The sequence below is a fragment of the Amblyomma americanum genome, chromosome 1 (assembly GCF_052857255.1).
Source record: "Amblyomma americanum isolate KBUSLIRL-KWMA chromosome 1, ASM5285725v1, whole genome shotgun sequence".
NCBI lineage: Eukaryota > Metazoa > Arthropoda > Arachnida > Ixodida > Ixodidae > Amblyomma > Amblyomma americanum.
The window spans coordinates 330,606,933-330,679,021 of record NC_135497.1 but is presented as its reverse complement, the minus strand read 5'-3'; the positions used below and the strand labels follow the sequence as shown (position 1 = coordinate 330,679,021).

Below are 72,089 nucleotides of genomic sequence, written 5' to 3'. Positions count from 1 at the left end.
GCGGGGCTCGATCCCCAGTGCCGCCGGGTACCCACCGGTGATACAATGGGTACAAGCTTTTCCCTGGTCTGGTGCTCGGCTTATGTAGGGTGAAATGCTTGGGAAATGGGTCTTTGACCGCACCTTGAGAAAAAGAAAAATACCTTGTGACATGGCGCTCTTTGGCCATAGCTGCCCTTGCGCCATAAAAATCCATAATCATCATCATCAGTCCGTCCGGTAGTCTGTTAGTCTCATATACCAAGAAATTCTAGACAAGTGCAAGTTTTCAGCAGAAAGTTAAGTTCTTGGTTCTAAACAATTATGAGCGCAACGTTTTCGCATATCATAAATTGCGCCATGACAATCAATACATCCACAGACCACTACTTGGGACGCTCGTACTTTTCGGCTATTTATTGTAAAATGCGCCTCTCATTGGTTTTCAATGACAATCACTACTCGGTGCGAGCGCAGGACTATTTCTAAAGCAAGATTTTGCTACGGATCGGGACGTTTCATCATTCCGTTATAATACTCCAGATTTGCCTCAAAATAAAAGTGTTGTCCAAGAAAGCTTGACTTGGGGTGGCCGTTGAAATCCATGTCCTCCAAGAAGGCCAGAAAATCCGAGAAGGCCTTAGTAGAAAGAATGCAACCTTTGTCTGTAAAGTTCCGAGACTGAGTGCATTAAACAAATGCGTTTAACATTGAAATCATTTGTGCAGCACCCCTTCGAAATATTCTCCCGTGCAGTCTATACACAGCTTCCAACGCTTCTTGAGCTCTTGAAAACAGTTAGAAAACGCTTATTTTTTCAGGGCTGTCAGCTCCTTTGTCGGGGAGTCTTGAATGGCGTCCACGCTCCCCATCCAGCGACCTTTATTTTTTATGGCATTCTCCAAGCGAGGAAACAGGAAAAAATGGCATAGGGAGAGTGGTTTGGCTTATGGGTGTTTAACGTCCCAAAGCGACTCAGGCTATGAGGGACGCCGTAGTGAAGGTCTCCGGAAATTTCGACCACCTGGGGTTCTTCAACATGCATTGACATCGCACAGTACACGGGCCTCTATAATTTCGCCTCCATCGAAATTCGACCGCCGCGGCCGGGATCGAACCCGCGTCTTTCAGGTCAGCAGTCGAGCTACGTAACCGCTGAGCCACCGCGGCGATGCATGGGAAGAGGTCAGGAGAGTATGGCGGATGGGGAAGTACTGTAATGCTGTGCTTGGCGAGAAATTTTGTCACGCTGAGAGCAGTGTGCAGCCTTGCGCTATGGTGGAGAAAGCTGCAGTGCCCAGATGTCCATAAGTCAGGATGACGGCGTCGCAATACATCATGCTTGTGTTGAATCCCGCAGATATAAATTCACCGTCGGCCTTTGTGGGACGAACTCGTGGTGTATGACACCTCTGGCATCGAAAAAAACTATCAGCATCTTCTTTGTTTTTGTCTTTTGTCGCCGCACCTTTCCCGGCGCCGGAGAGCTTGTGGACCGCCATCCGCTGCTCTGCCTCTTTTTTGAGGATAGCATTGAAACCACCATGTTTCGTCTTCAACAATGATGCTGTCGATGAATGCAGCATCCCTGTATGCCTTGGAGAGCAAAATCAGCGCTCAATGATGGCCGCGTGTCCTCATGGACCTTTGTGAGGGAGTGCACCGCAAGTCTGGCATTCAGCTTTCGTTTCCCCAAGTTCTCACGCAAATTTTGGTTGCATGTTGTCTTACTAATGTCGAGATCATCTTATAGCATGCGGACTGTAATGGTGTGATCTTGCTGTACGATTTCCCTGATCCGAGCCACGTTCTTTTCATTCCGTGAGGTTGAAGGGCGCCCCTGCCTTGTGTCGTCCTCCACCAACGTTCTCCCCGAAACAAACATTTTGTGCCACTCGAAAACGCACGCCCGCTAAATGTCTCCCTGCCGTAAATGTCACGAAAGAATTTATTCAATTCAATTCAATTCAATTCCTTTATTTTACCACATACATGGCAGGAGCTCTTGGGCAAAAAGCTGCTCGAGGCAGCTTGACTGGGCCCAAGAGACCACAACAAGGAAGGCAGCGTGAAGTTCACTCAATGTACATTGCAAATACAGGAGAGACACTACTTGAAATTTCAGTATGGGGCGCAGAATACGTCTGTGTGGCTACGTCTGTGTGGCTACGTGCAGAATACGTCTTTTACGTCTATGTGGCTGTCTTGCCAAATTTCACAGAGAATTTTATGTTTCCACGCTGTTCGAGGTGGACGCCCATCTCTGTACATTCACTCACAGTAGAATGTGCAAACGGCTAGGAACAACGTGTTTTTCTACATGTAGCGCCATCTAGCGGCTGCCACATCAATTAACATAAATAGCTCAGGTTAACCCGAAAAAAATGGCGCTATATATACGTACCAACGTTTGTTTTGGGGAATCATTTCTTGAGAATAAAATAAATCAGTCTCGAAACTTTACTGACAAAGGTTTGGAATGTACGTCGGGGTATCTGCTGGAGGCCCAGGCGTCGGAACTGGCAAGCAATTCGTCGTGGAACGAAGTTGAGGCACTGACAAATATTTGCTCCGCATCTCCTCAGGGGCGCCACAACGTGGGCAATCGCCAGCCAGGGAGAGGAGGTCATGTCGGCCAAAACGTTAGCCAGTCCAGCAGCATACCAATCGTAGCCACACCTATTCAGGCAAGTGAGGCACCCGCCTACAGCTAGGTGGGGAGGCGTTGGAGACTCCGGGATCGCGAGGAGGTATACAGCCGCTGGTGCTTGATAACGGCTCTTCCCAAGTCGGACGGTACCACAGCAGGCTCCTCAGGCTCCTTGCTCCGCTTTCTTCAGTGCGTCTGCAGCTTCGTTTGAAGGCACCCCGACGTGACCCGGAACCCAAAAGACGCAGAGGTTGTCGCCCTAGCGTCAAAGCGCATCAAGCCTGGCTACCAGTTCTCGCGTGAAGAGGGTGGATCGGCTGGGTTGTTGCAATAGCTGCGAGGCATTCCTTGAGTCCTAATAAGCTGCTGTGCGCACATCGGAATCGTCGATAAGGGTGCGGGCGACCGCGTGAAATGCTGCCAGTTCTTCCGTGGTATTGATGAGAGAAAGGGTAGCCTAGCTTGCCTGCACATCCCATGTGACGGTGCGACACAGGCAGCCGATGTGAACGGGTAGCTGTAGGGACGGAACAAGCTGTCTGTTAGAAGTGTGCGTGGTTGGCCACTGCTCGTGCAGTAACGCCGCCATCTTGTTCCACAATACCGCCTTGGATTTTTCTCATGTCCTCTGGTATAGTGAGATATATCGGGAACAGATGACCGATATCAAGTAGGAGAGAATGAGAGGTCCTCGAGACTGTGCACCAGCCAGGTGCTCGAAGTCGAGGGCAGCCTTTCTTAGCATAGAGCGTACCATGGAGGCAATGCGGGAAAAAAAACAGTCGTCTGGCCCTCTATACATGGTGGAAAGTGGCGCGTTACGCCCTAAATTTCATTAGCCGTGAGCCTGATTCAGTCAAATTCGGCCTGGGAGCTTGGAGGGAGGCCGTGGCGGATAGCAGATCGCTGCTTCCGCTCGATGAAAACCTATTCTGCAATCGTGAGCTGTACCAGCGGAAAAATGTACAGCAACTAGGATATCACCATGATGCTCTATAACGTTGCTACAGATGTGCTGTGACCCTGCAGCCACCTGCCAGAAGCTTCCGAGCTGCCCCCAAGCTATGGACAGTGGCCAGCCAGGTGAGGCGGCGGTTGATGCGGAGCACAGAATGACTGACTTGCCGCTTCTTGGTAACTGGTTGACCAGTTATGGTTAGACTGGACAGTGATAGAGGTAACTTCTTGTCTAACTTGTCCGCTCGAGCGCCACAGATACAAGCAACCGATAATGGACGAACTCAGTCCCCCGATGCGTCGCAGGCCATGGCCCCCTTCGACTCGCAAGGCACAGTATAGCGCCCATACAGCTCCGTGAATGGACGGTCGGCCGTAGGAAACCACAACGTGGAATTCACGCGTCTTCACCCATTGCCTTCCTCCAAGGTGTTAGATAGTCCGCATTGCCCCGCCCCTGTGCCCGCTGCTCTCCCAACCCAAGCACGTGTAAACTGGTGCCGTCGTGTATATCTGGTGGCAGTCCGCTCACCAGTTTGTTGAAGCGTCTCGTTTGCGTTCTGCCTATTCTCTGCTGTGGAACCTGCACCGCAGCTACGGTCGATCGGAGACCTCACCTCGATTTCGTCGAACTCTCATGTACTCTCAGCTCCTTTTGTGCAAGATCTCGGGGATCTCGCCTAGGATCGATTCTGCTTGCCTGCTGTGAGGCGATTTGACACGCGACGATTCCCGCCCCTTCACACCTGTCACCTTGTAATGACGTCCCTCGAAGGTCCCTCCTTCGGTGCGCTGGACTACCCAAAAGTATTGAGCGCCCCGTTCCTGTAGAGATAGCGCCAGTAAATACATCTTATTTTCTTCTTCTAGGACAACATTACGCGCTGAATCGACGAAAAAGGTGATGCGCTGGTCGACTTTACGGAAGTTTTCATTTTGCGTACACATATTTGCAAAATTATTGAACAGTAACACGAGAAGCAACTATTCGCGGTCGACCTAGCTGATCCGAGGTCATTTTTAGTAGGTTGTCAAAAAAATAATGACCCTCATTTTTGATGCGCAAGCCTTACTTGCCCCATTTTACTAAAATCCGTGTGTGTGTGTGTGCGTGTGTGTGTGTGTGTGTGCGTGCGCGCGCGCGCATGTGTGCGCGTGTACGTGCATGTGTGTGCGTGTGTGCGTGCGTGTGCGTATGCGTGCATGTGTGTGCGTGCGTGTCTGTGTGCGTGCGTGTCTGTGTGCGTGTGCGCGCGTGTGTGTGTGCGTGCGTGTGTGTGTGTGTGCGTGTGTACATGCGTGTGTACATGCGTGTGTGCGTGTGCGTGCATGTGTGTGTGCGTGCATGTGTGTGTGTGCGTGTGTGCGTGCATGTGTGTGTGTGCGTGTGTGTGTGCGTGCATGTGTGTGTGCGTGCATGTGTGTGCGTGCGTGTGTGTGTGCATGTGTGTGTGTGTGCGTGTGTGTGTGTGTGCGTGTGTGTGTGTGCGTGTGTGTGTGCGTGCGTGTGTGTGCGTGTGTGTGTGTGTGCGTGTGTGTGTGCGTGTGTGTGTGCGTGTGTGTGTGCGTGTGTGTGTGCGTGCATGTGTGTGCGTGCATGTGTGCGTGCATGTGTGTGCGTGCATGTGTGTGTGCGTGCATGTGTGTGTGCGTGCATGTGTGTGTGCGTGTGTACATGCGTGCATGTGTGTGCGTGCATGTGTGTGTGCGTGTGTACATGCGTGTGTGCGTGTGCGTGCATGTGTGTGCGTGCATGTGTGCGCGTGCATGTGTGTGCGTGCATGTGTGTGCGTGCATGTGTGTGCATGTGTGTGCGTGCGTGTGTGCGTGTGCGTGTGTGTGTGTGGTTGCGGGCATGCGGGTGGGCACTCGATGGTACCCATAAAAGATGGCGTCCAAACGAAACCTGGCAGGTGGCGGTTATATCAATGATTGGTCGCATGAGGTTGCGCGGGAAAAGCAGCTTAGATCGCACGAATTCCACCGGGAGCAACCCCAGCTGCCATCCCAGGACAGTAGCGCACCGCTTAACCGCTACACCAGGAGTGGTACAGGACTCCCAGGGATCTTTGAATGTTAAGTAAATAAACAGCAATTCTGCGCATATGGGCATTAAATTATTTGATATCCCGTCATGCCCTTAAAAGAGAGCGCGGGTCGAGCTTGTGTGGCGACTGCCTGCACAAAGTTAGCCCACTAATCACAAGGGGTGCGGCGGCGGATACATAGAGCCACGCAAATGTAGAATCTCCAGCTGCATGCCATCGGGTGCATCACGCTGCACCACGGGCCGAGTGCGTTCACGAATGAGCCGGCCGGCTTACGCCTTCTCACTCGTGGGAGCTTCGGTGTCGCCGGGTACCTACCGTTAAAATAGACACGAGGACGCTTCCCGCTTGGTGCTCGGCCATCATGGGACCGCAACGGTCGGAAATATGATCCAAGTCGTGCTGTCAAATTGAACTGTTGGTAGAGGCCGCCATCTTTTAACCGAAGCGATGTGCCTGTGGTAGAGCATCCAACTGGCATTCGCGTGGTGCTGGACCAGGCGCCCACTGCTGCCGAGTGGCCATCGGTTTTATAATGAGTACAAGATTTCCCTCGGCCTAGTGATCGACTCTTCTGGGGTGAAATGCTTCGATAAGGGCCTTTGGTCACTTCGCCCTCTCGCGATGGAAAATCTATAGGCTACGGACCGAAATACTTCTTGTGCGGTAAAGCCTACCGTGGCCCTTTTTTACACAAGGTGGGTTCGAAGACCCCTTTTCCAAGCATTTCGCCCGAAATAAGCTGAGCACAAAACGAGAGGAAATGTTTTACCTATTGTATCACCGGTGGGTAGACGGCGGCACAGGGAATCGAACACCGCGCCTACCGCATGCGGGGTGCTCAAATCAATATAGGGGCTCAAACCTACTGAGAGTGACGAGATTTGAAGGCGCAGGCTCCTTTGCTATAACCCATCCACCCCGAAAAGCCGAGCACCAGGCACTGGCATAGCCTTACATCCATTTGAAGGAACCGGTGGGTAGCCGGTCGCCAGTGGGGAGCCGAACCCGCTTCGTCCAAGACAGGAGTACAGGAGTGAAATTGTGAAATTTTCTCTTTGAAATGTCGAAGGATTGCTTGCACTTGTGACAGTCGAACGTGTACGTCTGTTGAGACACGCTGTTGAGAACGTGTACGTCTGGTGAGGCATCCCCATGCAATCCCGGTAACACGAACCACCTTTGCAGGTCGACGTGTTCGAAATTGGGTTTTCCCCAAAAAAGGCGCACCGGGGGTCCAGCCTCCTCCAAGCGCACATCCGTGAGGAGTCCAGGTACCGGCCCGGAGGACGCTTGCACACATTTGCACCGGTGGGTGTCAGGCGGTGGGTTTTAATACAACCACTAATAATCACTTTGAGCCAGAAACGAAAACACTGTGTGCGCTAGACGCGGTCCCACATTTATTCAGATGGCTTGAGGCGCGATGAGAGAGGGCGACCAGCCAACAACACGTCCGCTCTGCCCGTGTGCCTTAAATGTTCCACTGTGAGCGTGTCCGGCACATCCCCTTCATTTGAAGCCCCAGTCCATGTGGTGGCGCTGCAAGGCAATCGATGGAATGGTGCCATATAAGTTCGCCAAGAATACGAAATTTCAAGGCTACTGAGTCGGCCCGGTAAAGACGGTCACTATTTTGAGGGACATTGATCCAGTATTCCTTGTAGATGCGCTGCCTAAGAGGGAGACAGTAAATACTGGCATTCACGAAAAACCCTGCAGAAGCTAAACCAGAGTTGCCACCGTGTATGAAATAACAGAGGTGTGAGGGAGATTCTTCTCCATCACGATAACACCCGCCCTCACACCAGCCTGAAAACAAAAGTGAAAAATTTGGGTGGACTGCATTGCCTCATCCGTCATACAGTCCTGACGTAGCATCGCCGGATTTTCATTATTTTCGAGCGGCTAAAAGATGAGCTTCTCAGATTCAGACTTCAGGATATGACTAGAGCCTTCAGTCGCCATCACTTTTCTCGCGTCGTGTAGACACGGCTGCACCAGGAGGAAAATAGCTGGTACAAAGCAGGCATGCATGCCCTTGTTCACCGCACGAGCAAGGCCATTATCGTTGACGGAGATTAGTGTAAACAAACCGGCTTTCAACTCGGGGTCCGCGCTGGCGGGATGCGGTGCTGTAGCCGTCGGGCGCTCAGCGCGACGCATTTGGAGATACCTAAGACATGTGGTGCATACGGCTGTAATGCCCAATATGTAAATAAAAGCAAACTCGGATTTTTTCGCTTTCCGAACGCTTCCCGGGACCGCCTTCGACACGAAGCGGGGATAAAAGCAGTTCGCCGGCTCGACGATTATGGCCGCCCTAGGGCACCGTCAAGCACGTCAAGACTGCGGGAATCACTTTGTGACAGGTACGGACAAGGAAATTTCGACCGAAAATTTCGACCACCTGGGTTTTTTTTAACGTGCATTGACATCCACAGTACACGGGCCTTCAGAATTTTGCCTCCATCGAAATTCGACAGCCATGGCCCGGATCGAACCTGTGTCTTTCGGGTCAGCAGCCGAGCACCATAACCACTGAGCCACCGCGGCGGCTTTTAGCACTATTTCATCGCCGCGTATTGTTGGCCATGTCGTACACAGCAGCTACAAGCCATTCGCCTTATGCTTCCAGCAACAACAACAGTAAGCAGCATAGTCAGCCCATGTCAATGGCAGCTATTATTACAGAGCCTTAACTCTTTGTTTAAAAACTACGCGCTTGCTCTCATTCAAAAGAGCCGTCCATTGCTACCTAGCCTCCCCTGGAATCTGCTCAATGCAAGTAATCATCCAAGGTTTTGCATCTATTTTTTTCCGGGCCATTTCTTGTTGCTGACCTGAGAAAATATGGCTCGTGCACTACGATTTCTTGCTCTGCGCCGGCCCCGCTGGGAGCGATATGAAAAACATAAACGCAGTAAACCGGAAAGCACCCATATTGAAGGGCACTGTGGGGCTCGCAGCAAACAATAACATGCTAATGCTTTGGGGAGGGGGGGGGGGGGGTAAAGAAAACAAAACGAATGTGTGCTGTCACCATGTTTTATGATACACTGCTGTTTATGGGGAATCAATCACTCTTCAGGCGATAACACGTCACAGACATGGTACGTACCTGTAGCCGCACCGTTCTTGCCTATATCTTTTTGCTCATGCACTGAAGACAGGCAAGGTGCTCACGAATCACGTTTTTGGTACTCTGACTGCCAAGAGCCGGTCGCAGTTCTCTGAAAAACTAGTATAACTGAACTTGCTTTTTCGAGGTTCTGCATTCCAGGGTCCCAGGCCGCTGACTTCCACTTTTTTAGTAACTTATCATAAACCACCTTAACAATTCATGCAGGCAAGAACGCCTGCTAGAGTCTTCTAACCTGTTCCTTGGAGCTACAAGTCATCGCATGAACACATGATTGTGGCACAGCCGACGAAAGACACAAAAAGAACAGGGAAGGACCGGACTGAAGAATCCCGGAGAAAAAAAGTGCACTGCAAAGCACACGTGCTGCTTGAAGAATATTCGGAGCGAGTTGTTAACAGACGGCCGCTATCGTGTGGCAAAGTGTACATAAGCAAAACGGGGCGGGATGCAAACACACGCCTAAGAGAAAACAGAAATTCAATGCGGTCGAACACGAATGTGCACTTGGCTCGCCATAGCAAAACGTTTCTCTGTCATCGCGAGTTTGGAAAAAATGGTATTCCTTTCAAGCTTGCTGATCAGATTCCAAAAGTGAGACCCTGAAACTGTCCACACAAAAAGGCGCGATGGGAAGTGTGTAAGCATTCTTTCTTTGAACTTGCATGATAATGCGATTGCCTTTATGGTTGCCTCGTGCAAGGTCTCGTTTCTTTGTTGGTTTATGTTTTGTTCGTGTGTCAAGGATGACTTCTCCTTTTACGGTGTTCTTCCTCCAATAAATATCCGTTTGAGAGTTTGCGAGTGACCTGTGTGTTCTTCTCTGCGTATAGTACCGATCCAGTCTCTATATTACACCAATACATGCCGCGTCGTCGTTTGTATACGCAGCTTCTGAGTAAACGTTGCCGCCAACGTGTTGCCAGCAGGCAGCGCGTCTAAATACAAACACCTGGCATCCCTGCGAGGCAAGGGCACAGGTATACTACTGCAAGTCAGCCTTCAAAGACTCCTTTCACTTTTCGCAGGAACTTTTACCGGGAGAAATCTGGGGCCAAAAAGACATTTAGATCGTTGCGCCTTTGAAGATTCCCTGTTGCGTTACAAGACTACTGAATCGCAAGTTTTTAGGCAAATAACGCGTGGATTTGTGATTTAGAGTGAATTCGTGACTCTGAGTCCACGTCTGAGAGATTGCTGTGAAATTTCTGTATCGAAAAACATTCCGTTTTTCGCAACAGACAATGAATACTACAAGCTCTCACTGGTTCAATTTGCATATGAAACTTGTTTCGCCAGAAAAAAAGGCTCACATAGCTAGCACAGCAAATACTAAAACAAGTCTAATAGCTTCCAGATTGACAACACATGTGACCACTTGGAATGCAACGTGCGCTCCGTAGTCAGATACAACTGAAGTTCTCCCACATACCGGACCGACAGCCAGAATTCCTCTGTGATAAAAAGCAGACTCATGAGACGAAATCATAGCTCAAGTAATTTAATGCCTAAGGATTGTTTGATACAGTAAAACATTAAAAAGCTGATTTTGTTTCCTTTTGTCATTGGTCAGCGGAATACAGGACGCCGTGGACCGTGGCCCATTGTTGCACACTGCTGTTTTTTTATAGTATCCTACTATAAAGAAAGCTCAGTCGCCTAATACAAACAATGACCGCCGCAGTCATTAGGGAGGAAACAGTGACACAAAGAGTGGTCTTGGTTTTTTTCCGCAGTATGTGGAAAAGGAGGAGTGAAGTAGACGGGAACAAACTGCTCCGAATAACATAATTCCTATTGCAACGTGGCGCCAGAAAAACATGACTCCTCTCAGTTCAAATGCAATCCGCACATCTGTCTGAGCCAGAACAACTACATTTTGGGCTACTTCTCTCAACAATACAGCCCTCCTGGTTGGTATTACAAAACTCGCGCTTTCCTTTATTTATTCATAAAAACATATATGACACAAAAGTTGAATTGAAGGAGCACTACAGCAAGAGGTCCCGAGACTGTAGAGGGGACCTCTTATGAGAAAGTAATAACTTGAGAATGTGAGAAAGTAGACTAGTTTGGTTGTCCACTATCCCGAATTTGCGGAATTTGTAGCAGAGCTGAGTCACTCTGACGTCACCCTGACAGTACCCTAGCATCGTGACCTATTACGTCACTCTCCTGTATCTTTATAAACCCCTTTCCTATCGGCAGTAAAGGATGTTCTTCACTGACTGCAGGCCTGCACACATGGTGGCAGCGGTCCCTAGTCTGCATGTCAACGCCAGCGTCCCTTCCAGCGACCCTTCTTCCGCCACCGAAGCCCTTGGACACATCAGGCAACGCTTGGCTAGGATAGCAAACGTGGAAGAGTGAGTTCACGTTGTTTTCTATTGCTACCCAGCTGAACAAGCAGAACAAAGAAGTGCAGGCAGCCACACTGAGAGTGAGGGTTGGTGAAGAAGCAATAAAGCGTACAGCACGTTCAAGTTTGAAGCAGGAGAAGACAAAAACGACGTCGGCGTCCTGCTAAAAAAGTTTGAGGATTTCTATAAGCCCGAAACCAACCTAACCTTTCACGAATTCCGCGTCGGCTCAAGAAACCAAAAGGAAGGCGAAGCTTCGGTGAATGGCTCACAGAACTACGAATACTGGCAAAAAACTGCGAATTCGGAGAGCTAGAAGACCGTATGCTGCGTAGCCGCATTGTTTTGAGCATTCGAGACAGAAACTTGCAGCAAATGTTGGTCGCTGAGAACCCGTCCTATCAGAAGACGGTTGAAATCTGCCGAGCCCTAGAACAAGGGAAAGAACATTTCCGCGAGATAAACGAAGCGGCAGGAATGACCCATGAAACGACAGTTTGTGCAGTAGCTGCTAAAAAAGACGTCTGCAATAGATGTGGTTATCAGACGCACCGCAGCGGAATATGTCCCGCGAATGGTAAGACTTGCAAGAAATGCGGCAGGCGCAACCACTTCGCACAAGTCTGCAAGTCGTTGCCGCATTCACGCGGCGCGATTCAGAGAAGAAAAGATTTGCGGGAGCTGCAGGTAGAAGAGGTCGAGGATTACTTCTTGGAAACTTTGACAGAGCACACCCTGACGGCAGACAACTGGAGTGCGATTGTGGACATTGAAGGCACACCAATGGAGTGCAAATTAGACACGGGGGCAAACTGCTGCGTGATTTCAAGTAAGGACATTAGAAAGCTACCAGATAAGCCAGAACTCTCCTGCCTGGTCCCACTTACGGCATTTTTTGGGCACAAAACCACTTCCCGTGGGAAAAAACGGCTGTTGCTTACTGCAAACGACAAAGATCACGAAGCAACGTTTTTCAATGTGGACCAGGACGTGCCGGTAACACTGAGTGGTACAGCAGCCCAACGTTTGGGGTTTATCAGCCGCTTGCAGAGCATTCAGCATGACAAACTCTACCCACAAGCACAGCCCTTTGCAGAAGTCTTCAAAGGGCTCTGCCAGCTAAAAGACTTCGAGTACAACATGAAGCTGGAGACTGGTGCCGCGGGTGTCGTCGTGCCAGCTAGAAGAATTCCGGTAGCCCTTCAAGACAAGGTGAAAGCGGAATTACAGCGCATGGAAGAGCAAGCCGTCATAAAAAAGGTAACAGCCTACTGACTGGTCTAGTCCCATGATCACAGTAGTGAAAAAGGATAAAGTACGCATTTGTCTCGATCCAACAGAGCTAAACAAGTCGCTTTTGCGAGAAGACTATACGATGCCGACAATAGAGGACGTAGTTCCGCGACTTTCCGGGGCTGTGTTTTTTTTCTACTTTAGATGCCGCATCAGGATTTTGGCAGATTAAATTGTACAAGGCAAGCTCAAAACTCTTAAGAATGAGCACGCCATACGGCCGCTACCGGTTTCTTCGGATGCCGTTCGGAATCGCCTCTGCTCCAGAGATTTTCCAAGCAGCAATGCACCGCTTGTTAGAAGGGTTACCATGCGAGGCGGTAGTTATGGACGACATATTGCTCTGGGGAAGAACTAAAGAGGAACATGACTACCACTTGACACTCCTGTTGACACGCTGTCACAAGAAAAATCTTAGGCTGAACCTGAAGAATTTCGCGTTTTTGCAGCCCCAAGTGCGTTACCTGGGCCACATCTTCACTGCAGAAGGCCTGCGAGTAGACCCCCAAAGAGTTCAAGATGTACTACAAATGCCAGCGCCCAAGAACTGTAAGGAGCTACAAGTATTTCTTCGCATGATTAATTTTGTGCAGCGGTTCATTCCCAGCATGTCGGATGTGACTGCCCCACCCCGAACATTGCTGCGCAGAAATATTGCATGGGTGTGGACCGAAGAGCAGGAAAGAAGTTTTAAGAGGTTGCGCAGTTCTTGGTAGAAGCACCTGTGCTATCGTACTTCAACCCAAGTAAATCTATCATCCTCTCAGTCGATGCCAGCCAATTGGGAGTTGGCGCGGTTCTTATTCAAGAAGGCCGCCCTGTCGCTTTTTCGTCTCGGTCGCTCGAAGGCGCACAACAGCGGTATGCGCAAATTGAAAAAGAGACTCTCGCTATTGTGCACGGTTGCACAAAATTCCACGATTACGTTTATGGTCAGCCAGTAGTAACCGTTGGGACCGATCACCGCCCTTTGGTGCCGATATTCAAGAAACAGTTGCATGAGTGTCCTCTTCGATTGCAACGCATGAGACTGACCCTGCAGCGCTATCCTATCAATGTTATCTACAAACCGGGCAAAGAACTATTTCTCGCAGATGCTTTGTCGCGGTTTCCCAACAAAGAATGCATGGCTGAAGAGACAGTAGCGTGACGTAAAAAGTCACGATGCTAGGGTACTGTCAGGGTAACATCAGAGTGACTCAGCTCTGCTACATCTTTCTTTTCATAAACAATTAGTTTAAAGTCTCTCCAGAAGTGGGTAGCGGCAGAGCTGGAGACGTTGTCGTGTGCTTCGCCGTATCTCTGGGGGGTCGTGCGCGACGTGTGGGTTGTCAGACGCCGGAGGATCGTCTGGCCAAGCTATTCCCGTATGTGCTCCCTGGTCCTCCTGATCTCCCAGCCGTGGCCAGGAGATCAGGAGGACTCAAGAATAACGGATTTACACCGGCTTTTTCAATGTTGGTGCATTAGCTCGCGTAGTGCAGCAGGTATTATTTCTTCAATCCGTTCTCCCATAATTTTGGCGTTAAAGATCAAAATGTATGGAGATATTAAACGGTACGAACTGCTAGCTTTTTCAAGCAAGTTCACAAAAGAACGGAAAACAGTGTTAACGCAACGTTGTCGTCAGCGGTGGAGAAAGGAAAGGAGAGGATTAAGGGAACGAAGTCAAGCTTTAGACGCGGCAGTCCCAGCCGCACTGCACAACCTAATATGGAGGCAATAAACATAATAATCAGCGCGAAGTAGACTTCAAAGGCCCGTCAGAAGCTGAACAGTCAGTGGAGTTAATGACGGACGGCTAGAACGGATGACGTAGTTAGAATTTGTCAAGCTGTGCGCCCATGCTGTTCCCCACGCATAGTGCCGCCATCAGTCGGCGCGCGGGTGAACTGCATCCGCTCGGCGCCGCAGGACTCGGGGAAGGGATGGTGCTGGCGTACCGTTGTGGTTAGGGGTGCTCCAATGGAGCTGACAACTTGGCACCGTAGTTGTGATTGTGATCTAACGTGCACCGAACGACACTGCTGACAGACATCGGCGTCTTAACTTGGCAGCTTCGTGTCCACACCACGCCTTACGCAGGCGTCACGTACCAGCTGGTTTTTTAACAGCAGTTAAAAATGCGCCGGTCTGTGCTATACCACTGTGCAATGCGCCATCCATACCGCCGTCATCGCATTCAGTCAAATAAAAACTGTGTTTATTGAAACGAAATCTCCCTTGCATAAACAACCGTCACACACGCGCACAAGCACACCACCGACGACCATTAAGACTCTACACTAGTGTCTGCACAGGCCTTGAGCCAGGCTGCTGCCACTCAAGACATGATTGAAACCTTTAGCACTATGTGAAAAACAGTTCAGGACGCAGGAAACCAAAACCGCCGTTCCATTTCGATACATACGGCTGCGCTTCCGCAGTTGGTGCAGCATCGATGGCGGCGCCAATGCTGGTGATAGCTCGCTCAAACTGCGAGCAGATCAAGCTGATAGATCACGAGGCACCGAACGAATCCACTTTTCGATTGGCGCACGTCGTGTCGCATGCCGCAGTCGCTTCCCATCGATGTACGAGTGACATTTGTGCTCGCTACGCATGACCGAGTGCGCAAGCACCGGTTCGCGGCATTTGTGGGAGCGCTGGGGTGTGCTTAACTACGTCTCGACATCGGCAACCTGCAATTCAGTTTGCCGCTACTCGTATCGCCACCTTGTTGGCACGAACATCAACGCTGAGGCGGCCAAGCAGTGCTCAGGATATTAATTGTTGCCTCCGTTCGCTTAGAAATTGGGCATTTGCATCAAGCTGGACTAAACTGACTCATCGTAATTGGTCTCGTTGGGCTCCTCTAACGCTTCGACTGCTACGGACCTCAAGTGGAAGAAAGAAAAGCTCCAGTGCAGCTGCGCAACAGACTGCCACAGCATCACGCCACAGTCGTGAAGGAGACCCAGGCGACAATAGACCTCTTCCCGTCGCGACCGTGGGAAAAATTCACCGCTCGTTTACCGTTGTGCGAACGCGACTCTCAGCAACGGGTGGCTTTGAGCGAAGTACTGACAACAGTTGGAGTGTCATGTGACTCGATGCAAGGGTGCATACCTCCGTTGTGTTTGTGCCGCTACACTCGCAGTCGCGCACGCTCAAGCTATAGAATGCGCTTTGCTTAACGTTATAAAATACAAGGGTGCAGTAACCAGTGCTGGGGTGCGGGGGGTGAGCGGTCATAAAAACCGACGATGAGGCCCCGATTTCAACGAAGGTGCCGGCTACAGATGTGGATTAGGACTATGCCTCCCTTTCCTGGTGAGCAACATTTTCTCTTGCCTTGAGTTTGAGCACAGCTATGAAGGGAGCCTAACACCCTCACAACGGCTTAGCGCGTGGCGCGATGGGAATTCCTCTCTTTGTCTTCTGTCTACGAAAAGCATTGTTCTCTTGTAAAGCCAAGAAGGAGGCGATAACAACTGGGCATTAGGCAACGATGCATAAGTTGGTATGTTATCTTTCTTGTAACTCAGCGTCCCGCATCCCTTTTATAGTGAACTTTAGTTGTGCATGGTTTCGCAAGCAGGTACGCTGAGGGGAATAGAGGTCATATATTCAGCGAGTGGTCAGGGACTACTTAGGTTTGATAAAAAGCCAAACATAAGCACCACATAAATAGGCGAAGTCATGCAAAAAGAAAATGCAGCACAGATTCGGCACGTGGCATTGTCACAGCTGGTGGAATTCTAGAGTGTCTCGCGATACACGGTAGCGAATTCGTTCGTTAACGCAAGTGCCTTCAATAGCTCCCTGATTAACGTTTATCTTTGAGCGCTTGCTTGTCCACCGGCTTCCCCACACTTGATCCACGCTGATTCAAGGTGCCTAGCTGCTCGGGAACATCAACGAATCTCGTTAATCCCGAGCAGTGATTTTAATGGGGAAAACAGTCGTGGCGGCAGCTGCACTTTCCTGCCTCTGAGTTTCGTGGCGTTGTCACAAGCTGCAAAAGGCAAACTAAAATTTAAAGCATGGTGTGACATTACAGGGCGAGATTACAAGTAAACATATATGTTGGGGCAGAAAAGACAACGATAGGCAACTGGTATGCTTTCTATCTCGTTAGGTTGAGTCTGCAGACATAAAGTGTGCGTAAAGGTAAGCGTAACTAACTGGTTACTTTGGTAAGCGTAACGGCGCACGCATGCTCAGGCGCCTCGCCATGAGGTTCTTGCCACTCTCCTCTTTCACGCTTTATACGTGGCCGTTTTTAAACAGGCGCCCTCCTCGAGGCAATATCGCTGGCGGAAAATAGCCGAAAGGGCCCTCGAAGGCTTTAAAACCGTGAAAAACGGTCACCACTGCCTTATATATTGCCTTGCTCAACTGGCCGACTGCAGCCTCAAGGCAACTCGGCGCCGGTGTTGCTAGCGCGTTGAACGCTGTGCTCCAGTGGCGCCGCCTGGCCATTTAAGGTTGCCTAAATTCGTCTGTTTACGATCGCGGATTTTGCATAGCTGTATGCAGAAGCGTCGCCTAACGAGATAACGAACTTGATGTTCCGCAGGGCCCGCATCGACAGAGCTAGGTACAGCTGGAGACGTACAAAACTGGTGGGCTAATCCTTGGCGTTCCTTGAAAGTCGCGAATGTGGTGTGTAACTTTTATACGCTACGTGGGGAAAAGAGTGCGTAGAAGAAACATGACGTGGATATTCTGGACTACAATTTAGCCATGAGCCAACAAGGACGTCCGTCATACGTTCATTGAGAACCAACTGGGAACGTTGGACGTATCTTTAGATACTTTGTAATAATATTTAACAAAGATGACGTCCAAGACCTGAAAGCCTGTACACCCTTTAGTCTGTTCGTCGTGCACAAGACATCGAAGGGCTTAATAACACACGGCGTGTAGCGACAGTAACTTTAACTTGCCCGTTCTCAACTACTACCCCCATAAACTGTTTTATGCTCTTTACTTGCTGTGAATACCTCTTCATCTTAAAGTTTTACCAAGTACGTTACCAGGAGGTTCATTTGGCAAAGTTTTAAAATTTGTACGTTTTAGCCAATACTTCAACCGATTTTAGTGATTATTGGTTTATAGCGTGTGCACAAATCTGGTATTAGAACTTTACATATCGTGTTTGGTGGATTATATCCTTCATGGCTGCTGTACCATAACGACCGAAATGATTAGCGCGGCTAGCAGCAGGCGCTACCATACCTTAATACGCCGGCAGCTGCTCATGCAGACGTGGCAGTAGTTGATGAACAAATTGCTCGTCTTTTGGGAGAGGTCATCAAGGTCCACCAATACCACTAACATCTAGCTTCCGAATCGATTGACTCCACCACCGTCAATTAGTGCTCGTCACCAGTGTCTTTCAATGACTGGATTCACGTGTATTGTCTATGCTACCAAACATGTTTGCTACATCTCGGCCATGTTTTATAACCAACCGGTTGTGCAATCAGACACCGGTGCTTTTACGAACCTTGAAATCGTATCCAACCATGCCCTATGCTTGCATTTCTGGCGGGGTTCAGTATAATTACAGACTCCCGAAGTGGGAGTGTTCAAGACTCATCTTCTTAGAGACAAGCGTAAGGAGCCCTACGCCTTGCCCACTCCGTCCGTACGGACAACCGTCGTTCGCACCCCACATTCCATCCCGTCCCCACCAGGAAACGCGGCAGTGCTTTAGGTCACTCGCCAGTAGAGGTGGGCAACGTCATGAGGTGATATCAACCTCAAAATGATCTCAGCCTCACGTCGTGAGGTGGTGCTGAGGTGAGGTCGGCGATGGCGCGAAATTTTGTGAGTGAGGTCCGCAAATCAGACCTCAACCTCACTCGTGAGTTTGAGGTTGAGTGAGGTCGTCATTCAGTGAGGTCGAAATTTTGAGGTCGAGGCTTTTTGCAGTTGCCACGTCTTACTCCGACGAGATGCCGCTTCCGAAGCGGAGTTGCAGCGCATCACCGCAGTGTCCATGCAATGACGCTTGGTGTTCGGTTTCCCCTGTTTGGACAACCGGATGCCACAGTTCCCTCTTAGCTGTCAATGCTGCGCTGTAATGTCCGTTCAGCCCGAGTCAACACGAAGACGCACCCCTCTGGTCTTCCCGGAAGGAGTGTTACTTTCGAGAAGGTTTCGCTGCGGGGAAATTTGAGTGGAGAGCCATGGTGCTCTTGACAGAGAGAGCGGTTCCCGCTGCCCACTCAAGGCCAGTTGTTTTGACCCGTGTGATTTTAGTAGTTGGCACAGTGTTCGAAGAGCCGCCGCGGTGGCTGAGTGGTTACGGCTCTCGGCTGCTGACCCGAAAGACGCGGGGTCGATCCCGGCCGCGGCGGTCGAATTTCGATGGAGGCGAAATTCTAGAGGCCCGTGTACTGTGTGGTGTCAGTGCACGTTAAAGAGCCACAGGTGGTCGAAATTTCCGGAGACCTTCACTACGGCGTCCGTCATAGCCTGAGTCGCTTTGGGACGTTAAACCCCTATAAACTAAACCAAACCAGTGTTCGAAGACGTAATCTAGCCCCTTCTTTCAAAACGCCGCGGGTTCACCGAGTCATCGGAGAATTCCCAGGATTTTCAAAACTATTACCATCGCCACCTCGAGGGAAGTGGCAGAAACGGGGGAGGGCCTTGACCACCCCGGAGCTTCAGCATCATCATCCTTAATTATTAGCGGCAGGTATTCCTATTTTCCCGCACAATAATTGTCTCCGGTTGCTGGGTAATCTACAATATAATAATAACTTGTTTATTTCCATCAGTGATGGGGGAGACTGCGGATAAAAGCCGCTTGACAACAAGCGACTTGACTGAAGCCCGCAGCCTCCCTACAAAGCAGGCAGCGATAGGACAACAAAAAAAAATAAAACAAAGAACTCGCAGAAAGCACAATATTCAAAATTAATGCACGCACACTTGATAGTCACAACAGGTAAACATAACAAAAGGCAAGATAACACTTTTAGTTGTTATTGTAAGCAAGGATTGTTAATGAAATGTTGGCGTAGGGTTCGTACAGAAATCGTATGCAAATCTATACCTGATTTGTGAAATGAATTTAAAAGGGTTGGCAGTGTGTATGACACTTTTTGCCTGGAATAATTTACCCGCGCAGTGACCACTTTCCACGGTTCTGTGTAACGGGTGGTGTAGGAATGTGTGTTTTTATCGAGATCTGATAATTCATGAAAAAACTTGAGATTTTCTTTCACCTCCCGTTTGAAAGCCAGACTTAACTTATAGTTATAAAGATTAAACGCGCGTATTATGTTTGCTTTCGAAAATAGCTGTGAAGTATGGGAATGATATGGTACATTAAAAAGTGCTCGAACAATTTTTTTTTGAAGTATATGTATTCTTTCAAGATTTGTACGTGTCGTGGTACCCCATACCAATACACAATAATACAAAGAAGAAAAAAAGAGAGTATTGTAAATAAGAAGCTTTATATTGAAAGGTAATATAGCTCTGTGTCGCGCCGTCATACCAACAATACGAGATAGATTCCCTGACACAGATTCAATGTGCGCATCCCAAAGCATATTTTGTGTGAAGATAACTCCAAGTATTTTAACACTACTATCTATTTCGATTTTTTCGTTCTCGTAAAGAAGGGTGATTAGACTGCTGTTTATTTGCTTCGATTTCGGTCTGAAAATTACGGCTTTTGTCTTTTTTGTATTAATTTGTAGACTGTTTGCTGCGGACCATTTATGAAGGGATCTTAGAGCAGAGTTGGCTTTATTCTGAAGGCTACTAGGTTCAGGTGATGAAAAAAATATACTAGCGTCATCAGCGTATAAAATATATTTTGCATCTCTGTAGATATGAACTAAGTCATTTATATAGACTATAAAAAGGAACGGGCCAAGAATACTGCCTTGAGGAACACCTCTGTTGATTTGTTTCAAATCTGAACGGCAGTTCTCTATTTGTACATATTGATGGCGATGATCTAGGTATGATTTTATGAGATTTTGACTGTGTCCTCGAACGCCGTAAGTCTCAAGCTTTTCAAGTAATATGGAATGATGGATGCAATCAAATGCTTTAGTGAAATCTATGTAAAGGCCGAGCACAAAATTCTTGTTGTCAAACTGCGACAGAATAAATTCTTTTTGCTCAAGTAGTGCTAATTCCGTCGATCGGCGTTTTCTAAATCCAAACTGGGCAGAGGAAATAAGATTATGCTTATCAAAAAAATTAGATATTTGCATATGTATTAGCTTCTCTAATCCCTTGGATAGCACCGGTAAAATGGAAATAGGCCTGTAATTTTTGATATCGTTTACGTCACCTTTCTTAAACAGGACCGAAACTCTTGCAATCTGCATCCTCCTCGGAAAGATAGCGCTCGCCAAAGACATATTAAAGATACAAGTGAGATATGGAGAAAGAATATCGAGCACATATTTGATTGGCCGGACCTGCATGCCTTCTACGTCGCAACTTGAGCTATTTTTGAGTGAAAGGAAAACTGACTGTACCTCAAGTTCCGTAAAAGGGCGAAAAAAAAGTGAAAATTGATTTCTATCAGGCAGTAATGTCGAAATATCAGTCGATGCACAACTATTGGAGTAGCCCACAAAATAATCGTTAAACGTATTTGCTAGAGCAATTCCCGATATTTCTTTGCCATCAAGAAGTAGCTTTTCTACACGCGGAGATGACCTGCGACGATTCAAGAGGGTATTTAACTTCTGCCATAAAATATCAGGTTTATTCGAGCAGCTGTCAAATTCGGCATGAAAATAGAATTTCCTATGCACTTTTAGTTTTCTGTTCAGTTTGTTTCTAAATGATTTATATTCCTTTAATACGCATGGATCCTTGGTCTTAATAAACTTGTGGTAGAGTGCATTTTTACAATTTATTTGTTTTAACAATTCGGGAGTTATCCATGGCTTTCTTATCTTTTTACCCACTCTAAACTTCTGTTCTGGGAAATGGCGCTTATATATTCGAGAGATCTTATCAATAAGCTTGCTGTACGCGATGTCTACGTTATCTGTTTCCAGAATTTCCTTCATGTCGCAACACTGTAACTCAGCTCTGAAACTATCTAAACCAGTCTGTGTAATGGTCTGGAGGGAAACGTACTGATGCTTTTTGTTTGATATAAGATTATGTTTTCTTAACAGAAAAAATATTGGAAGGTGGTCACTTAGGTCGTATGATATTACACCACTAGCAGCGTTTGTAGAATCGGCATTTGTAATAAACATATCAAGCAGTGTTTCGCTTTCGGTTGTGATCCTAGTTGGCGCACGGATGACATTTTCATATCCGTTTGAGGTTAAAATGGTTAGCATGGCCTTTTGCGGTGCAGAGATGGTCAACATGTCAATATTGAAATCCCCGGCAGACACCAAGTAATTACCAGTTTCTGAAGTAAATGACAGCAGTTGCTCATAAAAAGAAAAGAAGCTAGAAAGGTTTCCATGTGGTGGTCTGTAGCAAACAGAAAACGTATAGTCATTCACGCAAGCTGTTATAATTTCAAAATCATCACAGCAGATACAAAAGTCGGAAAGCAACTCGCAGTTCACATGCTCTCTTAACAACAGCATTACACCACCGCCCCGACGATTTGTTCGATTCACACTGTACGACCGGTAGGACGGAAAATTGGGCAGCTCGCGGTCATCCCTGCACCAAGTTTCACTAAGCATGACTGCATCAAACAAAAAATTAAAACCAGTGATGAAGTCATATATGTCGGTTTCTTTGCTGTACAGCGAGCGAACGTTTAGGTGAAGGCATTTCAGTGAAACAGCATGGTGACTTGAGACAAAGGTGTTTAACTCATGCGGAAGAATATGACTGTGACTAGCCATTTTTAACAAAAATCAATCTTGACACGGTCTATAGACAGCAGGCTTAGGTTGGAAGGTCTGACCTGTGACGCACTACTACCACAGAGTCACCGTCGGCTTTGCGCAGCAAGATTTTTCCGTTCCTGTGCCACACGTACTTGCACTCGTTTTGTTTGGCCCAATCCTTAGCCTCTCGAAGCAGTTGCCGGCTTTGACTGGTCATGTTTTCTTGGATGAACAGGTTAGATTTCTCTTCTTTTAGTTTAGATCGGTTATTCAGCCATTGATCTCTGATAGATTGCCTGATATACCGAACGATTATACCTGGTATTTTTCCAGGTTTGCATGGGAGGCGGTGAATAGCGGCGACGTCTGTTTCAGCAAGTGCAGGAACCTCAATCAAACTGGCAACAGAGTTTACTTTTAGAAGCAAATTTTCATTATCAGAAACACCAACACCGTGAATTTCTAAATTTAGCTTCCGGTTTCTCCACTCTAAGTCGTTCAAATCTGCCTCAAGTCTTCTAGTTGCATCGTCACAAGCGCGAGTGTTCTATTCAAGGTGTTGTAGCCTTTTCCGTATTTCTTTCGATTCTTTTTCCTGTGCAGCTAGTCGCGTCAACATTTCGTCGTACTTGTCCGACATGAGCTGCACCGACCGTTCGATGCTTGGCACAGTTTCTTTGAGCGGCAACAACTCGTCCAACTTTTGGCTTATAACAGCTAGAATAGACCTGATATCAGTAAGTTCTTCAGCTGTCGGTCTCCCTTCTGTGCTTTCGGCATTTTTTCCATCATCTTTGCAGATAGAGCAGGTCCACTTTTGTTTGGCGGATTCAGATTTCTTTTTATACTGTTTTTTCGATATTCCGGCACATGCTCCAACATGAAAAAAGTGGCTACATTCACCACACGACAGAGACAGTTCATCCGGGCTAATAGGCTCGTTACACGCAGGACATACATTGTGCGCAGGCATAGAAGCAGAAAATGCAGCACAGAGAAACAAAAAAAAATTCAATTTTACGTGGCAGCAGCGGAAGAATAGACAACACACTAAGAACGAGAGCAAATTTTTACAGGGCGTGGACTAACCTGCGTAGACAGGCGACAATCAGCAGATGTGCCGTGTGCGCTACCGCTGCTGCCAAAAGGTTGCTGTCCTCAGGGGTCGACGGCTTTATAGCGAAGACTGGTGATGGTAGTGGCACCCAGCGGTGAAAATCGTTGGTTTCCTCAGCTGGAGATAGTAGCACAGTCGAGCAATCACCACGTGCAGGTGACACACGGCGCGATGCAGCACGATAGCCGGGAGATGGGCGTCACGTAGGCTACAGCCAGGAAGACAGCGGCCGATGAAGAATCTGCGTAGACAGGCGACAATCAGCAGATGTGCCGTGTGCGCTACCGCTGCTGCCAAAAGGTTGCTGTCCTCAGGGGTCGACGGCTTTATAGCGAAGACTGGTGATGGTAGTGGCACCCAGCGGTGAAAATCGTTGGTTTCCTCAGCTGGAGATAGCAGCACAGTCGAGCAATCACCACGTGCAGGTGACACACGGCGCGATGCAGCACGATAGCCGGGAGATGGGCGTCACGTAGGCTACAGCCAGGAAGACAGCGGCCGATGAAGAATCTGCGTAGACAGGCGACAATCAGCAGATGTGCCGTGTGCGCTACCGCTGCTGCCAATATTCTGGCAACTTTTAATTTGGTAGCATTATGTCAGACTTCCCCGGGCTCATAAGGGTACACTGTTAGCATCATCATCATCGCCATCATCTCGAGAGTCAAAGGCATGTGTCTTTGCATCATCGTTGCAGTATGTCATACATGAAAACTGGCGCGTTTACCTGCTGGACAATCCGAATGTAATTAATGTGGACAGGGTTGTGGGCACTCTTTGTAATGCGTCATGCGCGCACGTGTAGTAACGTGGGATCCATATGAATCTAGAAATGAGGGTGGAAAGGTAGTGGATGGGGGCCTGGTATGACGAGAAATTACATCGTTGTCACGTGAGCAGATATGACGTCATATTACAGCGTCGTCACGTGCATAGGTTTGATGGCACATTACATCGCTGGCACGTGACCTGGTATAACGTCACAATCGCTTGATGCCATCACTAATTATACTAATTAGTATTAGCGTTATCTAAGTAAATTATTTAGCATTAATTATGTGACGTCATTATCTTCGCCGCCTAACTCGTCGGCTCGTGACGTCGCATGGCGCCGTTTCTGACACTTTACTGAGAATATGACCTTGAAAGTGAGTTATCTAATGCTCTCGAATTAATAAAGAAGCCGCTCGCCTTTACACAGACATAAATATAACGTGCCGCTGTTGGTGCACTACAGTCGCAACTTGTTAAGTGTTTTCGAAGGAAACATAGAGTACTGAAAGAGCATTCTCGCTATGCCGGATAGAGCTAGAAAATCGAATATACTCATAAGCGTCTGCATAACCGTCGCATTTAAAGTACATCAGCGACCAGTTTCTTTATGTTGGGTAACTATTCTCAACCCTGAAAAGGGTATGGTGAATACCTACCCCCTCCTCCGAATTTCTGGTAGATGGTGTAGAAAGGCTGTGTTTGTCAATTGTCGGTTCGTGCCTGAATTATCGAGAGGATTCCAATATGAACAAGTATACCCGAAGCAGGTTGCCAAATACTGACACGTATAAAGTACTCACCGATGTACTGGTGATAACCGCGTATGGGACACCCCTGCCTGCAGGCCATATTCTCTCTGAGGGTTCACCCCAGATTATAAGCTTATCCTATTGCGTGTACATGAATAGTGTCTGTACACACCTTATTAAACAATACCATCATCATTTTTGGCTTCCCTGTCTCAGATTATTCTCAGAATAGTTTTGACTGAAAAACTTCTTAATCGTTTTTTTTTTCGTTTGCTCTCTTAGGTTCAGCAGCCGACCTCAACCTCACAATTTGAGGTTGAGGTGAGGTTTAGTGAGGTCAGCAGTGGCATCACGAAAAGTGAGGTGAGATCGTCTAAGGAGACCTCAACCTCAACTGATGAGGTTGAGGTTAAGTGAGGTCGGCGAATTCGTTTGGAGGTTGAGGTGGGGCCCAGAATTTTGAGGTCATATGCCCACTTCTACCCGCCAGTATTCCCTCTCGAGTTATGGCTGCTTATTGTTTTTTCATTGGCATGCTCTTGGCGATTCAGGTTTTAGTACACAGGGACTTTATCACGCCGCATTGTACTGTGGTTACTTTTCTTGCAATCGCCGTGGCTGGCATGTGCGGGATGCCTTCGCGAACACGTTTCTTGTTCTGCTCGTTTAGCTCATTTCAGCCACGTTTGCAATTCGACATACTTGTGGTGCGCCGTACTTATGGGCCGGATCTACATGCAACCTGGGCTTTGATTCCGGAAGTAGTGATCACGACACTGCAACAATACGCCTCCCCTCTTAAGGAGGCGTCAAAAGCACAGCGCCTTGAGATTGGACAACTTCTCCTCAGCCCTTGATGCTCTCTTTCTGGGATGCCGCACTATACTTCGTTTCATGCATTAGGTGCAACACTATCAAAGCTAGCGCACTTGTTTGCGCTGCCCGCATCCGCTACTAGAGAGTAGTGCGTTCCTTGTGGTGAGCAAAACATAGTGAATCCTTTGTCTGCAGGCTTACGACATGACACATTTCTCATGAACTTGATCAAATGGACACTTACTGCTGACGTCACGCTGTACCTCTCTCGTGTCTTTGACCACTCTGGCACAGAGCAAGCGCTGAGTAACATGCCTCCCTTTATTTTCCCGTCCGGACTACTTCTATACATTTCACAGCGTTGCACATGATGTATGAAACGGAGTATAGACTTCCTTGACCATCTGCAAAGCGCACTCACCTGTGCGACTGCCACTATCTGCTAAGCATAGATAGGCCAAGGCCGGATATTGGGCGGGTGAACTTGGCGGCACGCCAAGATGCAGAGCCAGCAGCTGGTCAAGATCGTGCTTCCCCACACAAACTTGCTCGCCCAAATGATCTTACTCCATCATGAACTTGACCTATCGCAATGTCATCTGCATACATGGCGTGAGCGGTGTTTAGTAAACATCTTGAGCGCATATTGCGACCGTCCTGCCTGGGAACGTCATATCGGCAGAATTCAATGCGTCCTTTGCTGCTAACTTTTCAACCAATGCTTCAATTCTTTCCGAGGGGCTACTCCCTTAGAAAGCTATCGTGTTCTGCTTAGGAGGTCTTCTGGCACAAGTCGATTAACTACCTTTGGTAGCCAACGTTTGTGGCATCGCTAGGTTTTTTACCACACAACAGCTATTTCAAACAATATACGGTGCAATCAGGAGCTGAGGTTAGAGGGACTCGGGTGCGGGGGGAAGGGAGGGGGGAGGGGGCAGAGATAGAGGATGGAGGGGGAAGGATTAGAATTGGCGACCGCCACTGGAGCGGTTTATATTCCATTTTTATGTTCCAAGTGATTTTCCACAGGAAAATCACTTTTGTCTTGAGGTTTACAACAAAGAAATTTTACGAAATAAATACACTGAGCACGTAGAACCGCCCACTACCCAAGGACGCCTCCAAGGGTACGCCTCAGGTACGCCTGACAAATTGTTGGAATTTGTTTCTTTTTTATTTTTGGTCAGACAACATTAATTGCCAAAAGATTTAGTATAAGGGTACATTTATTTCTCCTTAGCCTGCCAGCAAGCTTCGAAAATTTTTATGACACATGCGTGCTGTTGCCATCTCTTGTGCTACACAATTTCTTTTCAATCATATAAAGTGAAAAACTAATGATAATACTTCTATGTGGACACGCTTGTGCATAACTAAAACAATTATACAAAACAGGAAATATTCAATACACCCCCGTTAGCTTTCCTATCAGAAACGACTCATTGAGCTTGCTTAGTAAAGGTACTTATTGTTTTTTTAATATGCCACATTTCCATGTGACAGCTTGGGCTTGTTGCGTGCATACTAGGCAGTGCTTGAGTACAGCTTTATAACGTGATGACCTAACTGCGGTCAGGCTCAGAATCATGTAAGTTCCACCATGCATTGCTCGCTTTAGCAGTTAAGGCCATCAGTACGACCTGAAAAGCACTAAAATCATTAAAAATGATACAAAAAATCCAATCAATGGCAAGAAAAATGGCGTCATCAAGCGGCCTCAGGGCGCACATAGAAAGACGAGTACTGCCGCTGCAGACAATCCTATACATGTCGTTCTTCTATAGATATCACCCCTGGCCGACTTGCGTCTGGCTCCAGCTTTCCCGAAATTCGTGCGAAAATAGTGACGCAACCATTTGTCGTACAGTGTTACGGGTGGTGGAATTTCTTGTAGCATATAGCTCAGTACATCTGCTAGTTAACTTGGAGGCTAGCTTGCGACAGGGACTCAAACCGACGACGAATTCACCTCTAATTTTGTGCCTTCCTAGAATTCGTATGAAAATTTTGATGCGACCTTTCTCCGTACAGCTTTCCGGGTAGTGCCATACGCGCGTGTGCGTGTGTGGGTATGCGTATGCGTTTGGATGGGTGTCCGTGCACCCAGGGACAGTAATGACAGTAAAATAGTTTTAAAAAGCGGTATAAATAAAAAGATGACACAGAATAGAGATGAAGGCATTTCAAAGGGGACTACAAAAAGATTTAAAGTTTCTCCACTATATGTGTAATGTCCCGCAGGTAGGCAGACAAAAGGTCATGTTAGAAGCACGGCGCTGTGGCGAAGGGCAGGACGAAGGACCTAAAGTACATTTCATTGCCAGTCACATTTGTGCAATAAGCGCAGTGGTGGCCGAGTGGGATTGAGTATAAGCCTCGTATGTGTGTGCTGCGGGGTTCGACCCCCAGTGAAGCCGGGTACCCACCGGTGTGACAGCGGGTACAAGCTTTCTCCTGGCCTGGTGCTCGGCTTCTCTGGGGTGAACTGCTTCTAAAATGAACCTATGACCCCCCCTCCTTTCTTGAGTAGATTAAAAACATCTTGTGTCATGGCGCTGTCTGGCTTGCCCTTGCGCCATTAAAACTCATCGTTCCCATCATTTGTTTGAGGGTATCCAGTTTGAACTCGTAGTATGCCCGCTACATTATTATAAGCTGGGCATCCTAACGGAATATGCCGCACACTTTCAACATAGTCTCAGTTGTCTGAGTGCCAGCTGTTCGTTTGCCTGAGGCGATACCGATAGCTGTCCTTGAATGCACCATTCAAACGGAGTCGATAGTGGAGATATCTCAGATGCCGATGAAGTCGTCGGAACGGAAGCCCGAATTTTAGGTGTGGGTCTGTGGAATGCAGATATGTATCATATGAGATGGTAAGACCTAGAGGCCATTCCTTTGTTCACAAGCCCAAATCTTTGTGATTAGTGGTTTTGTAGATTTTGCAAACTAAATTATCCGGTAAGTCCCATACTGAAGACGTCTTGGGACCGATTCGTCTTCATTTTCGGTACTCAAAATGCCACAGGGTGTGGAATCGATTAGAATAGTACACAGTGGCCTGCGATGCTGGCCAAATTATGCAAATATCCGACGTCTCAGGAGGCCGGCTAATGATGAGGATTCCTCAACATGCTAGACAGATTTCGTAGAGTTACTTTAGGGTGTATAAAGTGGTTCATCGCCGAACTCTCTGCCATTGAATGCACAGGACTGCTTCTTCAGTAGCGTGCAGCTCTGCTCCTATGGGACGTCTGCCACCCAAGTCGTTGGGAGAACACTGGTGTTACTTTGCTGCAGGTTGCTAGAGATGTCGTGTAATCAGCAGACGTGGTGCCGAGATTGACACACAGTTCTTTTAGTGCACGGTGCTAAGAAATTAGAAACGTGGATTATCTGAGAAGTAAAGAAAAAAAGTTGTGTTCTCGATAATGTGATATAAGTGATTATTTTCATTGTGACATATTGTGTGCTCACAACATCTTCAGATTTCGTTTCGCGACGACTGGTATGGCGAGAAGCGGCACATAAATGAAAACGACTAACACAAGCGCATGTTGAGGTTGCGTGTGCAATCTTCATGGCCTCGAGCGCTCGGAAAGATCTCTAAAGTGGGTAGTCAGCCTCTCAGAACTGCACCTCTCGGGGATTGACCCAAATAGCCTGGGTTGGATTGGAAAACGCAGAAGGCAAAACGCAGATGATCCGTCCTTGGTCGCTATCGGTCCACGGCTTACAGCGACCTGAGTGGCCCATTCAATGGCCCGAGTTTTAACGCCCAGGTCTGAGCTGACCAACATGGCTTCCCATTGTTCGAGAGGGGGAACTTGTATTAGACATTCCGGGCGGCACCTCTTTACAGTTCCACAATATGTGATCGTAAATAGCTATTTCGCCACATGGTTAACATTCCGGGCCGTAATCATAGGGATATAATTTTGACAGTAAGTAAGGAGTAAATAAGGATCGCGTCTGGAGTCGCCTCCAGGTGGTCTCCTAATCCTTATCTAAGCTTTTGTCTGGGGGAGGGAAGGTCCTCCTATCTAGTTTCAAATGATCGGCAATGTCGTGATATGAAGCTTGGCCGTCCTTTGAGAAACTCTCAGTAACTAACGCATCCCTTACAAGGCTGACGAACACTCGTGCTTTGATGTGTGCCGCTTCGTTACCAGTATTCCCCGAGTGAGACGGGACCCATATCAACTCAATAATTCTGAGTTTTTTGTTTGACCCAATATGTTCTTTGCATCGTGAGGAATTTTGCCCGTCGCATAACTCCGTATGGCGAATTTTGCGTCGCTTAGTACAGTATAAGCGTTGGTGTTAATTATAGCAAGGGCGATAGCCGCCTCTTCTGCCGTTTCTGGGGATTTCGTTTCAGTAGTACCGGAGACTATCAGTCGGGGGTGGGGGGGGGGGGGGGGGCTTGCGTGTCCACCGCCGCTTGGGCGAACGCTTGTTTCAATCAATCAATCAACTTTATTCAGCATTTTTTGTCCTGAACAGAAGAAAAATGCTAGGGTAGGAGCAAAAAGCCACAAACTCAGTAGCTTGACGAGGCTCCCACCCCTAATTGACAAGGCCAACAGACTGTCACGTTATTACATATATATATACACACACACATACACACACACACACACACACACACACACATATATATATATATATATATATATATATATATATATATATATATATATATATATATATACATGCAGGACTTAGAACCAGCGAAAAAAAAAGTATGCAATGAAATGTGCAGTAAGACAGGTGCTATATCTGAAATAGTTTTGATGTGAGAAATCAACATGTATCTGTGTTAACTCGTCGCAGACTATTTATACATATGAAGATTACAATTCAACGCACAGAAAATGAAAGAAACATATCTAGCAGGAAAACAAAAAAAAATTTCGCGTCAACAGCTCCAAAGGGTCAAATTTAATCGGGTGTACACAAGTTCACATAATAGAAGCAGGAAAATAGACGATGATAAAAAGATACAATACTGCGGCATCTACATATACCGGTTGTTCACGTTGGCTGTATACGTTTTGTGTATTTGTCCTACTCTCCTTGTGGTGAGCAACAGGTATATTCTTAGGTAGCGGCGTGACTAGTATTGCCTGGGCGATGCGTTTAGCTATTTCTGTCTTGGTATCTAGTGGTGGCAGCCCGATGCCTAGTCCTAAGCGATCAAGTATGGCCCTCCTGCCTTGGTGCTGGAAAGCCGGCCTCGTTGCATTGTTAAGTGTGCTTCCTTAAGCTGGTCTAGGATGTTGTGTACCCCTACGACCAGGAGTCTTTCGGTGGAGGTACAGTTCGGTAGCCTTAATGCATCCTCGTATGCGTGTCTTATTATAGCCTCTACTTTGGCTATTTCAGTGCTGTCTAAGTTTAGGTATGCGAGAGCGTAGACAAGCTTACTCAGTTGAAATGCTTGTACTACTCTGCAGAGTTCTTTCTCCTTCACTCCCATCTTTTTGTTGGCAATTCGCCTTAAAAGTCTTACTGTCATGTTGACAGTTGTCCTTGAGTCTTTTTCATGTCTCCTTCTTCTTCCTGCTTGACTGAAGGGAGAGTCCCAGGGTTCTTATGGTTTGAACTTCCTTTACAGGGAGCCCTTCTACCCAGGTGTTAAGTGGAGACGCAGGGTTTATAATTTTTGGCTCGACGGCCGCTTGGCGTGTTTCTTGTTAAATATAATTTGGAATTGGAGGACGAGCAGGTTAGCCCTGCTTTACCGGCATGGCCTTCTAATATATCTATAGCTTGTTGCATGGTATCCTCTATCTAACCATCGCTGCCAGTTATGGTCCATAAAGTGAAATTATCTGCATATATTGTGTGTTGCAGCCCCGGGAGGGTGTCAATTTAGGAGGAATTTTAACTAGTGAGAGGTTAAAAAGGAAAGCCGACAGGACTGCACCTTGAGACGTTCCTTTACCTCATAGTGATATAGGATGTGATTTGATCTCTGCCGCTGCTAGCTCTGCCATTATGTTACTCAAAAACGACTTTCTGTAATTGAAAGTTTTTTATTCTGGGCTAATATTTGAGAGATTCCTTAAGATAACATCGTCCGTGACGTTATCGAAAGCCTCATTTAAATCCAAGCCTAATAGGCTCTATCTGCTCGGCCACATTTTGGGTCTATTTTGGGTCTGCCTTGAGTTGCAGCATAACATCCTGTGTGGAAAGATCAGCCTTGAAGCCTAGCATGGAGTTTTGAAGTAAATTATTGTCCTCGGCGTATTTTTGTAGGCGGTTGAGAACTACATGTTCCAATAATTTTCCTAAGCAGGATGTCAATGAAATTGGGTGTAGGTTCTCTATACATAACTTCTTGCATGGTTTTAGAATGAATGCAATCTTTGCATGTTTCCATTCTTGTTGGATAATTCCTTCTCTCCAGTACTTGCTCATAAGATTAGCAAGAACCCTCACTGAAACCGCTTCCAATTAAGTTTCTTAGCGCTTTGTTAGTAAAACCATCGGGCCCGGCTGCCGACGTGGTACGTAGTTGCCCCATGGCAAACCGCACCTTCGCCTGCGTGATTTCGGCGTCCAATGTCTCATTTGGTGTCCCGCGATAGCCTGGAAGCGGTCATTCTAGGGTTGTGTTTAAGTGCCGATCACGTAGTTCCGTTAAGAATTCCTCTGTGGTGACTTGAAACTGATGCACTAATCTCATCACTTGACCCCGTTGAGTTGTTTTGGTCTGTGTGGGGTCAAAAAGGTGCCTCAGCAGATGCCAAGTTTTCTTGTATCAATGCTGGCCATTCATGCGGTCACATATCTGTCACCATTTATTGTGTTGAAACTCTACAGTTTAGGACTCAATTCGCCTCGGTAATTGCGCTAATCTCTTCTTAAGGGCAGCGTTTGTTCCTCTTCCAGCTTCTTTGCAAGCTTAAATGTGCTTCCCACATGTGCAATTGCCCAAAGTCAGTGACTTGTCCCTCTTCTTCCATGGCCATTTCAGTGGGGGTAGGTTTAATATCCCTTTTTAGCGACTCCACCCAGTCCGCGAGGTTTTAAATTATTGTGTCTGTGGTTTTCTTAAGTCTCTGAACATGTCCCAGTGCATGGCTTTGACTTTGTTCAAGACTGATTTATGTCACACATGGTAGTTACATGAAACACACACAAACAAAACAGGGTACGTGACGAGCGCACCCTGTCTTGTGTGGATTGCGCTCGTCCCGTACCCTGTCTCGTGTGGATTGCGCTCGTCCAGTACCCTGTCTTGTGTGTGGTTGCGCTCGTCCCATACCCTGTCTTGTATATGTATGTTTCGCGCTACTACCATGTCTGAAGTACTGAACCAACTAGCCCGACAACACGTTCTACTGATTTATGCTCTGTTGTTTCAAAGATGGTAGATATATAATCTAATAGTCGCTACTTAGCGTGTGTCCTGTGTTCACTTTCCATTTCGTATGGCGAGGTGGCTGTGCATACGCTGTTCCCTACAGTCTCGTGTTGTCTTGGCGGTCGTTCATAGTAGTTAGGCCCATGGTTTGGACTGCCTGCCATACTCTGTCGCCTTTGGGGCTAGCTTTAGTGTATCCCCATTCCGAGCGTGCACATGGTGCGTTGAAGTCCCCTACTATTAATGCCTGAACTTTAGTCGCTAGTTTCAAAGTCTTGATAAGTAACTCCGGTATACCGTTGCCCTTATCTTTGTGTGCTGTATAAATTAAGTAGAAAAAAATCGTATCCTCGTTTTTTTTTTGGAGAGGGGGGGGACAATCTCAATTATGACGTAGTCTTCCTTTGAAGTTTCTATGTTTGTTATATTGCCATGATGTTGAGCTGTGTTAATACGGCGGTGGACACTCCCGTGACTGCTCCAGCATGGTACCCTGGGGATAGATATGCCTTATGGCTCATTAATTTTACCGCCCCACTAGATTCTTGCATTGCAATAACGTTCGGTGCGCGTTGTTGTGCTTGAATTAGAACTTGCAGATTCCCCCGTTTGCGTCGGACGCCTCTGCAATTCCACTGCCATACTTCAATTACTTGTGAGAGGTACATAATTTTGAAGCACTTTTTGCTGTAATGAAGGTAAGCCTTTCTCCAATGCAGTCAGCTTCTTCATCACTTGCTGGAACATAGTCATTACTAGTGTTTTGAAAGTTCCAAATTCCCCTGTTAAGGCATCTACATCAGCCTCTAAATTTCCTACTCTAACCTCTAGGTTGCCTACGTTGATCACTATGTTATCCACCCTTTTTGTGAGTGCGTTAAGGTCAGCCCTGAGGGTTCCTGTGGCCTTAGCTGGCTGCTGTACATCGCCCTCAGAGGCTTCGGCAGCTCGTTTGTTTTACGTTTCCTCCGCGGGGGACGGGGTCTTTTAGCTGAGTTGCGTTTCTCCGTTTCTATAGCTTCGCGCGCGGGAGAGTGTGTTCTCGGAGGTGTCTGCACAGCTTTTGGTTGTGGTTGCGATGCTTGCTCTATCGAGGCCATTACAAGTTGATGGAGCTCCGCCATCTATTTCTTTAGTCTCGCGTTTTCCTCGTGCCGCTCTTTTAGATTGTTTTGGAATTTTTCTCTGTTCCTTCTCCCGAACGCTCATCTGTTAAGAGGCCGAATTTGGCCAGCTCACCTTTTTGTTTGGTCAGCTACTGCTTCTGCCTCGGCTTGAGCTTGTGCTCTTCTTTCCATCGGCCACCCCGGTCAGCTGCGGGAAGGAGCTGGATCTGTCTACGGCCTGGTTCTTTGCTTGGTCCCTTGCCCGGCTCGCAGATCGCTGCCTAGATCTCGGCTGATGTTCCACTTGGTGCGGCGGCGCACCCTTGTTAGGCTTAACTAGTTGTCGTTTCTGGACCACGAGGCGTTGTTTGCAGTTTCGGCTCCAGGTGTGGTGTGCCCCGTGGCACACGATGCAGTCGGCTGTGGTTGAGAGTGGTTCCCCATCACGAGGTGCAGTATCGTCCTAGCCGCATCGGATGCAAAGGTCAGCTTTGGGTCGGTAGCATACATCGGTTCGATGCCCGACTCTTCTGCAGTTGTAGGAGTATTCTACTTGTTCACGGTAACGGTCGACCTAAAAGATGGATCCCCAGTGGTAAATCTGGCTCGGAATTTTCTTCCCTCGTAATGTGACCTGGATCGTGTTTGAATGATCCATTTCACGAGCGCCGACGATCACGACACCCGGGTTGCGGTTCATGAAGCCTTGTCGGGCCTCCTCCGGCGAGCTTCCGTCATACGCTTGGTAAATTACGCCTCGGACCGAGTCGTCTGGCGCCGCTACTTACGTCACCAACTCATAATTCTGGGCTTCAAGCTGTAAAGTCTTGACTCCGGCATACGCTGCAGCTCGCTGGCGTGCCGGGGTGCTCACGGTGAGCGTTTTATTGATGGAGCGTTTTATTAACAGAAACGGTGTCTTCAGTTAGCGCGGCCTGATACAGAACCTCAATTGGCTGCCGCGCACATGGCGAGTTCGAGTTGATGTGTTGCAAAGGTGTTTAAATTGTAGCTTCGCGGACGGCAGACTATTTTATTGTCGCTCAGGGAGAGTTACGGTAGCGGTACTCGCCTTTTAGTGGGGGCCGGCTTCCGTGTTTTTTGGCGGGGGCGCCGGAGATAGGCTTAGCGCTGGCTTGCCGCAGATTAGTCCTCGCAGCGGCGGCTTGGCTGGCGGCGTCTTGCTTCAAGCGTCTGGCGCGGTCTTGTGGGCGAGGAATAATTTTCCATTCCCCAGATTCCAGCTCCGAAGGAGAAATGTCGTCCCCCTCGGCGGTGTAGTCGATCGCTCGTAGTTTGAGGCTGGCTCGAACAAGCAAGCACAAGGACCCGACGTCCGTGAAGTTCACGATAAAAAGGCGTCGAGTTGCCAAAAATTGTGTCCAAGGGTGCGGGGCAGCGTTCCTAAGACTTTCCCAACAACGGCAGGTCGGAGGATTCACTAAATCCGCCAAAAATTGGCTCTCAAGCGGGAGCCAATGTGGAACACGTCCGCACAGCTCGGCGTCTTCATCTTCGGTTGGTACCGCACCAACGCATGGACTGTTGGTACGTTAACGCCGTTAACGGAGGAGGCGAGAAGGAAGAAAACGCAACCAGCGCTGAGTATCTGAAAATTGGTGTGAAGGTAACAACAACAACGACAACATCTGAAAATTGTGCCGGTAGTGGGCACTCGTGTCTTTCTTCGTCCTTGTCTCGTGGGTCGCGCTGAACGCTGAGAACTTCAAATTTGCTTTTCCCGCCGAAAGAACACGCACGCTACAAGGTCAAGTTTGTTTTGTTTTTGCTTTTTAAATATGACGTCTTTGTTTAGTTGCCCACTCCGAAGGTGGCGCTGGCTCCGCACCACAAGCCGCCGTGTTTAGAACGTATGGGCTTACTACAATACCCTACTATTGTACATCTACATTGCTGTACATGCGAAGCAACGGGATCATTCACCGCCGCGATTAGAGCTAAGGAAGTAGCAATCAAGTTTTGGAAGTCAGTTTCATTAAAGTTACAGCATCAATCTCATGACCGTTCGCAACAGCTGACTTTAGGAAATTGATAGTTGTGACCGTCTATTGAGCGGAATAACTTTTTTTGCTTACTTGCTAACGGACATCTGTGGTTTGCATAAAAAGAGATCTGAAAGAAACCCAGTATTCTTGCACTGATTGGAGTTTAGAAAGATCGGTAAAAGGGTCGCTATTAGTATTTACATGTTGGTGTACGAGTACAATTTGAGTTCTTATCGGGTCTCAAAAGAATAAGAACGTCTTTATTTGCTGCTAATAATTAGTCAAGAAATAGTAGCACTCCTGAGCATGCCAGACAACAGCGAATAAAAGGGCTTGTTCCCTTTTTCTTCACTTTGCCTTTTTTGACTAGAAGCAATTTCTACCTCCTAACTTTTGGTTTCGCGTCGTTGTTTCACATAGGGCACAAGAGCGCGGTCATGCATACAAAGAAGAAAAAAATTTAACATTGTGCCCTTTGTTTCTACTTTCCTGCAAATCACTGACAAAGAAAATTCATATCACTGTTTGTTTCTCTGGCAGGTAACGCCGCCGTTGTTTGGTTTGGTTTACGGGTGTTTAACGTCCCAAAGCGACTCATGCAATGAGGGGCGCTGTAGTGAAGGTCTCCGGAACTTTCGACTACCTGGGGTTCCTTAACGTGCACTGACATCGCACAGTACTCGACCTAAAGAAATTCGCCTCCATCGAAATTCGACCACCGCGGTCGAATTTCGATGGAGGCGAATTTCTTTAGGTCGTGTACTGTGCGATGTCAGTGCACGTTAAAGAACGAGCTTCCTTCCGAGGGGCCCGAGTGAGCGGACGCGTCTCGCATCGACTCCGCCAATTTCTGTCTCCTGTGCCCAGCTAAATGTTCCCAAGGACCCATCAAGACCCTCAACGGATCCAGGAAGGTACACGGGCTCTAACCGTTATCATCTTTTGGATGTGCCCGATTATTTACAAGAACTGGCAAGTGAAAACGTGTCCGCCTGCTGTGCCGCTGTGCTAAGCCTCGCCTCATAGAGGCGAGCCTCGCCGGCGCGCTGCGTTCCTCACTCACCGGCAGCGCACCTACCCCCGGCAGCCATGGAGGTGCAAGCGCAGAGGGAAGACCTTCGTCCCAGTTAGTGGACCCCGATACTCCGCGCGTACAAGGGTGAAATCTCAAGCGCGGGAACGCTGCCCATATCCCATCAAGCAGCGCCTGTTCCATCTACGCCTACGGCGTCCGCGTCCGCTACCCCTGCGACTTTCAAGCCTACATACAGGCCTCAACAAGAACAGCTGCGCGCGACGCACGCAGTCGCACACCGAAGCAAACAACTTGCTTCACTCCCCCCGGCACTATACGGGTCGTTTACCGACCAAGAGGAGGCCTCGCTTTTAAAGGCACCATTTCGCAGCCACTCCTGCAAGCCCTGCAAGTCAGCGCTGCTGGCCGTGACCTCGGGGATATTCACCTGAGGATCCACCCTACGAATAACACCTTCACGGTCGCTACCCCGCACGAGACAACCGCCCTTCACTTCGCCCAGCTCAGGGAAGTGGTCCTCCAAGAGACCGCTTACCCTGTCGCAGCCTACATTGCACCGCCGGCGGCTGTTGTGCGTGGAGTCATCTCGCAAGCCTACTGGGAGGAGACGCCGGAGCAGATGCTACGGGACCTCCACACTGTCAAAAAAAATGCTCCGCAGTACAGAGAAACCCGCTGGTAATGCGTTGCAGGAGGGTTTTCCGCAACATGAGGTACGGACTGAATGTCAGAAACAGAGACTCCGTATGACGACTGTCACATTCTTGGTAACGGAAAGTTACGCCATGCTATGCACGAGACCGAAATCGTTTTTTCACAACGAATGCTTATGTTTTGTTCTTATTGGATTTTCCGCAATGTGTATGCATACGTCCTCCGTTCACTCGGAAGTCATTTCATCTAGAGCGGAAATTATCTGTATTGTAATTATGTACTTTCTGTAGTACATGAACATGCGTCTTCGTATAGCTTCTGCCCGCAATGTTCACTGCAGATATAGCCGTCCAGGTGCCGAAGAAATAAGTATTATGTACAAGGCTTTCCTTTACGCATATTATGTATTGCATACGTACAAAGAATGCAGCTTAGAATGAAAGAGTGGTAAGTGTTTGGGTGAGTACAAGTACATACGTTTTATTTTCATGGCAAACTACACACATTGTACATCTGCACATTGCTGTCGGATCCATCTGAAAAGCATAAAAAAAATCCTCATTTAGTGGTCACACAACACCAAATATAAATTTCACAAATACATTTCAACCATCCGCTATTGAACAATCGGCTTTCGTAGAAGCTTTCAAAAGCCATTCACCGAGAACCAACCCGTTATAATTTATTGCCCAAAATTCATTTCTCATAACAGTAAACAGTAAAAACCACAGGTCCAGAAAGAAGCAGACAAAATGCGCTTTCTCGGGCGGCACTGTGCGCATGAAAGTCTTTGCAGTTGCTTATCATTTTGTGCAAATAGAAAGTAGCTCAGGATGGGGGCCAGATGCAATTAAATGCAGGTGCCTTTCTGTACGTAGTACTAAATGCACAACTTAGCGAGCAAGGAACATTGGTAACATCTGAAAAAGGTGGGAGACGCTTGCCGAATTTATCGTCCATCCAATTTGTTATAGGCAAGACAAGACGAAGCGAAAGTCCCGCACTCAGTTTATATCCAGTTCCCGGGCATGCCCGTTGCGGCAGATTATGACGCTTTTTATTATGACACAAACTTGGAATACGGCCCCAGGAAACACACTTCCCCGAAACCGCATGTTTTCACTCATAGCTTCCATTATCTCAGCATGTGCAAGAAAATGTACTAATATCTGATGTCAGTGAAAATGCAGTCACACGTACCGGAAGCAGCTCACTAAGGCATTCCAATATCTCTGCAGTGTGCCTCACAAGGAACGGATGCTCAAGTTTCAAAAAAGGGCTCTTGGCAGAAATTTAACCAAAGGCCGTTGCCATGTGAACCTTTTCAAAATGATGACCCAGAAAGACGAAGTGTCCTCATGTGTCTGATGCAAAAGAAGGATGAAGGCATGAGTCTTTTTGCTTTTTGAACAGCTGTGATAAGTTTTTTACTGGTACTGCTTGGTGCAGCTTGTCTCCTTCTTGACATTTTGTGAAATAATTATATATCTGCAAAAGATCTCGCTAGCAAACATTTTGGCACTAATGGAGAAGCAAAAAGACCCATGTCCTAGGCCTTTTTTTTGTGACACTAAAGGAAGGCTTGCCTTTTAGAGTCATTGATTACGAAGAGGTCCATGTGGCAACAAACTTTGAGAGAATTCCTTCAAGGGCTCTTTGTTCTCATGAGGTGCCCTGTAGATATATCACAACACCTCAGTGAGCTGTTACCAGCCCTGTGAGTTCACTGTCACTTGACATCAAGGGTATGTACTTTTCCTCGCCACATGCAGCAATGAAGTATATGTCAAGAGAAAGCATAAAAGATTTCTAAGTGCAATTCCAGATTGCTTGCGGAGGAAAGCACAAGAGTGGCCATGCTCAGCTGTTACCTTTGCTTCTTGCTCGAGTTCTACAGCGAGTACTACGTAATGACAGGTGTCTGCATCAACTCATATTTAACACCCGTCCTGTGCGACCTCCATCTTGCACTACATGGCAGGCAACTTTATAACACCCTTCATGCAAAGAGTGTCATCAGGGTCGGTGTGTTCTGTCACTTTCCTGGTCCTGTGGTTTGTGCTGTGTTTTCTACTCTTAAATTATTTACTGCCTTCATTCTCCACTCCATGAAGCCTGAATGTGCTACACTGGGCTGCTCCACGCGTCGTGGAGCAGCCCAGTGGCCATTTTTTTTTCATACGTCGGAGGCACTCAGCTCGAAAGCCATGCTGACTATATTCAGCAGACAAGGGTACATGTGAGACACATCATTAATAACTAATTCTCACAGTGGTATCTGGTGCAAGAATATCTAAATACTACTCAATTTTTGCTTAAGTTTTCAGATACACTCTTAGATTAAAAACATAATTTGGTTACATTAGCAGAAGCACAGCACCAAGGTACTCACCAGTTACCTGAAGCACTGTACGCAAGTTCTCGTGCCATCATGAATACAGCACACTGTCCACGTCTTCATAATGCCATGTCACTCCAGCACTTCAGTAGCAAAATTTTCCTTTAAAAAAAGTTGTTTTTTTTATGTTAGACTGGTCATATTTAATTTTACTATATTCTATGTACTTCTCATTGTACTGCCCCAGACTAAAAAATACCAATGATCACGCTTTGAATTATGTCATATGTGATCACCAAATTATGTGATCACCAATATGTTCTTAGAAATTCTGATTGAAATAAATCTGACAAAATATTATTTCAGAAAATGTGGCACAAGGAAGAAGGACGCTAGCTAGATAACCTGGACGAATGTTTTCAGTTGCATGCAGCCACCGGCACCATTGCACACAAAATGTACAATAAAGTGGGTTTTACCTTTCCGAATAGAATTTAATGCTGCAAACATTTAAGCAAAAAAATTTCAACCTTCCATTCCGCATAAAGGAAAGAAAATTCCTCTCGTTTTCTCACAAGCCTCTGCAAGTACACAATTCAGTGAATCTACTCTACAAGTACTTGAATCTATCAGCACGAGACAGGGACGAGAAAAGAAACAAAACAGGCACTGACTCGCAACAGAAGTTTATTGAAGTGAACAGAGAGTATACAGAAAAGCCACACGCCACAAACTACACAATTACACATAAGCTACATCACAACATAAGTAAAAGTTTGCCCTTAACATTCCTCTCATCTAGACAGTCCAACCCGCTGCATGTTAATGCTATGGGCAGCACACTCACACATTCGTCACCGAGTCATAAGATTTGTCTAGCCTCGATAATTTTCTGGTTAATCTGCTGTGAACGTAGTGCCAAAATGCGTGTTGCCGAAAGGAATGGCTAGCAGCCTTCACATCCCTTGTAATATGCAAATAAGTTACAACCCCTACCAATATCCAAATACCTCTCATGCTCCTGTAGTCTTACATTGATACACATTCCAGTTTCACCAACATAAACCCAACCACATGATAATGGTATGCAATGCATGCAATGGTTGCAAGGCACGTATATGTTGCCACGTTTCACTCGACACATGTGCTTTTCCCTAACGAAATTCACAAAGTTATTAACAATTTTACAGATTGTAGACAACTTATTAGGGGCCGAACACACCATTTTTACGTCATACCTTCTGGCCACAGTTTTGAAATTTTGCAACAATTTATGTATGTACAGTAACACAGTCAGTCTTTTGGCATCTCACTGGCTGGCCCCAGCCTGATCATGCCAGTCCCTGCGAAGGGGTTTCAGCTTTTAACATGCTAAAGGGAAGAATGGCACAGCATCAAGTAACGAGGAAAGCAGGACAGCACACCCACACACAAGTGCCAACCCTGGAGCAGATACAAAATCCAAGAGCGCGTGCTTGACATTCAGCGTTGACAGTCAAGGAAACGAGGAAACACGGATTTGAACGCTAAAGATTGAACGAGCCCGATCCTTGGCTGCCAATGCTGAATGTCAAGTACACGCTCTTAGATTCTGCATCCGCTCCAAAGATGGCACTTGTGCGTGGGTGTGCTCTCCTGTTGTCCTCGTTACTTGATGCTGCGCCATTCTTATCTTTAGCATGTCAGACCAAATTGCCCAATCTTATATGCTCAGCTTTAACAATTTATCGCACTTTTCTGCAATAGCATGGTTGGGAAATCATGCTTTCATTAGCCTTAAAATCTTCTCTTGGAAACCAGTTTTCACGCTGTAAAAGCATGGCTTCACCAATACCGAGCCTAGACTTGACGACGCAATGCTATCTTTCACTAGCTTAGAATCGTTCGACCAACAGTCAAGTAGCTGCTTAACACTCCTGGGTGAATATCGCTAGCACACATGGCGTGTGCAGAACATCAAGGTAAGGTTCAGAAACCGCAGCTCTTTTTGTTGGGACATTTTCTCCAAGGTAAACTTAAGACAAAGGCCTTGCTCCTTAAACAAGTTCACAATATGTACAGGTCCCAACCTATCACAACCTTTGTAAAAGACCAGAAAATCATAGACGTAGCGAAAGATTTCCCCCAGCCCATGCAATTTCTTGGCAATCATTCCTTCCACCCTGCTTAAGAGAATATTGCTTAGCACAGGGGCAACCTTCTAATCGATACATTTAGCAGACTTTTGAACATATGCCGCACTGCCATACTCCACAAACATGCTCTTCACTTCAAATAAAAGGAGGCAAGTGCCAAAAAAGACTTATGTTACACACCCGTTCCTAAACACGAGCTCATCGTTGTGCTCCGATATACACATTCATAAGCTTTTCACAAGATTTTCATACGAGATAGAATAAAATAGTTCTACATCGACACTAATCACAAGACAATCCGCTGGATTGTCATTCTTAAGATACTCAACCACACTGCGAATTGAGTACAAGAAATGGATCTTCAAGATGCGAAGTAGACGGATGCTTTTGCAAATAACCAGAGATAATTTTGCATTAATCCTTTTCTGAAATTTATCTGAAGAGCATGTTATTGAATAGCATTTATTTGAAGAGCATGTTTGTAGAGTAGCGCAGTGCGGTATGTGTTCTAAAGTCTCGAATATGTAGTGGTTCAAAGGTTGGCCTTGTGTTAAGCAATATTTTCTTGAGTAGGGTGGATAGAATTGTCCAGAATGTGCATGGGCTGGGGGAAAAATCTTTTGCTATGTCGATGATTTTCTGGTCTTTTATAAAGGTTGTGATAGTTCGGGACCTGTACATCTTCTCAAGTTGTTTAAGGAGCAAGGCCTTTATCTCAGGTTTACCTTGGAGCAAATGACCCAAGAAAAAGAGCTGTGGTTTCTGGACCTTACCTTGATGTTCAGCACACTTCATGTGTGCTGGCGAGTGTTAAGCTGCTACCTGGCTACATGTCCACCATTCCAAGCCAGTGAAAGATAGCATTGCACTTTCTAGCGCGGGCTCAGAATTGATGAAATTATGCTTTCACAGCATGACTAGTTTCCAAGAGCAGATTTTAAGGTTAACGAACGCAGGATTTCCAAACCTTGTTACTGCAAGAGCATATAAATTGTTAAAGAAGCTGAGACAGTTTTGCGGTGACCGGCACAATCAGGCTGGGGCCAGCCAGCGAGATGCCAAAAGACCAGTTGTGTTACCGTATGTACATAAATTGTCGCACAATTTGAAAAATGTGGCCAGAAGGTATGATGTAAAAGTGGCTTTCTCGGCCCCTAATACGTTGTCTAAAGCATGTAAAATTTTAAGATTAATTCTGTGAATGTGGCTCGAGAAAAGTACACGTGTAGAGTGAAATGTATATGTACCTTGTAAAATGAATGTGGTATCAAATATTATCTTGCAGTCTGGTTTACGTAGGTGCAACTGGAAGGTGTATGAATGTAAGACTACAGGAACACAAGAGGGTAGGGGCTTGGCTAGGTGGTTGGGGTAACTCTGCTGTACACTGCACGGGATGTGAAGTCTGCTACCCTTTCCTTTTGGCAACACGCATTTTGGCAGTAAATTCAGAGAGATTAAATGGGAGATTATCGAGGCTAGACACATCTTATGACTCCGTGAAGAATGTGTGTTTTGTCTATCGTGTTAACACACAATGAGTTGGACTACCTCGATCAGGGAAATGTTGAGGCCGATTTTTGACTCATGTTGTCCTGTATGCTTATCTGTAACTACATGGTTTGTGGTATTGCTTGGCTTTTTATATATTCCCTGTTCACGCCAATAAACTTTAGTCGCGAGTCAGCACCTGTCTTGTCTCCTTTCTCATCCCTGTCTTTCACGCTGGTGGATTCACCGCAATGGCTCACCTCTGCAGAAATCCAAGGCATGACATTTTCCTCTTCCCACTCGTGGTTCAGCGCATAATACGGCAAAGGCTTTTCAATTCCAAGGAAAGTTCATGGCTCCATTGAACACTGCCTCCTGCTTACAAGACACAGCGCAGCAATCATTGTAGATTCTACCTGTGACACAAAGAGCAAAGTTTTAGTTTGAGTTGACTAAACTAGGAAAGCAGCACAATATATCTATAGCCAAATAACTGAACTGAAAGAAATAGAGGGTAGTGTTATAGTGAACACACTGATATATTGCAAGTGAGAATTATGCATATTATATTGCAATATCCAACACTGCTACCACTGCCTTAGCCAACTACTTCATAAATAAAAATAAATGCAGTATCACAAAAATACTGATAACGTACTATTAGTGCTAATAGTAGCAGTGCAGGTTCCATGAACAAAAAGGGCCCAGTGCTGACTGTCGTTCCCACAGCAGCCTTGTGACCAATGGCCGGTGTATAGGAAAGAGGAGGAATGACTGAAAAGAGAAAGAGCCAGGGGGAAGGAAAATAGGTATAGAAGGGCTTAGGATATCATAGGCAAATAAGGTTGTTTAGACAGTGAGCACAAAATAAACATTACCACACAAGTAAAGACATACAAGACCAAACATATATATCATTGTGCAGAGTGGCAAACTTGATGCCATTTAGCCCAAAATGTTTTCAATAAAGTGATTATAATTATTAATAGAACAACTGACCGAGTGAAACCATAACAGGGATGAACAAGGAAGTTGTTAATATTCTGGCAGAAATTAAAAGAAGAAAATGGATCTGGCCAGGGCATACAATGCAGAGAATGAATCGCCAATGGTATCTTAGGGCAACAGAATGAATTTGATCGATTTTAATGGCACAAGGGCATCTGTGGCCAAAGAGTGCCTTAGCACAAGTTAATTTCGTCTACTCAAGGTGAAATCAGAGACCAATTTCCCAAGCGTTTCATTCCAGATAAGCTGAGCACCACACCAGGAAACAGCTTGTGCATTGTATCGCAACAAAATGAATTTCACCCTAAGGAAAATACAGCAGGAGATAGCTGATTATAAGCTCACTAGATAAGATTAGGTGATTTCTGATAGTGTGGCATGTAGCTGGTGCAAGACACAGATAAATAAACTGGAAAAGGCCATTGTCTTGAGGTGAATGTAAACTAAGCAATGAGGATAATGAAATTCGCTACACTAGAGCTGTTAAGAATCAGCTCAAGTTCCATGCTTCAAGATGATGCAAGTTCGCTCAGTGAAAAAAAATCATAAGTTCACCAAGAATTGGTATCTTGGCGGTATCAGGCTGCAGGTGCAGATGAATTAATCCTGCCTCAAAGAAGAGCTACATAGAGCACAAAACATTTTAGGCCAGTCCTACACTGACAGCTGTTAATAACTATTCTAAAACTGTTTTTCATTGCACAAACAATAATACCGAGTTTGTGTTGGTCATGTGATTATGTTACTGAGGCTCTCCTAAAAATTCTAGCCAGAGCTAAAATACAAGCTATCTCAACTAAGTTTTTATATCAACAATGAGAACATAAACACATGCAGATTATTCAAGTAGAAGTTTTATTCTTCATAACGTGCCCTACAAATTTTAAATTATACTGAAATGTAATAGAGTGGAGTGCTTGTGCCAAAAATACTAAACCTCAACAACAAAGAGAACACAAGATAAAGGCAACAACATATTGCCCAAAATTTAAATGTTTGACAGAACAAATATGAAAAGAAAACCTCTCCACAACTGGAACAAAACAGCGTGATACCGAGCACACATTTGAAAATTGTTTCATCCAAATCCCCTGTCTGGTGCTCCAGCACTCTTCAGCCAGCATGTCATGAAATGTACCATAGTTCTGGTAGCTGTAAAGAGTATACAGGTGATCCGGCATTTTGATATGTGAACAGTAACCCTCAATGACCACCAGGCTGAATACTTTCAAGAGGCTGTTCTAGTAACAAGACTGCAGTGAAACTCTTAGCAAGTTATGCTGGCGTAATAATGCAAACCGTTAATCTGAGAGTTCGCTACCACGCAACTCTGTAGTAACTCCTAAAGTGTTGCAATCGAATGAAAAAAAGGACTGCCTATTAAATAAACAAAAGTCAAGAGGCTGCAATGCAAGGCCACGACAGAAGTGCTGCAATACAGCAATAGCGATACAATGTACACTTTAAACAACACAATGAAACATGATCTTTTATCCTTAATTATCAGAATTTAAATATTAGTTTTCCTTGCTCTCTTGCAAAATTAAGTTTAGATCGTGAAAGCGCTCAAAAAGACAAGTATACAGAAAGAGATTTCCACACAGTGCGCTTACTTCCAGTGTCTTTTTGAGCACATCCACTATCTACCCAACTAGTCTAAACGCTGTCGTTATTCCAAAATTAAGCCTTTCACAAAGTGGGAGCCCCTTTCCCCATACGAGGTACACCATAACTAATCCAACACTTTTTTCATGATATGTTTTCTCTGAGAATAAACACTGTTTGAAGATTTTGCAATAGTACTTGTCTTTTCGATTCTACGAATGTATCATGCAAGTGTTCAATGAAATGACCATCTGCCTATCTTGATCATTGCTCAAAATCAGGGTATAATGCACCATGAAGGGCAGGCTCTGCTTGAGTTTTATGTTTTCCTAACGAAGCATGTACGTGCAACCCTTCTGCTGGCTTGTATGCAGCAGGTTTGTCAAGCTAGGTGAACTGTGGTTTTGCTATAAAGATGAAATGGTACTTTGGAAGTGAATGGCTTTCTAAAATGCATTTAACATACATGCCGGGGCTTTAACAGCACCTGGTGTAAGCAACATCAGTGGGGGGACCGCAGGAGTGGCCTAGTGGTCCGAGCATCTGCCTCGCAAGCAGGAGGTGCGGAATTCGATCCCCAGTGCCACCGTGTAACCAGCGGTGATACAATGGGTCGTTTCAATGGCCAGTTTAAAACTTGAAATAACCATGCTGCAATATATACAAAAATGATTTGTGTGCTCTCTCTTACATGACATAGTTAATCATATCATAGTGTTGGTAGTACACAAAATGCATGTGTGGAACATATACATGCACTGTGTTTGTTCACATCTTACCTGCTATGTGCTGTTATGGCATGTTATGTGCTGGGAAAGCAACAGTTAGTGAGCAATGTTGTGTTGCTGCCTTTCTTCTGGTGGAATTTGAATCATGTGAGGTGCAGCTGAAAGAAATTGTTTCATACATAAGTATATTTCATGTAACACAACAAAAAGTGCACAGCCCCATCATGAGTTGTGGTTTAAACTAACAGCGAGTTTTTACTACTCTATTTATCATATGATGCAAGTAAGTGATGCTGGAGGCACAAAACTAAATACTGTGAGGTAACAAGAGCTAATATGAACAATCATGCCTTTAAGAGATATTGTCAATATATATTTTCCTGAATGAACTAAAGTTATCCTTAGAAGCATTCAGAGGAAGATAATTTTGCTAAATGCCTTTTGCCAGAATAGGCCTTTTATGAACCAGTTGCAAATGAAAAGAATAACTTTAAGACCATGCTATGCATGCTCTAACGCCAAAGTAGTTGCATACAAGCAGTATACTATGCCCCTAGTTTTATGGTGGGCCTGTACTGCAAAATTTTTATGCAAGGTAGTGGAAAGTATGTGCCATGAAACAGACCTCTGCTTGCTGAAACTGGCAAATAAGTACTGGGGTTTTAAGGCAGGAAAGAAGTTACATAGTTCCTTCTGCAGGTTTTGAACTTCAAGTTAGTTATTTGAAAAATATCAATCCCTGAACTGCAATGATTGAAGTTTTTAGCAAATAACATTTCCATTGTAACAGTGGAAACGCTCTTTTATTTGAGGAACGACTTTTCAAAAGCCTGCGTTTCATGGTGGCTGTCAAGTAGCCCTGATAAAGATAAACCAGTCACGACACACAACCAAGCCCCCGTAGCACATTTTCAACTATACCCTCATGATATAGCTTTAAAGTAAGTGTTAAGCAATACAAATACAAATCCCTTGATTTCCTTCATGATTTATCACTGGTGTATACATACAAAGATAACCGTACAAGTTGTGGAGTGCATGGTACAGAAAGAGTAGGCAGATGGTTTCTTGACACTCAAAAAGTGAACAGGGAAGGAAAAATCTCAGGGTGCTTGCCGTTTCGACAAGAAAACTTGTTTTCGTCTGGGGTGAACATATACAGAGGAAACTTAGAATCAAGTACAGGGTTGTCCACTCTTAGTGCGAACACGCGAGCACATGGCTGTGCTCTTTGGGCCACTGTGTCTGACATTGCCACACATCGAAGTGTAACATGACACGAAGCACCACATCCAGGTGCATCTCCTCTTGCGCCATTTTGCAGCGATGAGTGGCTGCGCCGCACACAGTGGACCTCTAAAGAGTGCGGCCATGCGCTCACATGTTTGCACTAAATGTGGCCAGCTCTGTACATTCCGGAATTGGCATAATTATTTGAAAAGGCCTTGCACATGGTCAGAGGTTTCCCAACCCATAAATTCCCCCTCCTTTCCTGCTTCCTTTAATTTATCGTTATACTTTAACCTTACGCCCTGCACCTCCTGACATCACTTCTCGGAACCTTGGCTGCCATACTCCTCCCCCTCCCCCTTCTTTTTGCCTTTTCTCCAAACCTGCCCTCATTTTCTCTTTTTCCTTCAAATTATTTTGCCCCCCCCCCCCCCTGGTATTTTATTCTGCCATGCTGCTTAATTCCTTTATCCTAGTTTTTCAGGAAAAGGCAGCCAGCCATACCACGCCACCTGTTGTGGCTGAACATAAAGCCATTCAAGCCCACTATCCACACTCCATACCCCGAGATTCGTTTCTACTGAATTGGGCTTTTTCGTTTTCACAGTTTTGCAGGTCAACCGGTTAATCTTCTTTAGCAGCTATCATGCCTGGTCAAGGTTCACGCTCCCCATCGTAACGCCCTTCCCATATCGCACCCTCGTCCCACACAACAGGCCTTTCGCCTCGAAGTGAAAACCTTATTTAAACCCCACCAATGATGAACACTTTGCCAGACAAAGACAAGTCCTCTTGTCGAAACGTCGGCAAGCACCCTGAGGCTTTTCCCTTCCTTATTCAGTTTGTGAGATACCAGGGACAGGTGTTCAAGCAGCCATACCACACTAATACCCCTGTCACACGGGCACCGCAAAGGCCTTTGAGAATCATATCCAAAGGCGTAAGGAGTGCAGCTACCCGGTACAAATGTTGCGCCTTTGTCGCTAAGGGCCTTGGAGGCGAAGGCGCTCAACCGAGACCTTCGGAGCCCGAAGACGCGGCATTCGAGAAGCTGTGATCGCAGTACCATCCAAAGTCAAAAAGTAAAAGCAATAAAAAAAATAGATAAGCTAATAATGTTTGAAAACATTTTTTTCAAATACGAAAGGTGTGTCTGGCTTTGGTTTTTGTACGGGTGTTTATGTTTTATGTTCAAATTTCAAGACAGTGAAACTGTTGCGGCAACACCGAGCGCCCATGGTGGCCAAGGCAATACACGTACAAAACCTGCTCCTGCTGATGAGAGTAGCTGTTGCAGTACTTTTAAGGAAGCAATCAGAATAAAAAAATTGTCAAAGCTCAACGAATGAACAGAATACATACACCACTTTAATTTTAGAACACTCACTTCAGCCACCTCGAGTATAGCAGCGGGTGCTAAGCCTGAACGACTTTGACCTTTGGGCTGCACCGTGTAGCTGCATCGCTGCTCCTTTAAGCTTTCGCTCCTTTGGTGAAAAATGGTGCCTTTGCTGGAAAGGCCTTCGAGGAATGCCATGTGACAGGGGTATAAAGCACATTTTTTACTGACACGAAAGACTCAGTGCCTTTAGTTCTGACAACATTCTGAATCATGCTTTGGTGGCTTAGCATATCAAAATACTGGACATGACAAAATCAGCTAATTAGTGAGGGCTATTATTTGCTATAGGTAAAATTATAACATTCTCCTAAAATAATGAAAAGAAACCACCAGCACTGACATCAATGTACAATTTGGCTGTAACATACTGACATGACAATATAGTTACACGTAAATTCCGTTTTTGCACTTCAAAACTGCATGCATTATTTCTAGAAAGTGCGAGAACAGAAGCTCATACATAGTGCCAAAGAAAAGAGTGCATAATAGTACCACTTATGAGGTGTTTATCGGCAACTGCAATGAGCAAGGCTATGTTAATGGCAATCCAGAGTTATTCTGTGTCTTACGAGCGCATGCACTTGGGAGGTGATAGCAGCTGTGGACGCAGCTGTCCATCGCAGTTTTGAGTCTGTCGAGATAACACATGGGGTAAGGTATTCCCTGTTTTGCTGCCGAAGGCAAAACCGTCAGCGAGTGGAGTTGCCTTGCTATTCACTGTCAATATCTACTGCTCAAAGTAAAGGAAACTAGGGCATAAAACATACAGCATTTCATATTATGCTTTGGCCAAATGCAGTGAGAATGAAACAGACTAGAGACTTGTCTTATGATGTTTGCACTCTTTACTTTGCACCAGAGAAAAATAAATTTATGTACAGTTGACCTACTGCTTGCCACAGTCCTAGAAGAAATGAATCCAGGTCTCAGAAATTCTACCGAGAGAATACTGATGCTGCATGTGCATTGCTCTGAACTGTTCTGAAATATGCAGAAGTTACCAATTTTTTTACTACCTGATTACATACTGTAATCTTTGCAAGGAATATGAGGTTAACGGGCTGGGAAAAAATATCAGGAATGGTACCTTTGGTACTGGGCACTTGGACAAACAAATGACCCACTGGGCGTCCCCAGGAGCTCTGCTACCAGGCACCCCTAGCAACAGTAGTCAATTTTCCAGATCCAAAGGAGCCATGCGAATGATTGCCGAAAAGCCAAGTTTAAGGACAGCAGATGCATGAACACAAAACAGTTTTCCAACTTTGTTTCAGTGTGATAAATGGTTTCAAATCTCTAGACTATATCTGGTAGTACACAAATTATCAGAACACCATCTCCCGCTCAGAATCGTCTCAAAACACATTCGACACGCAGTACCAACATGGACAGTTCGTGCTTAATTGAATCCAAAAGTTTACGCTGATCGACCAATATTGCTCTAAATAGAGACAGAAAGCGCATGCACGTTGTACTGATGTTATCGTGAACATAACGTGTGACGAGACGCAGGGTTACAATACAAACAAAAAACCGCTTTCAAAATTTGAGAGCAAAAGGCTCACCTTCTCACAAGTTCGCCAAACCGGAGACGTTGCCGAGTGGCTGCCGCCAAAGTCACTCGCAATGCACAGAAACAATAAAAATGCAGTGCCACTGACTTTCCTTGAGCAATTCCAGTCGATTGAACTTCCAACTGTTCGCACCGACTACCTCTGCAAGCATGTCTAAAAGTTAGCGGCGCAGGCCACGCCATTTGCAATTTACGGAGCTACACGGGAAATTCATAGCGCCATTCGCGTATTCGCGCTCAAGCTCACGTCGCTGATGTCGCAAAGGCGCACAACGGCAAAAACATATAAGATGTATTTAATTTTACGGTAGCTTTTTTAGCTGACAACCTGAATCATTTCATATATTGTTTTTTCTTTTCGTTGCATGAACGTTATTACCACCAGCGGCAGCGCAGCTTGGCCATGGCTAGCCATGGCGAAGTCGAAGCGCTAGCCGAGCCCGCAGTCGGAAACATGTGCGCAGTTAGCGCAGTGTGGAGTTGAATGAACAGGCGCTATGGAATGGGTTTTTGTTCTTCCGTGTTCGCTGCGTGCGTCCTGCGCGTTGTGTGTCTTTAGTATGTGTGTGTGTATGTGTGTGGCCGGAACGCTGCATTGGAGTGTACATACAACAGCTCGCTGTCCCGTGCGGCATCGGTGCGTAGTAAAACGATCATGCAGAATGTGCGTTACAATGCCAGTGGCCCTGCACGAAAGAGGAGACTTGAAGCCGACGGAAGAGCTGCTCTCCCTCGTGGGACTGCAAGAATCTGGCGAGTAACAGTCGACGCGCGTTTCGGTGGATGATTCCGTTTACCACGCCAAAAAATTCAGCACTGGCCAACAGCAATGATGAACTGCTGCTGCATCATCACCTGTGTGATGTTTGTGACAAGCTTGTTGGATGTGAACGTGGCCATGAATGGTATTCGCCGAGCAGTGGCCCTCAGGGCGTGGCACCAGTGGATACCTGAAGACGATTACTGTTTGCCCGCGCCTCGCATTCAACCGAATGCTTTGGCGTTAATTATTTATATCTGAATTTCACACGTAGTTGGACTCGCAAATATTACAGCGTACAAACGTACCGTCGGAAGAGCACCCTTTTTCATTTTTTTTAGGGAGGGGGTGGGGGAATTACCGTCTGCTCAAATTTAATGTCACTAATATTTTGAGCTTATTTTCTAAACAGGTGCCGTGGTGGCACTGTAAGCAATGCATTTACTGGGCAGAAGTTTATTTTATGTTGTGTTGGCACAAGGTTAAATATTGTCATTGTATGTGGTGCCATGTTCAAACCAAACACATAATTGTACTCTCTTTGAAGAATGTCTAAGGAGGTAATAAATTACTGAGCAGCGAGTATGCACTGTGGTAAATGCGACGAACGTTACTGAATTACTTCACACTTGTCATGTTCTGTTGTCGTTAGTGATTACGTATGCCTTGGTGTCTGCTGCTTTCCAGTGTAGGGGTCGAGAGGCATGTCGAGCTCCACTTAGCAGCTTTTTTTCCTTCCACTCTCTACTGGCCAACGTGGTAAAATAAACTCAACATAATGCGTGATTGCTCAGACCTAGATTAGACTACCATTTCACTTATTTACTCTCAGGGCCAATTGGCATCGAAGAGAGGAGAGCGACTAACATAAATACATGTGTAGGCAGATTAATTAAAATGATTATACATAGCAGACTTGAAGGCATTGGATGCAGTCGTGGACATGACGAAGGCAGAGAAGATGTGACAGCTGGAAACGTAGAAAAGTGGAGATCTGCGTGAGTTTGTACGCGACTTAAAGTGAACGCTAGCAAAAAATTAAGAAGGCGCAGAAGACTGAGGCCAGAGTTAAAACTGTAGCTTAACAGAGGAAAGCACCTCCCAGCAAACCAAAATGTGCACATGCAAGCAGTTATGTGAACACAGAACATAGAAAATGAAACTCCTTTTTGGACAGAAGGAAAGCTAAGGCACATTGCTTATTGTGATGTTGCTTAAAAAGTGGGTGTCTAGTTGTTGCCCTTCATATCTGGTCCTTCCACACCCAGCAACTGAAATGCCATCAAAAAGGAGCATCTCCAATCACTCTAATTACATGGGAGGTACACATCGCCAGATGTCAGAGGCTTGGCGTCTCATCTTGCAGACTAGCTAGTTTGGCAGATTTAAACTTTACCGCATGTAAGAGGCATGCGGTAGCCTTGAAGGGGAGTATTTCATAAGTGTTACAGCATATTGTACAGTCTGGCATGCTTCATTATTTACATCACAGTAATATGCTAGCACAAGCTGGAAAGTTTGTAAGTGAACAGAGAAAAACAATGTTCATGCCATATCTTAGCCACATTCTTAGTATTGTATAAAAAGTGCAAATAAGGAATTCCTCATTTCTTTGTCAGCTTTTTCTTTCTGTGCATTGATTTTTTGCAAGTTAGCAAGGTTCTACAGTCTTGTGTGCCTATCGGCTGACCCCTTGTTTGTCAAAGGTACCGAGTACACAATGGGTCGTGTCAGTGCAAGCTAAGTAAACGATGGATAGAAAATTCGTGCTTTCAGAGTATTTCCAGAAAAAACTGCTGTTATTTCCTACTCAGGATGAGGGAACAGCATCGATGGTGCACATCCTCCTTGTCACTGCAGCAATTATGGCTGCTCGCTGCTTTTTGGTGGCGTTTCATTTATCTGCAGGAAGAGCAGGCATGAATGGGCGGCAATAGGTACCTACTAAATTAAACATTGCATTGAGCAATATGATGTTGTGTCGGTGCTTTTGTTATCCATGAAGGAGTTGGGGTTTTGATTAATGGTTGTGTAGCAAAGATGTAACTGCTATATTGCACTGCATTCACAGATTTGTTTGCCCATGCTTTTGGTTTACTCAGTTGTTTATTTCCTTACCAAATGGCAGATGGAAATTCGGCTTCAACTTGTGCACTTTCATCATGTTTGCAATGTACTTTCAGCTGGTGTTCAGTTTCACTTTGGAGAAGTTGTCCAACCATTGTCTGTGTCTAAATGTTTTCTAACAGTTGACATCATTACGCAGCATTTCTCACAGAAAGCAAATGTTGCAGTAACATTTTTATTAAATGTTACTCTATTATGTGGCTAGCAATGTAGCGAAAGATATTTTCATCAAGTCAGCTTTTAACATTATAGCAAATTAAGGCCTTTGTTATTTAACGTTGCTCACAATTTGTACCAATCACTCAACCTTGAAGCAACGTAATGCGTTATCACCCTTCCTCGGCTCTTCATTGTGTTAATCACATTAGACATGCTCACGGTCGTTCGCCGTGCTAGTTTGCGGACATTGTTGGCTAAGAGTAAACCAGACAAATAAAAAATCGGACGTCATGTGATGCCTATAGTCTGCGGGCCAGCAGTTCATCGTGTAAAAGTGGCGTCACATCATAAGCATCTTCTGTTTTTGCTGCCTTTAAGCAAGTTATTAGTGTGGTTGGTGCAACACATAGTCGATGGGGTCAACCGTCCTGTCGTGTTAAGTTTTCCTCCCTTAAATTGAATGTTTAGTATTTTTCCCTGCAACGACTACAGAGGAACACGGACGTTTCCTTCAATACTGGACTGAATATACGGTCATTCCCTACGTTTCATTGAAAGCAGAAGTGGTTCTGTATTTAAAATGTACATAGTCTACGTTATAGGTACGGAATTTTTTTACAGTGCAAACCCGTAACCCGTATGCTGATATCATTGCAGCCCACAGAATGGGTAGGACTCATTCCGTTCTGATCACCTTTGCGCACGGACCAGTCCCGCATACCATACGCTACATGAGTGTAGTGTACAGATCCACGCCGTGCAAGGGAAGTCCAGACGCGTGCACGAACTGTCGTCGGCCGGGCCATAGGTATGACATGTGCCCGCACCCCAAGACTGGTCTCTGCCCGCGGTGCGGAGACAAGCATGAACCGCAAGATGTGCCCTCCTGCATCCCGACCTGCATTCTCTGTGGAGGCCAGCACCTCACGGGCACCGGCTCGTGCATGGCTAGAAATCGCACCGCCCAACCACGCAACCCATCGCCCCAGAAGGCAATGCCCCCCAAAAAGGATGACTTTCCTCCGCTGCAAACTAACAAGAACGACTTTCCTCCGCTGAAAACGACCCTCCCGTCTACTGCAACATGGGCCTCCAAGGCTGCCGGGACGAACACCAGGACCTCCCAGGACCCGGACGTGAAGGCTCTGCGAGAGGAGGTAAAGCAGCTCAGGGCAGCCCTCTCTACCGCCACCTCTGCAGAGGAGACCGCCATCGCCCTAGCCCTTGCACATTCGGACGCCCAATACATCTTCAGCGACTCCAAAGCGGCTCTGCCCAACTTTGCCAGGGGCAGGATTCACGCCCCTGCCTGGCAATTGTTGAACACCCCTACCCAAAATTTACCGCGCAGGGTAGAGCTTCAGTGGGTGCCGGCTCACTCTGGGAATCCTTTAAACGAGGCTGCCGATAAATTGGCCCCAGGTCTGATTTGCCGGGCTCAGGACAGTCTCGATCCAGGATTCTCGAGGGAGCGGGCGCACACCTTTGCGGAGCTCACGCAAATACCCCGTTTGGACCGTCGGACTTACCCTCCTCCCCACCCCTCTCTTACGCACTCCCAACAGATCCTCTTCAGACGCCTCCAGACCCGCTCTCTGTCATCCCCTCAGCTTTTATCCCCCTATTGCGGCACATCCCCTGCATGCTCTCTATGTGGTGACCCCCACGCCACACTCTCCCATATCCTTTTCAGCTGCCCTGCTGACCCTCCTCCGCGGGGACAGCACGCCATCTCGAGCTGGGAGGACTGGGAGGTCCTGCTTATGTCTGCAGACCCAACATCGCAGCTTGCTGCGGTGACTCGGGCTGCCGACGTCATGTCCCGGCATGACCTACTTGATGCAGTGCGGGACCGCGCAGTGGCCCAGGGACCCAGCTGGGTCTACATAAAACTCACTTGCTCAATAAAGTTTTTCTGTCTGTCTGTCTGTTAAAGAACCCCAGGTAGTCGAAATTTCCGGAGACCTTCACTACGGCGTCCCTCATTGCATGAGTCGCTTTGAGACGTTAAACCCGCATAAACTAAACCAAAACACCATTCTGTAGACCTGCCTGTTTGTGCGTCTGGCTGCGATAATAAAGGGAACAGTAAATTTGCACAAAAAAAGAAGAAATTTTGTTGCTACTTCTACACTGAAGTGGAAAATGTCTCATGGCCATTACGCATCTCGAACAAAACTACACAGAAAAAAGGGGAAGTTTTCTTTCCTCTAATTCTTATGGAATACGAACTGAACGCAAATAATATTCGTATTCTCTTTCATGTTGGAGCCGCCTGCACTCATATGCACGCAGTAACACTAAGAACTGCACCTCTATTCTACTTCTTCCATTTTTCTGCGTTCATAAGCGGAATAAGTGCAAAGTATTCGTCATGAGAATATAATGCCGATAATTAAGTGCGGCATGAATGTGTAACGCTCATCATAACGCTGCTTCCGCGTAGCCAGCTGCTACGGTTTATGGGGGTCTAACATCCCAAAGCGACTCGGGCTATGAGGGACGCCGTAGTGATGGGCTCCGAAAATTTCGACCACCTGGGGTTCTTTACGTGCAATCTCATCACACAGTAAACGGGCCTCTAGAATTTCGCCTCCATTGAAATTCGACCGCCGCGGCCGGGATCGAACCCGCGTCTTTCAGGTCAGCAGCCGAGCGCCATAACCACTGAGCCACTGCGGCGGCGCCCACCCAGCAGCTACAAGGAAATATAAAAGGCTGTGGCGCAAACCTGGGGAATTTATTTTTCGAAGGAGATTTTGCTTGAAGACGGAGACCAGCTCGCGCTACGAGCGCCACTCGCCCTTTCATGGCACGTAGGTGTACACGTCCTCGTCATCGAGAGCCCTCTTTATGTACTCTCGTTTCTCCATGGCCTCGATCCTTTTCTTGATCTCATGGGGGCTAGGGATGAACCCTATGCGCAGCAAGCTGATAACCTCAGGGACGAGCTCGTTGTAGGAGAGCTTCCGGTGTTTCTTCATCACTCGCACAATGGCGGCGTCCAATTGAAACCTTAGTTCTCCACTGATCACGTTTCCTGCCACCGCCTCGTTCCTATTCGCCTCGTTCTTCCTCTGGGCGGCGAGCAACACAATCTTCACCTGGCAAAATTCAGGAGCGAAAGAGTGATTCACTGCAAAGACCTGGCCTCGTTTGATGTCATTTGCCTCAGGTTCCTTGACGAGCATTCGCTCGTTGGATTTTCCTGCTGACAACGACAGAAGCACGTTCACCAAGTCCTCCTCGGGAATGCCAGTCTTGTAGGCTATGTCCTCGAACGGGATCCTCTCGAGGTCATTGAACAGCATCAAAACGCACATTTGGTACGTGGATACCAGGATAGTGTACGTGTGTGCGTCACTGGAACGATGTGGGGACGCAGAATACATGGACAGCTCGTTGTCCTCGTCGAACACACTCAGTTCCGCCGAGCCAAACTGTGGCTGCAGAGTCAGCTTCCGGGCCTTGTGCTTCGCCATGTAGAACAGCCTGAATGTCTCAAAAACACCACGGGGGGCAGCAGGAATCTTGATTTGCTGCGTAACCGCTGGGACAGGCCAAGAGCCCTTGGTCAACAGGCGTACATTCAGGTCTAATGCATGCAAGTCGATTTCACATGAAGCCAAGATGGTCTTAACCTGCGCTGTCATGGTATTGGAGATAGCGACGTCGTTGAGCACGGCCTCAAGTTTTGACGTGTACATGCGGCCGCACTGAGCCTTGAGTTTGAAGATCATGCTTTTTTCGGCATCCTCTGAAACGCCTTCGTTAAGTAGCAGCCGCTTGCAGAGGTGCTCCCTGTAGTAGCTCTCGAAAAGGTCTTTGTCTTTCAGGAACCGGAAGATCGCGACCGTTTTGTCGAGGAGCTGCTCTCGCTGGTGGCGAGTCCTTTCTTTTATGCTGTTACTCAGTATGTCATCTACAAACAAGGCCAGATCCTCGGGCGACTTACGGTTGAGGCTGAGGAAGTACTCGAAGTTGGCATCGATCATCTGCTTCACCAGGCGCTCGCCATTAAAAGAGCTGTGCAGTAGGTGGTCAAATTGGTCCTTAAGATCCAGAAGCTTCTTTACAATACAGAGTGAGTCTGTCTCGTCACCGTCCTCCGTCATAATTGACCTGCCAAGCTCCCGCACGTACGTGTTCGCACGATCTAAAAATGTTTCCAGGCCGTTCTTAGTGTGACTAAGCAGACGAAACATGCGAGCTAGTTCCTCCACCTGTTTGTGTACCAGCATGTGTACAACTCCCGAGCCTTCCATATCCACGATTTTCTTGACATGGTTTGCGACCAGCTCCTCGTAGACCACATGTCTGATGAGGCGTTGGGTGGAAACACTCAGGCACTCCTTTGCCAGCTCCACCTCTTCGCTGATACGCTGCTCCGCCATGTCGACATAGGCGATCGCCGTCATTTTAGCAAGGTGCTTCTCACTTTCCAGGGCGTAGAAACTTGCGGTCTGCGCCAGAAATGGGCGCTCGAAGTCTTGCTCGTAGACTGAATTATCAATACCAAGCTTTCCCAGCATCTCACAAGTGTCCTTGATCAGAACCCTGTCGACGTTCTCGCCCATGCGCTCGCGGTTTATCATGTGAAGCAATGCATCCCGAAGCTTATCCCGTATGTCAACGTGGCGGGCTATTTCGTCCCGGAAAATAACCCTGCCCAAGTTGTACACACTATGCTCTTCGTTCTGCGGTACGTACACGGAGTCCATATGCAAGGCAAAGTGGTCTATCACTTTCATCTTGGCCTGATGTTCGTTCCAAGCGCTGTTTAGTGTTTGCAGGAAGGTGTCTTGAGCGAGGGCCACGATCCTTGGCCGCACGTTGTTCACCAGTTCCTCAACTACCGCTTCGCGCAGGCCGCCGTAGAGTGTCGCCCCTTGTCCGTGGAACACCATGGCGTAGGCTCTGCGGTACAGCTCGTTGAATCGTTCACCATCCGAGCCGTTCGCCTGGATACCTTGTATGGCGTTCCACAAGGGCTGCCAGACGTTATCGGGGATGTCATCTTCCCCCGGACGGCGAAACATCGATACCCACACCTTCTTGGATTTTTTCTTCTCGGGGACTGAGGCTATGGCGTCCGCCGCTTCACGTTCTTTTCGCTGTTTACAGCTCTGCTCGAGCCATCGGCACTTCTTTCTCTTCCGGTATGACTGTTTCGCATGCGCGTGCATGTGCACAAGAACGTGTAGGTACTCTTCCAATGCGGACGTAGTTATGAAACACAAATTAATTCCAGTAATCTAAACATATTAAACTCGGCTGCATTACTGCCAAACAGTTTCAATTAGCGTTACATATTTAATGGAGATCTCATAGTGGCGGGATGAGTGGTTTATTGGTGAAAAATTCACAGATTATGTTTACAACATTCGATTCAGAGCGAAAGCACGGGCTTTTGTTTGCCAGCTGATTTTACGAATTTTTCATGCTTGAATGACTAAAATGAGGTACGCACATGATGACTGATTCAGTTTTCTGTCCTTTTTTTTAGCGGAAAAGCAAATGATTTTTTTGCTCGGGTCTGAACATCTGGATTAGTGCTGCATAGAAGACGGCGATGAGAGGGCAATGCCGCGGGACGGAGCTCTCGCACCAGGCTGTGCATGCGGCGTTGAAGACGACGATGATGATCACTCGCACTAGGATGTCCCTTGTGGGTGTATGCCATTTTATGAGGCCAATAACAACAACAACGTGTCATTAGCTTCTAAGCCGCCGCGGTGGCTGAGTGGCTATGGCGCTCGGTTGCTGACCAGAAAGGCGCCGGTTCGATCCCGGCCGTGGTGGTTGCATTTAGATGGAGGCGAATTTCTAGAGGTCCGTGTACTGTGCGATGCGTTAAAGAACCCCGGTTGGTCGAAATCTCAGAAGCCCTTCATTACGGTGCCTCTCATAGCCTTAGTAGCTTCGGGACGTTAAATCCCCATAAAAGAAACTAAACCAAACCATTAGCTTCTTGAGGACAACAACAAGAGCAAGAGACGATCACATACACGCAGGAGACGGTTTTGCTAGTATCTGAACCTGCAATCCGGATTAACTTTATTTTTCATTCTGCGACAATGTCACCTGTCGAACAGATCAATTTGCACAAAGCAGCTAACAGCAGACAAAAATAAGCAGCAGTATGCTCACCACAAAACAATCAAAGAACAGAAAAACGGTTGCGATCAGACTTTCTGGCTAGTTTTTGAGAGTAAGTGCGTGGGGAACAGCCATTTATAGGAATCGTTGCTGAGCCCTTTAGGCGCACTAATATTCAATAAAAGGCGCGGTGCTTTGACCTTACGATTGCTTTTCGCAGGCTTGATCCCTCACATTTTCACTACACGCTGTAATTTGGAGCTGTTGTTTTTTTTTGGACCTAAAACTACTGTCCATGAACACCTTTTTAGCGGTCACGAAGCTTCCACTTAGTTTTATGCAGGGTCTTGGAAGCTACCGCTACGGCCATCGATGTGAATGAGGAGGCGACGATTCGGCGCCGGAAATGACGGGTTACGTAATGCGTTCGTGTTCGTACGCACTTATGGATGTTTCTGCGACTTTTCGCTGCTGATTTTTGGCAAGTTACTGGTCCAGTACATATATAGTACATATATATGCAACGCACATTCATAGCAAAACAAAACAAAAATTTTGGGGTGAGACTTGGGGCAACAGTAGAAAGATTATATATATTTAACCTACGCAAAGTAATTCCTGGCTGGAAAAATGTTTCTCCAAGTCCTATGATATTCAGACGTTAAAAATTACCGAGTGCGAGTTCTCGGGAAAAGAATTACTGATGCCCTGCCTCGAGACCCAGCCGCTTGGTAAAGTTACCAGCTGATGGAGCATGCACGTTCCCACATACCTTCACACATGTCAGACCATTGGCTTACGTGACTGCATCGAAATATTTTTTTTCTCTCGCACGCTCTCATCCGGTAAACTTTTGCGGCCGATAGTACACATTAATGTGGACTGTCAACTCGCAGCATTTTCTGAGAGAGCACTACAGCTGCTTGCCATCTGTTTGTTTCATAAGCATTTTTCACTCTACATATAGCTGATGGGTTGCTCTTTTCTCTTAGCTTGCCTACGCAGTAAATTCTAATTCGCGAAAAAGAGGGCAACGTGTCCTTCGACCTAATCATGTAGAGAGATTTTGTCCTTCGCAATAATAATCTTTGTTTATTGGGTTTCTAGCCTCATACACATCTTCGATGACAAAAATTGGAGAGAAAACTTAAGCTCCGCCTTCAGGGCATGCCGCGATAGTGTAATGGGTTTAGATAGCGTAAAGATGATGATGGTGATGATGGATTTTTATGGAGCTATAGGGCAGCTTTGGCCAAAGAGCGCCATGGCACAAGGTAATTTCTTCTACTCACGGTGGAGTCAAAGACCCATTTTCCAAGCATTTCACCTTCAAGAAGCCGAGCACCAGGTCACGGGAAAGTTTGTACAGGTTGTATCACTGGTTTGTACCCGGCAGCACTGGGGATCCAACCCTGTACCTCCCGCATGCGAGGCGTATGCTCAAACCATTAGGCCAACGCTGCGGTTTAGATAGCGTAAGTTTGGCTTTGATGGTTTATGGGGTCTTAACGTCCCAAAGCGACTCAGGCTATGACGGACGCCGTAGTGAAGTTCTCCGGAAATTTCTATCACCTAACGTGCAGTGACATCTCACAGTACACGGGGCCTCTAGCATTTCGCCCCCATCGAAATGCGACTGTCGCTGCGATCGATCCGCCGCCTTTCGGGTCAGTAGCCAAGCGCGATAACCACTGAGCCACCATGGCGGCTAAATCGTGTAAAGTCTGAGGTGAAACACCCTGTATTGCACATAAATAACAGCGCGACAGACGGGACAATAAGGAAGAGACACAAACACGAGCGCTGTTTCTGCCGATCGTGTTTGTGGCGCTCGTGTTTGTGTCTCTTCCTTATTGTCCCGTCTGTCGCGCTGTTATTTATGTGTCATGTACCAACTGGCCCGGCTAATTCCACTCTTGGACCCTGTGTTGTCTCGTGCGAGTTACGACTGCTTGCACTTAGTCAAGAAAGCTACGCATGAAACAAATTACTAAATTAACTATGCCGCAACGAGATTTCAACCCGTTGCATAAACGTATGGAGGCGTTCAACTCAAATCAAAGGGCATTCCACTGTCAGTCGGCCTACTGCGACCGCTAATGGATGAGAATTATAACTTGGCGGCGTGCGTGGCCGCCGTATATTTGAACCATCACTCAGAAACTAACGGCGAATTCCAAAGGGCGAACCGGAGAATCTCTTTGAACACGCGAAGCCGCAAGATGCCTGTAAAGGGGCCACACCGTTGCGGTCCAGTCAGAATTCAGGATCTGAATCCAAATCTGGCCATTGAAACCAGCTCTTCTGTTTCGCGCAGCAAGAAAACTAGCTCCGGATCCCCGTTTGGAATACGCCGTAAGCCTATAGCATGCGCTGACGAGGGCATGCAAATATGCACCTTTCAGTTACGGATGGCGCAGTGCGAACAGGCGCGTCAAGAGAAGAACGAAACCTCGCGGCGTGCACCCAAATGTGCGAAGTCAGTGACCAACTCTTGCACGCGCTTGCTCAGCGATGAAGCTGCACGAGGCCAGCCTCCTTAAAGGTGCACTAAAGAGGAATCTGAACTCGTCTTTTTACCGCGGGAACTCTATCTACACGTTCCGGGCATTCATAGAAACTTCGAATTATTTCCCCGTGCGGCCGATTTCCCTAATTAAATTGGATTAATGTCCCGACTGTCGCCTTTTTTTGAACTCAACGCGGTAGGTAGGAGGAGTCAGACAACAAACAAGTGGAGCGCCTTTCAGCCAGTCCAGTGGCGGCTTCGCTTTCGCTTTTATTCTGCTTTTTAGGTTTCAGTGAATAGACAGTTTCAGTCACAGGCAATATAGCCGCAAATTAAGTCCACGGAAATAAAAATACACGAGGACTCTTTGATTTACGTGTCACTCCGACGATGGCAGAGCGGCAAGCCGCCACGGAACTGTTTGACGCGTTGGTTGACTTCGCCTACCTACCGCGTTGAGTTGAAAAAAAAAAGGCGGGAGCCGGGGCGCTTATTCCGATTTAATTAGAGCAATCGGCCGCACAGCACAATAATTCGAAGTTTCTAAAAATCCCGGAACGTGTAGATAGAGTTTCCGCGTTAAAAGACGAGTTCAGATTCCTCTTTAGTGCACATTTATTGCCAGCGACGCAAGCGCCACCGTCGCTGCGGGAAGCGGTGACAAGAGGTGTTTTTTTTTTTATATAAGCACCGTTGTCCTGCCCATAGAGTTTCCAAATATCGCCTACGCGGAAAGCTGGCGCTACCGTCGATGCGAGTTCCTTAAAAGGGCAATCCATGGAGGAAGAATTCTTTACGTCCTCCGTGGGGCACCTTATCCGCCGTGGGAATGCCGGAAAGTCGAGGTGTATCTTACGTGGCTTGGCTAGTGTTAGACGTAAAACATAACTAGGACTGCATAACTAGGACATAACAGGGACTACATACCCAAAGCACTCCTTAGTGCTGGCTGTTGAAAAATCTATGCCACTAGAGCTATATTTTCCGACCCATACAACTGCCTTTAGCTGTCAATAGATAAGTACAACCACCTGAAACTACAGTCAGAGACGCCCAGGAAAGGTTGTAGCTATTTGGGCGGATTGAATATAGCTGGCCACAGGATATTTTTGTACGGGAAACATTTGTTCTCTTTCAGTCGCCAGGCGCGCCAAAGTAGTAGAAATCGGAGCTATAACCGGAGTTTTCTACCACTAACGGTGACGCGAAAAGGGGGGCACGCAGCAAGCAACACCACATATTTTTTTCGGCCGCGCGTGCTCCAATGGGAACTGTGTTGAGCATGGAGGAAGGAAAGCTTAGGATAGGCCCGTGCTATCCGAGCAGTGTGACGAAAAGTGTGCCGGGAGACGCGTGCTTTCGCAAGGACCATTGGGAGTCTTTGGCCGATGGCAATAGATAACGTTGGGCGCAGCGGCGTGGTCTGCATCATCGGCGCCTCTGTCAGTTCTGGAGACGCGAGACTGTCTGCTGCGCATGCGCAAGCCCGCTGAGACTGCGTACAACCAGCGAGGGGAGCACTCACGTCGCGCTAAAGAAAATGACGTTACGGCCTCTCCTAAATTCGTCCCTTCCTCCATGATATTGAGCATCGCGGCCGGTGTTACGGGTGCGCCGCCGTGCTCCACAGCACAACACACCGCTATCACCTTAGCAGAAATTCGGGACAAGTGCTGTCAGTTCCCATGGCTGCCACCAAGTGGCGCGTAGCTTTCTACAATAAAAGATTAGCACTAGATGCCTACGGAAAAACCACAAACGAGGCAGTACAGGGGGACATGGGCTGGGCATCGTTCGAAGCACGGGAAGCTCAGAGTAAAATACTATGCGCACAACGCCTGAGGAAATTGGACAACAGGTGGGCAGTTAAGGTTAATAGCACGGCGGATAGTGAGCGTGAGGGATGCTGCCCGGTCGGGAGTAGGGCAGAGGAGGTCGAGAATGTGATGTAGCAGAGAAAGCTGGCGAGCGACGTCTTCGTGGACGAAGTCTTTGACGTGCTGCATAAACTGGGACTGCTCCGAAGACGAGCCACCAAGGGCCAAGCCATCGAGACCCTCTGCAGACGCGCCGGACTGCCGCGTAGTTACACGTTGCTTTCGGAGTTGGTCGTAACTTTGGTACAGCTGGATAACTTAGCGACGGAGCTGGGGTTCTTCGCCAGGAGCATCTGAAATGCGTAATCGGCGATCCCTTTAAGGATGCGGTTGATTTTATCAGTTTCCGTCATTGACGGGTTGACACGCTTCAATAAGCAACGATATCCTCGATATAACTAGTGAATGCCTCTGGCGGTAGCTGAGCTAGAGCACGAATACGTTGCTCGGCGCGAAGTTTCCGGACGGCGAGGCAGCCGAAAACGTCGGCGAAGGTCGTCTTAAAGGAGGACCAGGTGGGAAGGTCGGCTTCATGGTTGCGAAACCGTAGATTGGCAACGTCCGTGAGGTAGAAGTGGACGTTGCTCAGTTTAACGCAATCGTCCCACAGATTGCAACTGCTGACGCGCTCGTAATAGGACAGCCGATCGTGGACGTCCTGGTCGTCGGTGCCACAAAAGAGTGGTCACGCTGGCGCGGCAAGCCGGAACAGAAGAAGGTGGTAGGGATGGGCTGCGATGGTTCGCTTGGACCTTGCGGCATGGTGGTTAGGACGAGAAGCGTTCCGCTTTTAAGTTCAGGATGAGGAGCGGGACGGGAACCGAGACACACCCACGAAGAAAAAAGGTGTTTATAAGAAGCACAGGTCGGTGGGCGTTGGCCGAACAGTGAAGCGATGGACACACTTACAGGCATCACTCGAAATTGCAGCTGCCCTTCGTCTACCTCTTCGCTGCGCTGCTTGAACTGCTGCCGTCGGTCTCATTACAAATTAAACAAATAAATAAATAATAAATAAATAAACGTCTCAAGGTGCACATATTCCTCATTACTTACACAATCAGGGTTTGGCGTTGGTCCAGCTTGACTGGCTGGTCAATATTGCACCACGGAGCCTTGAGATTAACCTTGAGATCACTCACTACTGCTTTGAAGAAATGGAGATGCCTTTTGTAAGAGTTGGTGGCATGAGAAGCACTACCTCGGTTTCAGCATGGGGATACTGTAAGGTCAGCTGAATTATAGCAAAAGGAGGAGCATTGCAACAGCACCACGGTACTGGTGTCGTCTTTGTTTGATTTGGTCTCACATGCTACGAGGCCTGTGGTGAAAGCTGCTGGAAGACACACGCAAGTGATTCCTCGCACCTCGGGGTGTACTTACAGTGATCAATGATGACTTGCACGACTTCTTACTGACACACGCAAGGTCCGCGAGCACTGTACTTGAGTAGCGGGACTATGGTAGTGATATAGTTGGTTGCCACTTCGAAGACACTGCCGACATACTGTTACAACTGAGATGAAAGAAGCAAAGTACAGAAGGAACTCGTAAGTTAAGCGGCCATAAAAACGAACACGCACAAAAAACTAACAAAACAGAGCAGAAGAGTCGCATTAAAATTTGTCTGTGAGGCGCCGACATAAAACCATTGAAAACCTCAGCGCTCTCAAACGCAATACAATTCGCCCTTCTAAATATGTGACCCTCCGACTGAAGCTCTGAAACAGCCCAGAGATGCAGTGGCATGAACTCTAGCGGTTATGGCCCACTTATCGTTTTAACGACTGATGCTAGATCCACCGTTATAGAACACGAACACATTGAGGGGGCAACAATGAAGGCTTGTATTGTTAGCGTACAACATCCGACTGTCGTCAATCGAAAGCCATTGATTTTCAAATGCATTCATGCACATGTTTTGAATGCACGAATGCCGTACTCCTTTAGGGCGTGCATGCCTTGACGGTGTTATCCTTGCTTCAGTTCTTGCGCTCTTTGCCACCATCCTCTCCGTAAGAGTTTCGGTTCCGTCGAGCGCTGCAAGTCGTGCAAATGCGATCAGCATCGTACTGATGTTTTCCGTAGTGCAGTGTATACCGCGAAGGACGCACGCGCCACATGCGTCCAATTTCTGCGGCGCCAACTGCTGGCACTCACTTAGAGTTTGTGGTGCTTGATGAACTTCTCGGCGGCCTTCATCAGCTTGGGAGGCATTGGGGAGGCGTCGTGGTACACGTGGACCATGCAGTACCTGCCTTGGAAGAGACCCTCATGATACCGGATGCCGAGGCACTCGTCGTTCTGGCCGTACATCGCGATGCGTTTAAGGGTTATGCCAGCTTGAGGCTTGCCCATGGCGACCACCACTGCGCCAGAAGAAAATGCGATGGTGGTGTTAGAGAGCTGCAATGCACTGCGTCAACTATTGTTCACTCGCTGACAGAGATCCGTTCCGAACACTTATGGTCAGAAAAGACGATGCCAAGACTGGGTATTTTTTAATCTTTTTAATAAACAGTCTCCCAGCGTGCGCTGGGAGTTATAGCTAATGTTAAGAAATAGTCTGAACAGTTTATCGCGTTTCTCTTGTTGTCTTTGCCGAGAGGTGCATTGTGGTATACACTGTCGACAAGCAGCTGTTCATGACAGACAACTGCTTACTTAACTGGACGGAACCTGGCCCTGATCGCGGCTGCATGATCAATTAAGTCCGCTGTAGTCATTAAAAATTGACTGTAGAATATAAATTCAACAAAGGATTGGAGTAAGTATTCTAGTTGGTGTGATTAATGGGTCATTTCTGCAAGTCGACCGCGGGGCCTAGTACGGTATCAATAAATGAAAAGAGTGCGAGTGTATTTTCGCGAGTCCGAGCTCTGAGTTCCGTTATTAGCTACAGAAATCTTAGCGAGCCGTAGATGTATAAGACACCGGTCACGACATCGCAACAATAAATACACTATTATCAGGAGGAATCAAGCTTAGAAATTTCCAGTTTTTGTTTTTTTTCCTTATCGCCTTTTCCGTACGTATTATCACGGTGATTAAAGAATTTGACAACATGAAAAACTTATTCGATCACCATACATAGAGAAGTTTTCACAGGTTCACTTCATCAATGTACGTCGCGCTGGCTCTGGTAGGCGAGAATTGCTTCGATTTGCTCTCTTATCCTTTTGCAAGCTATGAGTTAGGCAGGGAGTGATCTGGCGCGTCTGGGATTGTGTTCATGATTCATTATCCATGATACATCATTGCCGAGTCATGACTGGTAAACACCGCCTGCTGCGGGCCGCAATCTTTGTTGTCATCTTCGTTATGTAAAAACACGCCTGTACGCTCCGCGTCACAGCGCACTCTCTATGGATGCTTCTGTCAGACACAGATATGGGCATCCTCACGAGGGCGTCCTCACCCTCACCGCATGAGGATTTCACTCGGTGTGGTGAGAGTGAGGGAGGGTGGCCGGATGAAAAAACGTGAGGACGAGGGTGAGGGAGGAAGGACATGGTGAGGTGAGGGCGAGGGAGGGAAGACATCAGGAGGTGAGGGCGAGGGAGGGCAGAATTCACTATTCGAATGCGAGGGTGGTGGCCCTAAACGTACTCCGGGCTAACGCTTTTGCATGTGCCGTCTGTTATGAATTCCCATTTTAAAGCGCTACTTATTAGGGTGAAGATCCCGGGTAGACGTAGTTTCTGCACTCTGGAGGTACACCAGGTGAACACGAAACGCGGGTACAGCACACCTTCTCCGTCGTCGTGATGTACTACACCGCTGAAAAATGCGCTCTTCTAGGTCAGAAAGCTTTTTTTTTAAATATTGTAAAAGATTCGGTGAAACACCCTGTATAGTGCGACAAGTGGCCACTGGCCGGGCCGTGCGGGTGGCTGCCAGTCCGACGGGATCCATGGTACCGCAGTCAACTTTTTTATTATCATCCCGGTGTCTGTCAGATGATCAGAGTGAAAAGTAAAACACGTAAAAATTATACCTAGTAAGGCTGTTGAATTCCCAAGTTCTAGGCCTTCGTTGCGGGAACGATGTCAGATTTCATCGTAGTGAGGTTTTACAGTATTGGCTGCAGCGAAAAAAAATGCTTTTGCGACATTCCACTGTCGAATCAAAGCATGTTGGCGGCGTTGGTGTGGAATTTTTTTTCACGCTGTGAGCAGTTCAGTACAGTCATATCTTCTTTCTATGTGCTATTTTCTCTGGAAATGTGGCATGGGAAAGGGGTGCCGCCGTGTGGTGGGCAAGGGCGACCACAGTAGCCTTACCATAAAAATAAACAGCACCTTAACAACCTTAGTCTGAATGTCGCTCGCTCCGCCTTGCATTGTACGATGTGCTAAAAGAAGTTGCACTGCTCTCCGAATAACATCAACATCTCTAGGTTTAATTCTGTCCCTGGTGAAAGCTGTAACCGCGTAATCTCGCGCCTGATTTTATGAACTAAATGTCTAGCAGACATTGTAGGTAATTGGCACTCAGTGTTTGAGTATGGCATAGGCGTGCAAGCAAAAAAATCACGGGCGGTTCCGCTTGGGTTTAATCATGAATTATCGTGCGCTAGAATTGTTAGTCCTATTTCGCATGGTTTATCTTGACTTTCTATGCTGTTGCTTGGAAGAACATGTTTACTTTGGTGGATATGTCATATTATGTAAGGTTGCTTGTTATTGCATCATTTTAGACTTGTACTGCGGTAGAATTGGTCATTATTTACAATCACAGATACCTGAGAGTCCTGACTCCGCTCCAGGCGCTGAGGTACAGAGGTTAAGCTACGTGTCACTGCCCTGCGATGGCAGGTATTGCCAGAACTGGGGCTTGTGATACCTATGTTCTTCCTGAGGAATCTCTCACGAATAATCATTAAATTGAACTGCCACATTGGTCGTTTGCTCACAATCCGATGGGCAGCTTGTGATGACGTCACAACGTCACGTGACCAAAGTGGCCCACGTGCTAGAAGCAGGCTTCGGACAGGCAACCACTTTTCGGCGGATTGGAAGCAATAGAGCACTAAAATGGCAACCACAGGAATCTTTCACTCCAGACTCGAGGAGTTAGTGATTACTATTACTCAGCCCAAATCCTGCAGTTCAGCGAGCCGTTTGATTTTAAAGTGGCCTCACTAATGTTTTATTTTAAGTGACCGCTTAAGGGCGTCACTGCAGCAGAAAGCCGACACCGCACCTGGGGAAGACAGTAAAAAAAATAAAAAAAAATTGAACTCAGGGAGCGGGATCCGAACTCGCGGCGGCACTAAAAAAATCAGTTACGCCTTCGCCACAGATTTTCTTTAAGTATGACGTTTATAAGATTGAAAATATGTTGTATTTACATTAACTAAATAATTTACAAAGCATTTAGGATACGCCACGAAACACGTCACAAAAAGACAGCAACAGAGCAGTAGACGCGAGGTATAGGCTGAGCGCATCACCAAGAAGGATTGCCAGTCCGGTTTTAAGTCGGTTGGTTCATACATTTCCCTAATTTGAATAAGCAGTTGGGAGAAATCCTAACATCATGCCTTTATGAACTGCCAAGCTATCGTGCTGTGCTTGCAATGTCGTCGTCTTCGTCACATAGCCGCGTTCAACAGAGTTGTTGAAAGTGCCAGTCTCTCACACTGTAGGTAGGTAGGTAGGCCTCAAACAATGCTGGCACATACCCACTGCGGAGAAGTGGCCAAGATACAGGCGGTTAATTGCTGGATACAGGAACGTTTTGACGGGAATAGGAAGGGTAATAGCATGTAGGCTGATAGATTGGAAGACGCAAGGACAGGGGTCCTTAGTCCTTGTTTCTTTAAAGAAATTTTGCACCGGACAGCGCACACTCCTGTCGCTTCATCCAAACAAAGAAGCGCCAATGGAAAGAAAAACCGCGGACGACACAGGCAAACCCATTTGATGAAATGGAATTTGCAAAAGAGGCTTCTTCAAATGAGCGAAGTGGCGGCAGAACAGCAGGAAGTGATCTATTGTCTCAGGTTCGGCACAAAAAGGGCGCAATGGGAAACCGCCAGGCCAGATCTGTGAAGGTAGAAATTTAGAAGGGAAACCCGACAACGCGAACGCGAGAATGAGACCGCTAGTCGGCGCGAGCGCCAAACTGCTACTCCAAGGATGCAGAAGATGCTGATATTCGGGAGATGATGCAAGAGCTGAGGCAGCAAGTTCCTGAAATATTGTGTAGTAGAGAAACATCACCGCAGCTGTAAATGCACAGGTTGGCAGGACAGCAATAATTGGGCCGCAGAGAGAGGCCTTGCTAAGGAATCTGCAACCTCATTTAAGTGAAAGCCCATATGACCTGTTACCCAAATCAACCTTACCGAATTTAGGTGGAGCGGAATCAGGAACTTAAGGAGGGAGGACCAGCAAATTTTTCGAAGTGAGGGTGAGGGCGAGGGAGGGCCAGCAAATTTTTAGAAGTTGGGTGAGGGCGAGGGAGGGATAGCAAATTTTTCGAAGAGAGGGTGAGGGCGAGGGAGGGCCCGCAAATTTTTAGAAGTTGGGTGAGGGCGAGGGAGGGATAGCAAATTTTTCGAAGTGAGGGTGAGGGCGAGGGAGGGCCAGCAAATTTTTAGAAGTTGGGGAGAGGGCGAGGGAGGGATAGCAAATTTTTCCAAGTGAGGGTGAGGGCGAGGGAGGGCCAGCAAATTTTTCGAAGTGAGCGTGAGGGCGAGGCAGGGCCGGATAACGTTTCAAAATGAGGGTGAGAGAGGGCCATGGATTCAAAAGTGAAGGTGAGGGAGGAAAAGTAAAAATGAGGGCATTTGCCCACCTCTGCTGCCAAGCAGCTGAAGGCTCACACCTACAGCCAATAAACCATCTGCTGGAGACCGAGCGATCGGTTGTTCCCTGGCCGCACGGGGGACTGCATAGGCGGCGGAAGGTTGTGATGTAACAGGGCTGGACACGGCTTGGCGTCTCTAACGCTGAGTGCGTTCCGCTCACTGGATAGGTAGTGCGCCCATCCTGCCACGCTGGAAAGTGGCGGTTAAATTAATAATTGATCGCGAGAGGCTGGTCACCCAATGAATGCTCCGGCCTATTGCTGCAGCACCGCGTGACTTCCACAATGTTGTCAGCGCTAATGCATGCAGCCCGCATCTCTCTCTCACCAC

The 72,089-nt window shown here is 47.0% G+C and overlaps 2 long non-coding RNA genes and 1 pseudogene across 2 annotated transcripts; all 3 read right to left on the bottom strand.

Annotated features, from left to right (window-relative positions):
• Positions 1-40,296: 40,296 nt before the first annotated feature.
• On the bottom strand, positions 40,297-44,909 carry LOC144115498 (uncharacterized). The gene is made up of 3 exons (XR_013311414.1): positions 44,524-44,909; positions 44,126-44,281; positions 40,297-40,401 (listed from the first exon to the last, which is right to left on the bottom strand). It is a non-coding gene; the product is annotated as an uncharacterized LOC144115498 (long non-coding RNA).
• A 2,348-nt stretch (positions 44,910-47,257) lies between these two features.
• Positions 47,258-51,611, bottom strand: LOC144115497 (uncharacterized). The gene is made up of 3 exons (XR_013311413.1): positions 51,404-51,611; positions 50,926-50,996; positions 47,258-47,364 (listed from the first exon to the last, which is right to left on the bottom strand). It is a non-coding gene; the product is annotated as an uncharacterized LOC144115497 (long non-coding RNA).
• A 5,653-nt stretch (positions 51,612-57,264) lies between these two features.
• On the bottom strand, positions 57,265-59,496 carry LOC144120818 (cullin-3 pseudogene; annotated as a pseudogene).
• Between the last annotated feature and the right edge of the window lie 12,593 nt (positions 59,497-72,089).